Source organism: Phacochoerus africanus, chromosome 5 (assembly GCF_016906955.1).
Source record: "Phacochoerus africanus isolate WHEZ1 chromosome 5, ROS_Pafr_v1, whole genome shotgun sequence".
Taxonomy (NCBI): domain Eukaryota; kingdom Metazoa; phylum Chordata; class Mammalia; order Artiodactyla; family Suidae; genus Phacochoerus; species Phacochoerus africanus.
The window spans coordinates 8667921-8740009 of record NC_062548.1 but is presented as its reverse complement, the minus strand read 5'-3'; the positions used below and the strand labels follow the sequence as shown (position 1 = coordinate 8740009).

Below are 72089 nucleotides of genomic sequence, written 5' to 3'. Positions count from 1 at the left end.
AATACCTCGGAATACACCTGATCAAGGAGGTAAAGGACTTATATGCTGAGAACTATAAAACTTTAATCAAAGAAATCAAAGAAGATGTAAAGAAATGGAAAGATATTCCATGTTCCTGGATTGGGAAAATCAATATTGTAAAAATGGCCATACTACCCAAAGCAATCTACAGATTCAATGCAATCCCTATCAAATGACCCACGACATTTTTCACAGAACTACAACAAACAATCCAAACATTTATATGGAACAACAAAAGACCCAGAATCGCCAAAGCAATCCTGAGAAACAAAAACCAAGCAGGAGGCATAACTCTCCCAGACTTCAAGAAATACTACAAAGCCACAGTCATCAAAACAGTGTGGTACTGGTATCAAAACAGACAGACAGACCAATGGAACAGAATAGAGAACCCAGGAATAAACCCTGACACCTATGGTCAATTAATCTTTGACGAGGGAGGCAAGAACATAAAATGGGAAAAAGAGGGAGTTCCTGTCGTAGCGCAGTGGTTAATGAATCCTCGACTAGGAATCATGAGGTTGTGGGTTCGGTCCCTGCCCTTGCTCAGTGGGTTAACAATCCGGTGTTGAAGTGAGCTGTGGTGTAGGTTGCAGACGTGGCTCGGATCCCACGTTGCTGTGGCTCTGGCATAGGCCGGAAGCTACAGCTCCGATTTGACCCCTAGCCTGGGAACCTCCATATGCCGCAGAAGCGGCCCAAGAAACAGCAAAAAGACAAAAATAAATAAATAAATAAATAAAATGGGAAAAAGAAAGTCTATTCAGCAAGCATTGCTGGGAAACCTGGACAGCTGCATGCAACGCAATGAAACTAGAACACACCCTCACACCATGCACAAAAATAAACTCAAAATGGCTGAAAGACTTAAATATACGACAGGACACCATCAAACTCCTAGAAGAAAACATAGGCAAAACACTCTCTGACATCAACCTCATGAATATTTTCTCAGGTCAGTCTCCCAAATCAATAGAAATAAGCACAAGAATAAACCAATGGGACCTAATCAAACTGACAAGCTTTTGCACAGCAAAGGAAACCCAAAAGAAAACAAAAAGACAACTTTCAAAATGGGAGAAAATAGTTTCAAATGATGCAACTGACAAGGGCTTAATCTCCAGAATATACAAGCAACTTATGCAACTCAACAGCAAAAAAGCCAATCAACCAACGGAAATGGGCAAAAGACCTGAGTAGACATGTCTCCAAGGAAGATATACAGATGGCCAGCAAACACATGAAAAAATGCTCAACATCGCTGATTATAAGAGAAATGCAAATCAAAACTACCATGAGCTACCACCTCACACCAGTCAGAATGGCCATCATTCATAAGTCCACAAATAACAAGTGCTGGAGGGAGTGTGGAGAAAAGGGAACCCTCCTGCACTGCTGGTGGGAGTGTAAGCTGGTACAACCACTATGGAGAACAGCATGGAGGTATCTTAGAAAACTATACATCAAACTACCATATGACCCAGCAATCCCACTCTTGGGCATATATCCAGACAAAACTTTCCTTGAAAAGAACACATGCGCCTACATGTTCATTGCAGATCTATTCACAATAGGCAAGACATGGAAACAACCCAAATGTCCATCAACAGATGACTAGATTAGGAAAATGTGGCATATATACACAATGGAATACTACTCAGTCATAAAAAAGAATGACATAATGCCATTTGCAGCAACATGGATGGAACTAGAGACTCTCATGCTGAGTGAAATGAGTCAGAAAGACAAAGTCAAATACCATATGCTATCACTTATAACTGGAATCTAATATCCAGCACAAATGAACATCTCAGAAAAGAACATCATGGACTTGGAGAATAAACTTGTGGCTGCCTGATGGGAGAGGGAGGGAGTGGGAGGGATCGGGAGCTTGGGGTTATCGGATACAACTTGGAATGGATTTATAAGGAGATCCTGCTGAGTAGCATTGAGAACTATGTCTAGATACTCATACTGCAACAGAACAAAGGGTGGGGGAAAATGTATACATGTAAAATTAACTTGGCCCCCATGCTGTACAGTGGGAAAAAATAAAATGAAAAATAAAAAAATAAAAAGCACAAAAAAAGTTGTGATCCAAAACCACAAATCTACATTTTAGTGAAAAACATATTAGAAACATTTCCACCAAATCCAAGAACAGAAAGCTCACAGTTTCTACTACTATTAAGCACAGTGTTAAAAACTCTCATTAAAACAATTGTAAAGAAATAAGTATCTTGAGCAGAAAGAAACCTCCTATTATTTTTCATACCTTAGAAACCAAACGAATCAGCTTACAAGTAATAGGAGACAAAGTGTGAGCTCAAAAAAGAACAAGAAATAATGCATTGCCTAACAACAAAAATAACCATTCAGAAAATAAAACTTAAATAAAATGAAAAAGCTAAGATAAATGGATATTACCTGCATACCTGAGTGGGAAACTATTGCAAAGACGTCAGTCCTTCTTCAAATTAATCTATGAAATGAAAATGATTCCAATTCAAAAGTTTGTGCACTATGGAACTTGCCAAGACCATTCAGAAAGTCAAGTCAAAGAGAAAATTGTTAAGAATTAACAGAAAATAACTGCAAAACAGCAATACTGAAAAACAGCTGTTATCAGCTGTCAAGACATGTTATGAAATTTAGGAGTGAAAAGAATGAGGTATTCATTCAGGGAAAGAATCAATGAAAGAAGAGTGAGTGCAGAACAGAGATTTATATGCAGGGATGTCATTTATCATAACCGAGGCTGCCTTTCAAATCAAGGGAAAAATGATGCCAGAATAGTTAGGTACCCATGGGAAGGTGTGTATGGGCAACTCTTCGAGGATTTGTTTAATTTTCAAGCTTCCTAATTGTCTTAGGAAACACACACACACACACCCATCCTAGAATATTTATTTTCCCCCAGAGTTGGTTTTGTCCCTTAGTCTTGGCAGGATATTCCTCTTCAACCTGAGGAGGATATGACAGCACTTGGGGGCAAAGATTCACCCCAGTAACCCAGCACTAGAAGCCAACATGCAAAAGACCTCCACCACCACCGTGACCTTCCCCTTGGTGCCACTGTACACAGGGAGGAATGTGATCCAGACACCACAGAACACCAGCATGCTGAATGTCAGCACTTGGCTTCAGTGAAAGTGTCAGGGAGGCTCCTGGCCAGGAAAGCCAAGGAGAAGCTCAAGAGGGCCAAGGAGCCCCAGTATGCTAAGAAAAGATACAATATCATGGAAGAGCCCTTGTTGCACACGAAGATCAGGAGGACAGGCTCCAAATGTGCATCTATGTTCAGGATCTCCTTGTAAATCCCCAACCAGGCTGCACAGAAAGTCCCTTGAATCAGGGAGCAGATGGCAATGAGGGCATTGGGGGCCCCTGAGAGCAACCACTGCCTCATCGTTCTCCCTGGGGTTGTGACCTTGAAAGCCAGGACCACAGTGATGGTTTTAGCCAAAGTGGTGGAAACGGCCATGGTGAAGATGACCCCAAAGGTCATTTTCTGGAGGATGCAGCTGGTGGTGTTGAGACGGCCAAGGAAGAGGAAGGAGCAGAGGCAGCACAGGATGAGGGAGATGAGCAGGATGTAGCTGAGAGCCTGGTTATTAGCTTTGACTATGGGGGTGTCCCTGTGCTTCAGAAAGACCCCAAGAGCCCCAGCTGTGAGCACAGACAGACCAAGGGCTGTGCAGGCCAGGACCATCCCCAGAGGATCTCCACAGGCCAGGAAGGTCACCACCTTTGAGAGGCAATGGTCTTGGTCACTATTAGGGTATTGATCCTCTGCACACCTCACACATTGCTTCCTATCTGGCAAGAAAAGCAACGTGCCATTACCGTGGGTTCAGTGATTCTCATGAGCTCTTCACATACTCACATTTGCCCAGATGGCTATAATTCAACAGCAAATAAAGAACATGACAGAGAGAAGAATTCCAAATTCATGCTGACTAGTTTTGCTTGGCATATTAAAGACCAAGGGGCCCTAACATCATCTGTTTTGTTGATGTTCATATGCCAGAGAACAAGTTTTTTTTTTTTTTTCTTTGAAATTGAAATGACAGGGATTCTCTTGTGGCTCATCAGGGTAAGACTCTGGCATTGTTAGTGCAGTGGCTTGGGTCGCTGCTGTGGCCCTGGTACTTCAAGACACACCCTCACTAAGAAGCTTCCCATTGACAGTATTTCTGCTATATCCACACCACTGCAAACTCTGTCCTAGGCATGGTCACTTTCACTATGGTTCAGATTTGGGTAACTGAACAGTTACTTTAACAGAATATCTCCCTAATGAGGCTCCCTGACTTCTGCCTTGAATCCCTGTCATTTATCATTTATTCAGGCAGCTGTGAACATTGCTCTTGTTTAAATACTTTGATATTACTTTCTTGATTCAAATGCCACAATTATTCTCAAGTTCTTCTACGATGTGATTCTCAAACATGAGCACCCATTAGCATCCTATGGAGGGCTCCTTAAAAGTTTGTTAGATCCTGCCTCCTACCAGAGTTTCTGACTGGGAAACCCCACATTTCCATTTCTAACACGTTCGAAAGTCCTGCTGATGCTGTTGGTATACGTAGGACACTGAGAACCACTGTTCTAGACTGAATCCAAACTCCTAGCCATGCAAAAAGCTCTGTAATTATCTACCTTCTGCCTCCCTTCCTGCAGTACCTTTTTGCAGGGTGGGCGTAGGGGAGGCTAAAGAATCCAACTTTAATCTGCATGTGTGATACTTCAGGCAATGTGCCTGATGGAGTATAACTATTCAATTTTCACAGAATCTTGGGAGTTAGGTAGATAAAAGCAACTGCTTTGCAGAAGAAAAGAATTTAGGCTTAAAGGGCTGACATAAGTCATCTGAGATTCTGGAGGTAGTGGGAGCAGGGCTGGTGTTAGACTCAGGACCAAGGGGCAGATAGGTCACCAAAGGGGTGATATTGAAGCCAGATTCTCTTTCATGCACCAGCTCTGCCCCTGCCTGACCCCAGATGCCTCTGTGAAGTTGTACCTCTGGCCCCACTCACATTTGTCAGATTCCAAAGCCTATGATCATTCCCTCCCACACCTTTTGCCAGTTTTCATGTTCATCACAACGTTTTTCTCTTAAAAAGCTCTCATTCCCTTAGAATTACAGGGTTCAGAGAAATTTCTGTTTTGTGATACTTTTTTCTTGAGAGGAATTTCTCGAGATTTAATTTCAGAAATGTATCACGAAAAAGAAAACCATAGGCAAATCTCACTTATAAATACAAAAAAATAAACTTTAAATAAAATCTTAGAAAAGTTGATCTGTTTCATTAAAGAGAACATCACAGTCAATTAGGGCTTTTTAAATATTTCAAAGTGACACATTTCAAAGAACATTCAACACTGTGTCAGTCAGAACTGAGTACACAAGGTCCAGATACTGGCAAGCATTTTACGCTGAATTATACTAAACAAAAGCAATAAAATTCTCCAGGTTTCCTCATTAAGGCCAATTATGGGATAGTTCAAAGTGAGTGAAACTTAACTGGTTCCCGAAGTTTTCCTGGAATCCTCAGGTCTCGTCTGCACCTCGAGTCCTTTTGGGTGAGCAGCTTCTTGAGCCCCTTCCTGACTCCCAAGACCTTAAGAGACATCTCCCTTCAGCTCAACATGCTCCTGGATCGTGATACCTGTGTGTATCACAGGGGCATTCGCTTCTTCCTGGGACGTCAGGTCCTCTGTTGCTACACATGACTAATTATAAACCCCTGTCTCTAGACGCAGCTGGATTCATCTCACCTGAGTAGCATTCCTTGCCTGTGTAAGGCTTATGGATACCATAGTTTCCCAGCACACCCCATGTTTATAATCTTGTTTTACACTTTATTGCCCTGTTTCTTTACATTCTGCTGATCTCATTGGGCCAGGGATGTTCAGGAAGAGTGTGGTTTATTTGCAAGAGAATAGGATAAGATTTGGAGTTAGAAGTATTCAAATTTTGGAGCTCTCATCATGGTGAAGTGGAAACGAATCCAACTAGGAACCATGAGGTTGCAGGTTCAATCCTTGGCCTCACTCAGTGAGTTAAGGATCCTGCGTTGCTGTGAGCTGTGGTGTAGGTTGCAGATGCGGCTAGGATCTGGCGTTGCTATGGCTGTGGTGTAGGCCGGCAGCTGTAGCTCTGATTACACCCCTAGCCTGGGAATGTCCATATGCCACAGGTGTGGCCCTAAAAAGCAAAAAAAAAAAAAAAAGAGTATTCAAATTTGGGCTTTTTGACTTTTTCAGGGTCTGATCTTACCCATTTGCTAAAAAATTACTCAGTACCTGGAAATCATGCAAGAGGATGTCAAGCCATGCCAGTGGCATCTGGCAGCATCATTTACCAAGCCAACTCAAGGCTTATTTATTTATCCAACAAAAGGCTTCTCTTTGGCTTTGGAATTTCCTGTTTGATTGGAGCTCAAACACTGTGAGGGTGCAGGTTCATCTATACATCAGATGAATCAGTAGAAAGAGAAACCCCAAGATTATGTTCTTTTGTAGCATAGTACTTGTTTTTCCACATCAATTGTGTTCTAACATCCTTTCGTTGGTGTTCTATTGTCAAAAATGCTTTTATTATTATTATTATTATTATTATTATTATTATTATTATTATTATTGTCTTTTCTGGGGCCGCACCCATGGCATATGGAGGTTCCCAGGCTAGGGGTCTAATTGGAGCTGTAGCCACCGACCTACACCACAGCCACAGCAACGCCAGATCTGAGCCGTGTTTGCAACCTACACCACAGCTCATGGCAACACCAGATCCTTAACCCACTGAGCAAGGCCAGGGATGGAACCCGCAACCTCGTGGTTCCTAGTCAGATTAAACACTGCACCATGATGAGAACTCCCAAAAATGCTTTTACTGATGATCTATATAAACCCGTTTCACTGAAAGCCTTGGAAGCAGTCGTATTGATGTATTTGTTCCACAAAAATCTTTGCAACATGTTTATTCCATATTTTTGGGAGTCCTAAGTTTACCTTTCCCAAACCAATGTTCACAGTAAAATGATAATGATGATAACAGCTACTCCCACAGGATTTTTTTTTTTTAACGGAAAAATAGGGGTATGTGGGTATGTATCTGTAACACAGTCTCCCAGTCAATGCTATCGGCAGTTCCAATTCTTCCCTGGCCGTGGCTACCACATCTAATAGTCACTCACTATATATTTGTGGATTACATATATTATTGAATACAAAGCCTGTTATTTGTTGAAACTGACTAAATTATCAACAATGAGATGGGGCAAAATAGGCACACTTTTACCTTCAATAAGCTTAGGGTTTAATTGACGCTGAAAATGCCATGTTTTGGTCAGTTTTTCTAAAGCTATGTAACTTTTTCTTTTTTTTTTTTGGCCTCACTCATGGCATGTGGAAGTTCCTGGGTCAGGGACTGAACCCATGCCAGAGCAGCCACCCAAGCCTTTGCAGTGACACATGTGATCCTTAATCCTCTGCACCACGGGGGAACTCCTCATCCATGTAATTTTTAATTTAAACTTCTAATTTTGAGGAAATTGTAGATGACATGCAGTGGTTGGCAAGATGCAGGGAGATCCGGTGCAGACTTCACCCACTTTTCCCCAGCGGTAACATCTTGCAAAAACTGTTCAACATGGGAGTTCCCATGGCGGCTCAGTGGAAACGAATTGGACAATATCCATCAAGTTGTGGCTTCTATCCCTGTCCTTGCTTAGTGAGTTAAGGATCCAGCATTGTGGTAAGCTGTGGTGTAGGTCACAGAAGCGGCTCAGATCTGGCGTTGCTGTGGCTGTGGTGTAGGCCGTTAGCTGTCTAGCCTAGGAAATTCCATATGATCATGCCGCAGGAGCGCCCCTCCAAAAACACCCCAACAAACAAACAAATACACAAAAAACCCACAGAAAACAAAATGGTTCAACATCACAACCGGGAAATTCACACAGCTATTTATTCACTGCTATAAACACCAGTTCTTTCCTGAACCTTTTTTTTTTGTTTGTTTCAGATGTGTTCATAATTGCACCTTATAGCTTTTTTAGGATAATTACTTTAAAATATTTCTTTAAAAAAAAAAGGGAGTTCTGGTCTTGGTGCAGCAGAAATGAATCTGACTAGGAACCATGAGGTTGTGGATTGGATCCCTGGCCTTGCTCAGTGGGTTAAGGATCTAGCATTGCTGTGAGCTGTGGTGTAGGTCGCAGACTCAGCTTGGATCTGGCATTGCTGTGGTTCTGGCGTAGGCTGGCAGCTATTGCTCTGATTGGAACCCTAGCCTGGGAACCTCCGAATGCCATGGGTGCAGCCCTAAAAAGACAAAATAAATAAATAAAATAAAATATTTCTTAGATAAGTCTGACATCCCAGTGATCTTGCTCTTACTGTGTGCTGAATGTCTTTACATTTGGTTTGAGATCTTCCTGGTTCTTGTTATAATGAGTGATATTTTAATGAAAACCAGAACATGTTGGCTATTGTGTCATCAGGCTCTGGATTTGATTGAAACCTCCTGTTTTGTGTGGCTTCCTTTGACATTGCCCTGGCTGGAAAAGGGTGGGGAACACTGCCGTGTTTCCGCCCAGGTGGGGACAAGTCCACATTTCCCACTCAGCCTCTGTGGGCACATGAGGAGGGGAGACCTCCTTACTTCTGAGGAGCTATGGGAGGGTGACTTCCCACTAGGCCTCCAGGGACACCTCCCCTGCTTCCCTGTGGCTCCCAGGATACCAAAGGCATGGCCTGGTAACTCTGGCTCCATATGGCCCAGGAGGGGCGGAGCTCTAGTCACCCACCTGCAGGAGGGGCCTGGTTACTGCCCTTGCTGAGGAGGATCCCACCTCCCCACTGGACCTGCTCTCACACCCCCAGGTAGGGGCCTCCATGGGGGGGTCTCACTGCAGCCTGGAGAGCTTGGGAGTCCAAGCTCGCTTCTGGGCCTTTCTTGGTGGGAGGGGCCACAGATATTCTGTGATGCTGGAGTAGAGCAGTGACCATCTAAAAGTCTTCTGTCCTGGGAGTTCCCTTTGTGGTTCAGCCAAAACAAATCCATAAGGAAGCAGGTTCTACCCCTGGCCTCGCTCAGTCTCAGTGGATTAAGCATCTGGCATTGCTGTGAACTGTGGTGTAGGTCACAGACACGGCTGTTTGTAAATTTGTTTTACATTTATAATTAAATTTTAGAATTTTTCTTTTTAGCAGACTTGGGTACTTGTAGTTTATGACTAAATATTTTAACTGTGTAGCTATGCTATTGGAATGTTTTCTGGTGTAAAGTTAATATTGTTATTACTTGTCTATGGAAAAGCCATGGTGCTTTGTGTACTTATGTAGATTCTGGACTTGCTACCAAATAGTAGCAAAAAATGGTCATTTTTGTCTTTTTTTTTTAAACAAGTGTGTTTGAACCACATTGAAGAAAGTTTACTGCTTAATAACCTTCAATATCTTAAATGGGTTTTTCTCCCTATTGCTCGCCTATGTAATTATTTTCTTTGAACATTTTTTTTTCTTACAGAGGAGATTTAGAGTAATTTTGCCTGGTTTTAAATGAGGGTTCTGGCATTGTTATTTAAAATTTCGTTAAGCCTATGAATTCTTTCAGAATATATTATGCTGTTTACAGAAATCCAAATACCTATTCTATCAAATAAAGATAATGTTACATAGACAGGAGGAGTCTTTTACTCAGGAAAGAGGAAGGACATGGAGTGTAGCAGAAATAAGAGAAGTGAATAAGTTAATTCAGAAGAAATTGTACTTTGCAGCCAGGTTTGTGGATATAGGGAGAGAAAGTAGGCAGAACTCTGTGGTGGTCAGTGTATTTTTGGTGCCAAATGTGTGAGAAGCCCTGGACATAGTAAACACTGGATCAAGCAAAGTGAAAAATCTCTTTTGTCAGGGTGCAGGATCTACTGCCAGCTGCTGTGACAAAGGGAACTCAGCTGGTGACAATGAGATTCTAAACAGAAAATAGGCCAATAAAGCCAACATGAATTCAAAGTGAGCCAGTCAGCAGCCAAGTTCACACAGGGTCTTTGCAGAAAGGATGGGGAGGAAAGAATTTGCGTTTCTCTAAAATGATTCATGTGCACTCGGGTGCTTCAGGGAGCTCCTGGGTCCACACCTGAGCTGACACTCAGTGAACCAAGTAGTAAGTCATATCTGGCGTTTTCTATGTCACACCATCAAAATCCTGGAAGAGAACACAGGAAAAACATTCTCTGACATCAACCTTATGAATATTTTCTCAGGTCAGTCTCCCAAATCAATAGAAATAAGCACAAGAATAAAGCAATGGGACCTAATCAAACTGACAAGCTTTTGCACAGCAAAGGAAAACAAAAAGACAACTTACAGAATGGGAGAAAATAGTTTCAAATGATGCAACTGACAAGGGCTTAATCTCCAGAATATACAAGCAACTTATGCAACTCAACAGCAAAAAAGCCAATCAACCAACGGAAATGGGCAAAAGACCTGAGTAGACATGTCTCCAAGGAAGATATACAGATGGCCAGCAAACACATGAAAAAATGCTCAACATCGCTGATTATAAGAGAAATGCAAGTCAAAACTACCATGAGCTACCACCTCACACCAGTCAGAATGGCCATCATTCATAAGTCCACAAATAACAAGTGCTGGAGGGAGTGTGGAGAAAAGGGAACCCTCCTGCACTGCTGGTGGGAGTGTAAGCTGGTACAACCACTATGGAGAACAGCATGGAGGTATCTTAGAAAACTATACATCAAACTACCATATGACCCAGCAATCCCACTCTTGGGCATATATCCAGACAAAACTTTCCTTGAAAAGAACACATGCGCCTACATGTTCATTGCAGATCTATTCACAATAGGCAAGACATGGAAACAACCCAAATGTCCATCAACAGATGACAAGATTAGGAAAATGTGGCATATATACACAATGGAATACTACTCAGCCATAAAAAGAATGACATAATGCCATTTGCAGCAACATGGATGGAACTAGAGACTCTCATGCTGAGTGAAGTAAGTCAAAAAGAGAAAGACAAATACCACATGATTATCACTTATATCTGGAATCTAATACACGACACAAATGAACCGTTCCACAGAAAAGAACATCATGGATTTGGAGAATAGACTTGTGGTTGCCAAGGGGGAGGGAGTGGAGTGGTTGGGGAGCTTGGGGTTAATAGATACAAACTGTTGCCTTTTAGCAATGAGATACTGCTGTGTAGCACTGGGAACTATGTATAGTCACTTATGATGGAGCATGATAATGGGAGAAAATAGAATGTGTACATGTATGTGTAACTGGCTCACCATACTGTACAGTAGAAAAAAATTGTATTGGGGAAATAACTATTAAAAAATAATAATTAAAGAAGGTCATGCTAAGGGTCACAAAGATGAGTAGGAATAAAAGAAAGAATATATTCTCCTAGGGAGGATTACTAGCTTGAAGAGTGAAATTGCTGAGTAAATGAAAGAAGATCTTGAATAATACTGTCCTATTCTAGGTCCTTCCCATTTGCGGGGATGAATGGGCATAGAGTGGAGCGGGTGACGAGGAGAGTCCCCAGATCAGTACCTGTGGCATTGGACACTTCCTTCTCCAGGCAGTCCACACAGTCAAAGCAGCAGGCAGCCTTTCCCCACTGCGGAGCTTGCCTCCATCCAGGGCCACAGCTCCTGCTGCACACACAGTGAGGAGTCTCAAGAAATCAGAGGAAAGTCTTGTTAAAACCTGTACATGTGATCTAGTCCTAGGTCCCCAGAGTGTTTCGGGAACAACCAACAAGTGTGTTTTTTTTTAAAATCAGCCCACCCATTTCCTAGCTTGGATGCTCTTCTCTCCTGCATGAAGCTAACTCTACCAAATGTTAGAGGTAAAGACTTGATTAGATGTATTTTACCCCATGTGTCAGGTACTAGGAGAGGACAACTATTCAAGGTGGAGGGAGCTGAGACCATTTCCCAGGTTGGAAATGGGGGGTCTGTGCTTCTCCTATTGAGCAGGCGGAGGTCACCAAGGGCTCATGCCCAGGCTGTTCTAAAGAGCTACATGTCATCAATATGCAGCAATGAAACTGTGTCCAACCAACCGCCTTAAACCCAATGGCCCACTCTAACAACTCTTCATGTATGGAAACATCTGGACCACATGGAGCCTGGGGGACAAATTGTCCTACTATCACCTGAAGTTTATGTCACATCCAATAACATTGCATTGACATAGTCAAGTCACATTACAAGCTTAAAGTCAAGGGTTAACTGACGTTAGGTGGGCTGATAGTCATGCTTCATTCCTTCCCCATGTGGCTGCCTCTCAACTCAAGTGAGATCATGTATTTCTCTTCCTCTTTAGCTCACCTATGGCTCTTTAGATCCCATCCTGAGTGACAGGAGTCAGTTTCCATCTCTCTATCAGGTGGCCCCCAGAAACATTGAACTGGCCCTTGACATGGTCTTGTTGATGCTGCACTTTTATTGGACCTGGGTGGGGCTGGCCATTTCCAAAGACAGGAAAGGGGTTCAGTTTTTCTGGGATTTGAGAGGAGAGATGGAGAGGAATGGCATGTGTGTGGCCTTTGTGGAAATGATCTTACAGAGAGATATAATATATATCTTGATTAAATGAAGGAACATAACCTTGGCTTCTCTATACACTCTGGGCGACTCACCTTCAGGCCAATGGTGAGAGCACAGTGCATAATAAAAGCATTAGTTGGTCTCACGTGCTCAGCTCTGGCAAATAGCCACAATGCTAATGGGCAGAGTTCCTCACTCCTACTCCATGCCTCTTGCAGTTTGCTTGCTGGCAGTGATGACAGTGTGACATAGAAAAATGGCACAAATATGACTTATTACTCAGGTAATTGAGTGTTGGCTCAGGTGTGGATCCAGGGGCTCTCTGGAGCACACGAGGGCACATGAATCATTTTAGAGAAACTTGAATTCTTTCCTCCCTTTCCTTTCAGCAAAGACCCTGTCCAAATTTGGCTGCTGACTGGCTCACTTTGAATTCGTGTTGGCTTTATTGGCCTTTTTCTGTATAGAATTTCATTGTCACCAGCTGAGTTGTCTTTGACAGAGCAGGTGGCCATAGATCCCATGCCCTGACAAAAGAGATTTTTCACTTTGCTTGATCCAGTGTTTACTATGTCCAGGGCTTCTCACACATTTGGCACCAAAAGTACACCTATCACTGCAGAGTTCCACCTGCTTTCTCTCCCTATGTCCACACATCTGGCTCTGAAGTATAATTTTTCCTGAATTCACCAGTTAACGCCTCTTATTTCTTCTACACTCCAGGTCCTTCCTCTTTCCTATATAACAGACTCCTCCTCCTGTCTATGTAACATTATCTTTATTTGACAGAATAGGTATTTAGATTTCTATAAATAGCAAAATCTATTCTGAAAAAATTAGTAGGCTTAACGAAATTTTAAATAACAATGCCAGAACCCTCATTTAAAACCAGGCAAATTCATTCTAAACTCCCTCCATAAGAAAAAATAGGTTCAGGAATTCCCGTCACAGTGCAGTGGTTAACGAATCCCACTAGGAACCATGAAGTTGTGGGTTCGATCCCTGGCCTTGCTCAGTGGGTTAAGGATCTGGTGTTGCCGTGAGCTGTGGTGTAGGTTGCAGACACGGCTCGGATCCCGCGTTACTGTGGCTCTGGTGTAGGCTGGTGGCTACAGCTCCAATTAGACCCCTAGCCTGGGAACCTCCGTATGCTGCAGGAGCGGCCCCAGAAAAGGCAAAAAGACCAAACAAACAAACAAAAAAAACAAAACAAAAAATAAGTTCAAAGAAAATAATTACATAACTGAGAAATTAGGGAGAAAAACCCACTTAAGATATTGAAGGTTATTAAGCAGTAAACTTTCTTCAATGTGGTTCAAACACACTTGTTTTAAAAAAAAAATAGCAAAGGGATACTGCTGTGTAGCACTGGGAATGCTGTCTAGTCACATATGATGGAACATGTAATGTGAGAAAAAAGAAGGTGTTCATGTATGTGTAACTGGGTCACCATGCTGTACAATAGGAAAAACTATATCTCTAAATAAAAGATAAAAAAGACAAAAATGACCATTTTTGCTACAATTTGGTAGCAAGTCAAGGATTTAAATTAGTACACAAAACACCATAGCTTTTTCATAGACAAGTAATAACAATACTAACTTTACCCCAGAAAATATTCCAATAACATAGCTACACATTTAAAATATTTAGTCATAAACTACAAGAAGTACACAAGCCTGGTCTAAAGAAAAATTCTAAAATTTAAGTACAAACATAAAACAAATTTATAAAAAGCAAAGGGATCCCATTATATAGGAAAACTCAAGTAAGGAAAGGGACAGCATGGCAGGACAGAAAACTTTTAGATGATCACTGCTCTACTCCAGCATCACAGAATATCTGTGGCCCCTCTCACGAGGAAAAGCCCAGAAGGGAGCTTGGACTCCCAAGCTGTCCAGGCTGCAGTGAGACCCCCCCATGGAGGCCCCTACCTGGGGGTGTGAGAGCAGGTCCAGTGGGGAGGTGGGATCCTCCTCAGCAAGGGCAGTAACCAGGCCCCTCCTGCAGGTGGGTGACTAGAGCTCCGCCCCTCCTGGGCCATATGGAGCCAGAGTTACCAGGCCATGCCCTTGGTATCCTGGGAGCCACAGGGAAGCAGGGGAGGTGTCCCTGGAGGCCTAGAGGGGAGTCACCCTCCCATAGCTCCTCAGAAGTGAGGAGATCTCTCTCCTCATGTGCCCACAGAGGCTGAGTGGGAAATGTGGACTTGTCCCCACCTGGGTAGTAACAGGGCAGTGTCCTCACTCTTTCCCACCCAGGGCAATGTCAAAGGAAGCCACACAAAACAGGAGGTTTCAATCAAATCCAGAGCCTGATGACACAATAGCCAACATGTTCTGGTTTTCATCAAATATCACTCATTATAACAAGAACCAGGAAGATCTCAAACCAAATGTAAAAATTCATCCAAAAGACAGTAACAGGGAGATCACAGGGATGTCAGAGTTACCTAAGAAATATTTTAAAGCAACCATCATAAAAAAATTGGGAGGAGCAATTATGAACATGTTTGAAACAAATGAAAAAAAAAAAGGTTCAGCAAAGAAATAGAGTTTATAGCGATGAATGAATAGCTATGTCAATATACCAGCTGTGATGTTGAACTCTTTTGTGTGGGTTTTTTGTTGTTGTTCTTTTTTGGGGGGTGGCAGGGGTGGGGGTGGGTTTGGGCCGCACCTGTGGCATATGGAATTTCCCAGGTTAGACAGATGCCAGCCACTGCCACAGCCACAGCAACGCCAGATCAGATCTGCATCTGCGACCTGCACCACAGCTCACAGCAATGCTGGGCCCTTAAGCCAGACTAGTGAGAGAACCCGTATCTTCATGGTTACTAGTCCAATTCATTTCTGCTGAGCCACCATGGGAACTCCCATGTTGAAAGGTTTTTGCAAGATGCTACCACTGGGGAAAAGTGGGTGAAGGCTGCACAGGCTCTCCCTCTATCTTGCCAACCACTGCATGTAAAACCTATGATTACCTCAATATAGAAGTTTTATTTAAAAATTACACAGCTTAGAAGTTCCCTTGTGGCACAGAGGATTGAGGATCCCTTGTCACTGCAGCAGCTTGGGTGTCTGCTGTGTCAAGGGTTCAGTCCCTGGCCTAGGAACTTTCACATGCCGTGAATGAGGCCAAGAGGAAAAAAAAAATAATTATGCATAGCTCAGCTTTAGAAAAACATGGCATTTTCAGTGTCAATTAAACCCTAGACATTTAGGCTTATTGATGGTAAAACTGTGGTTACTTTATCCCATCTCACTGTCGATAATTTAGGTAGCTTTAACAAATAACTGCCTTTGTATTCAATGATATATGTATTCCATGAATTTGTATATTGGGTGCTTATTTGATGGAATAGTCACGACCAGGTAAGTGATGGGAACTGCTAATAGCATTGATTGGGAGACTGTGTTGAGACACATAGCTACATACCTGCTTTTTCCTGTTAAAAAAAAAAACCTGTGGGAGTAGCTGTTATCATCATTATCATTTTAACCTGAGTTGACTTTACTGTGAGTATAGATTTTAGAAAGGCAAACACATGATTCCCTAAAATTCAGAATAAACCTATGTCTTAAAGAGTTTTGTGGAACGAATACATTAGTGTTGACACAACTGCTTCCAGGGCTTTAGGTGAAATGAGTTTATATTGATTACCAGTAAAAGCATTTTTGGCAATAGAACATCAACAAAATAGTGTTAGAACACAATTTATAAGTCATAGAGAAAAATGAGTAATATGCTACAATAAAACCATAATCTTGGGGCTTCTCTTTCTACTGGTTCATCTGATGTATAGGTTAATCTGTAACCTTACAGTGTTTGAGCCCTAATCAAATAGGAAATCCCAAAGTCAAACAGAAGCCTTTTGCTGGATAAAAAATAAGCCTTGAGGTGGCGTGATAAATGATGCTGCAATATGCCATGGAAAGAGCTTGTCATCCTCTTGCACGACTTCCAGGTATTGAATAAATTTTTAACAAATTAATAAAATCAGATGCTTAAAAAGTGGAAGAGCCCAAATTTGAATACCTCTAACTCCAAATCTTATCCTTTTCTCTTGCAAATAAGCCACACTCTTCCTGAACATCCCCAGCCTAAGGGAATCAGCAGAATGTAAAGAAAAGGGAAATAAAGTGTAAAACGAGATTATAGATATAAACATAGGCTGTGTAGGGAAACTAAGGAGTCAATAAGCCTTACACAGGCAAGAAATGCTACTCAGGTGAGATGAATCAAGCTGAGTCTAGAGACAGGTGTTTCTGGGAAAGGAAGGAAGTGACGTCCTAGAAAGAAGCATACCTCACCTGTGATCCACACACGTATCACAATCCAGGAGCATGTTGGGCTGAAGGGAGATGTCTCTTAAGGTCTCGATAGACAGGAAGGACCTCAAAGGGCTGCTCACCCAAAAGTGCACAAGGTGCAGACAGGACCTGAGGATTCCATGAAACCTTTGGGAACCAGGTAACTCTCACTCACTTTGAACTATCCCATAATTTGTCTTAAAGAGGAAAGCTCATGAAATTTATTGTTTGCTTTTGTTTAGTATAATTCAGTGTAAAATGCTTGCTAATATTTGGACTATTGTGTACTCAGTTCTGCCCTACTCTAAGTTGAATTTTCTTTGAAATTCGTCATCTTTAAAATATTTAAAAGCCCTAATTGACTCTGATATGCTGTTTCTTTTGAACTTGATAAACTTATTTATAAGACTTTACTTAAATTTTATTTATTCGTATTTAAAAATGAGAATGGTCCATGGTTTTCTTTTTCAAGATACATTTCTGAACTAAAATCTTAAGAAATTTCTCTCAAGAAATAGTATCAAATACAGAATTTTCTCTGAACACTGTCATTCTAAGGGAATGAGACCTTTTTAAGGGAAAGGGATGTGATGAACATGAAACCTAGCAAAAGGTGTAGGATGGAAAGATCATAGGATTTGGAATCTCACAAAGGTGAGTGGAGATGGGACTTTGGTGAGGGAGGTGAGATGCAGGAGGTACAACTTCAAGGAGGTGCCTGGGGTCAGGAAGGGGCAGGGCTGGCACCTGAGAGAGAGTCTAGCTTCAATTTTGCCTCTTTGGTGACCTGTCTTTCTCAGCCTCATTCAGCCCCTTGGCCATGAATCTGGATACCAGCCCTACTCCCACTACCTCCACAATCTCAATTGAATTATGTCAGCCCTTTTGGCATCAATTATTTCCTTCTGCAGAGCAGTTACTTCTATCTACCGACCTCCAAAGGTTCTGTGAAAATTGAATAGATATATTCTATCAAAAGCATTGCCTGGAATATCACAGGTGCACATTAAAGTTGGTTTCTTTGCCTTCCTATTCTATCTCCTCCCCCACCCCCCAAAAAAAGCTACTGCAGGCAAAGTAGGTAGAAGGTAGATAATTACAGAGCTTTTTGCATGGCTAGGAGTTTGGACTCAGTCCAGAACAGTGATTCTCACAGTGTCTTACGTATACCAGCAGCATCAGCATGACCTGGGAATGTGTTGGAAATGGATGTTCTGGGTTTCCCTGTCAGAAACTCCAGCAAACTGATTTAATGAGCCCTCCATAGGATTCTGATGGGTGCTAATTGAAAATCAGGTTGTAGAAGAACTTGAGAATGATTGTGACATTTGAATCAAGAAAGAAATATCAAAATATTTAAATCATAGCAACGTTCATAGCTGTGACTGAATAAATGAAAGATGACAGGGATTCAAGGCAGAAGGCACAGAACCTCATTAGGAAGATATTCCCTTAAAGTAACCATTCTGTTTCCCAAATATGAACAAGAATAGTGAAATTGATGATGCCTAGGACAGAGGTTTGCAGCGGTGTGGATATAGCAGAACTACTGTCAACGGGAAGCTTCTTAGTGAGGGTGTGCCTTGGTCCTCTCTAGATCTGCAAAGCCTGGGATACCAGCTTGGTCACAGGCGGTGGTCAGTAGATGGTTGCTTTTGAGTGAATGAACCCAGAGGATGACCTACTCTGCTCATATTTAAGTGAAATAGTTGTATGTAATTACCTTTTTGTTGTGCTCACACCTGTGGCATATGGACATTACTGGGCTAGGGATCAAACCAGGACCACAGCAGTGACCCAAGCCACTGCACTAACAATGCCAGATTCTCACCCAGATGAGCCACAAAAGAATTCCCAGTTTCAAAGAAAAAAACTTGTTCTGTGGCATATGAGGATTAACAAAGCTCTATGATCTTTAATATACCAAGAAAAAGTAGACAGCATGAACTTGGAATTTTTCTCTCTGTCTTGTTCCTTTTTTTGCTGTTGAATTAGAGTCTTCTGAGCAAATGTGAGTATGTGAAGAGCTCATGAGAATCACTGAACCCACGGTAATGGCACGTTGCTTTTCTTGCCAGATAGGAAGCAATGTGTGAGGTGTGCAGAGGATCAATACCCAAATAGTGACCAAGACCATTGCCTCTGAAAGGTGGTGACCTTCCTGGCCTATGCAGATCCTCTGGGGATGGTCCTGGCCTGCACAGCCCTTGGTCTGTCTGTGCTCACAGCTGGGGCTCTTGGGGTCTTTCTGAAGCACAGGGACACCCCCATAGTCAAAGCTAATAACTGGGCTCTCAGCTACATCCTGCTCATCTCCCGCATCCTGTGCTGCCTCTGCTCCTTCCTCTTCCTTGGCCGTCTCAACACCACCAGCTGCATCCTCCAGAAAATGACCTTTGGGGTCATCTTCACCATGGCTGTTTCCACCACTTTGGCTAAAACCATCACTGTGGTCCTGGCTTTCAAGGTCACAACCCCAGGGAGAACGATGTGGCAGTGGTTGCTCTCAGGGGCCCTCAGTGCCCTCATTGCCATCTGCTCCCTGATTCCAGGGACTTTCTGTGCAGTCAGGTTGGGGACCTCTCCCCCTTTCATGGACATAGATGCACATTCAGAGGCTGCCCCCCTGATGGTCATGTGCAACAAGGGCTCTGCCATGATGTTGTATCTTTCCTTAGGATACTGGGTTTCCTTGGCCCTCTTGAGTTTCACCTTGGCTTTCCTGGCCAGGAGCCTCCCTGACACTTTCACTGAAGCCAAGTGCTGACATTCAGCATGCTGGTGTTCTGTGGTGTCTGGATCACATTCCTCCCTGTGTACAGTGGCACCAAGGGGAAGGTCACGGTGGCAGTGGATGTCTTTTGCATGTTGGCTTCTAGTGCTGGGTTACTGGGGAGCATCTTTGCCCCCAAGTGCTATCATATTCTCCTCAAGTCAGAGAGGGACACCCTGATGAGACTAAGGGGCAAAACCAACTCTGGAGAAAAATAAATATTCTAAGATAGATTTTGTTTGTGTTTATTTCCTAAGACAATTAGAAAGTTTGAAAATTTATACAAAACCTTGAGGAGTTGCCTCCATGCACCTTTACATGGTTACCTAGCCCTCCTGGCATTATTTTCCCCTTGATTTGGAAAGCCCCAGTTTTGGTAAACTACTTCGCTGGATATAAATCTCTGTTCTGCACTCACTCTTCTTTCATTGATTCTTTCCCTGAGTGAATACTCTCTTCTTCTCAGTTCCTAGTTTTCATAATATGTTTTGACAGCTGGTAACATTGCCTGGTATTGCAGTTTTACAGTTATTTTCTGTTTATTCTTAACAATTTTCTCTTTGACTTGACTGTCTGAATGGTCTTGGCAGGTTCCATAATGCACAGTAAAACATTTGGTTTGGAATAATTTTTATTTCAAAGGTTAATTTGAAGAAGGGCTGACCTCGTTGCAATAAAGATTTCCACTCTGAAATTCAGGTGATCTCCATTTATCTTAGCCTTCTCTTTTTATTGGTTAAATTTTGGTTATGTTTTCTAAATGGTTATTTGGGTTGTTAAGTAGTGTATTGTTTCTTGTTTTTTTTTGAGCTTACTGGTTTTCTCCTATTAGTTCTAAGTTGATTGTTTTGAATTCTAACGTGTGCAAATAATACCAGGTTTCTTTCTGCTCCAGATACTTTTTTCTTTACAATTGTATTAATTGGAGTCTTTAACACAATGCTTACTAGTAGTAGGAACTGTGAGGGAGTTCCCATCATGGCTCAGTGGTTAACGAATCCGACTAGGAACCATGAGGTTGTGGGTTCAATCCCTGGCCTTGCTCAGTGGGTTGAGGATCCGGTGTTGCAGTGAGCTGTGGTGTAGGTTGCAGACACGGCTCAGATCCCATGTTGCTGTGGCTCTGGTGTAGGCTAGTGGCTACAGCTCTGATTCGACCCCTAGCCTGGGAACTTCCATATGCCGTGAGAGCAGCCCAAGAAATGGCAAAAAGACAAAAAAAAAAAAAAAGGAACTGTGAGCTTTGTGTCCTTGGATTTGATGGAAATGTTTCTAGTATCTCTTTTTTTCACTAAAATGTATGTTGGTAGGTTTTGATTATATCTTTTTTTAATTGAAATAAATATCTCATTAATGAGGAGAGTGCCCTGTATTCCACCCGTTAAGATTGTCATAAATGTTTTATATTGTGATAAAATATACATAATATAAAATTTAACATCTTAACCATATTTAAGTGCACAGTTCCATAGTAAGTACATTCATATGATGGTGCAACCAAATTCCAGAACCCTTTTGATCTTCTCAAAATAATAGTCTATAAGAATGGGACAACTCCCCATCCCCTGGCTCCACCATTCTACTTTCTTTCTCTGTGAGAAAGAAAGTAGAACGTGTCTTTTGATGAAGACTTCATTTCACTTAAAATAATTTCCTTAAGGTTCATCCATGTGTAGCATATGTCAGAATTTTCTTCCTTTTTCAGGCTTAATCATATTCCTTTGTTTGTCCATGTACCACGTTTTGTTTATGCATTCATCGATCCTCAGGCACTTGAGTTGCTCCCACTTCTAGGCTGTTGTGAATTACACTTCTATGAACAAAGGTGTGCAAATACCTCTTGGAAATGCTGCTTTTAATTCTTTGGGGCAATTTCTGGATCACAAGGTAATTCTATTATTCATTTTTTGAGGTACCACCAAAATGTTTGCTCTGATGGCTGTACCAGTTTACATTCCCACCAAGAGTGCACAAGTAGTGCAGTGTCTGTACATCTCTCCCAACACTTACTAATCTCTGCTTTTTAAAGAATAGTCATCTCAATAAGCATGTGGTGGCATCTGATTGTGTTAACAGATGTTTGCTTTTTTTATTAAAGAGTGAGACTTAATTTTCTTATTTTAATAGTTAGAAATGACATAGAACATTATATTCCTCCAGGTGTACAATGTAGTGATTTGCTATGTGTGTGTATTTCAAAATGATTACTACACTAAGTTTAGTTAATTCACCTCACATAGTTAGAATATTTTTCTTGTTATAAGAACTTCTAAAGTCCTTTGTCTTGGCAACTTTCAAATACACAATTCTACATGATTAACTATAGTCACCATGCCATACATTAAATCCTTCAAACCCATTTACCTTACAACCGGAGGTTTCAATCTCGATCGCCTTCACCTGTTTCTTCTGCCCTGAGCACCAACCCTGGCATCACTAATCTGTTCTCTGTATCTGAAAGTTGAGAGGTTTTGGAATTCTCTTATGGCACAGCAGGTTAAGGATCTGGCCTTTTCACAGCAGCAGCTTCAGTCCCTGCATTGGCACAAGTTCTTACACATGCTACAGGTGCAGCCCAAACAAATACACAAATAAAAGTTGAGAAGCTTTTTTTTTGGTTCCACATATAAGTGATATCATAGAGTATTAGTCTTTCTCTGTCTGACTCATTTCACTTAGCGTTATGCCCTCAAGCTCTTTCCATCCTGTCACAAATGGAAAGAAATCGTAATTTTTTATCATTAAATAATATTCCATTGTACATAATGTGTGTGTTTATATGTGTGTGTGTACATATATATACATACATATATACATATACGAATATGAGGGGATAAAGAAAATGTGATATATATGTATATATGTATCACATTTTCTTTATCCACTCATCCATAGACAGACACTTGTTTTCCCTGTCTTGGATGTTATAAATAATACTGCAGTAAACATGAGGGGGTGGGCAGACACATTTTCAAGGTAGTGATTTCACTCCCTTGAATATACACAGAGAACTGGAATTGCTAGATCACATTGTAGGTCTATTTGCAATTATTGAGGAATAAGCAGACACTTTTCACTAGTAGCTTTACCAATGTACATTCCCACCAAGAGTGCACAAGGGTTCCCTTTTCTCCACCTTCTCCCCAGCACTTACCTGTGTTCTCTTTTCTTTCTTTTCAACTTTTTTTTTCTTTTTAGGGTGGCACCTGTGGCATATGGAAGTTCCCAGGCTAGGGATCAAATCAGAGCTACAACTCCCGGCCTACAGCCACATGGGATCTGAGCCACGTCTATGAGCTTCACCACAGCTCAAGGCAATACTGGATACTTAACCCACTGAGCGAGTCCATGGGTCAAACCCACATCCTCGTGGATCCTGGGCCACAGTGGAACTCCCTGTTTTCTCCTTGATAAGGGCCATTCTCCGAGATGCGAGGTGATGTATCTTTGTGGTTTTGAGTTGTATTTCCCTGATGATTAGTAATGTTAAGCACGTTTTCCTATTTCTCATGGCCATGTGGGTGTCTTCTTTGGAAAAAAAAGTCTATTCAGTTCCACTGTCCAGTTTTAAGTCTTATTGTTCTTTTGCTATTGTGTGAGCTTCTAATGTATTTTTGATATTAAACCCATATCAGATACATGATTTGCAAATATTTCTCTCATGCTCCAGGTTGTTGACTTTTTTGATGGTTTACCCTGATACGAAAGGCTTCTGCTTTTTAGTTTTATGCAGTCCCACTTGTTTATGTTTGCTTTTGTTGCTTTTGATTTTGGTGTCATACTCAAAAAATATTGTCAAGACTGATGTCAAGGAGCTTACACCACATATTTGGTTTCAGATCTTACTTTCAATGCATTAATCCAAAAGGAGATGCTTTTTCTTAAATCACATCCCAAGGGATAAATGAGATTGAGCATCGTTTCATGTGCTTGTAAGCCATTTGTATAACTTGTTTGGGAAAATGTCTTTGCAAGTCCTATGTCCATTTTTAATTGGGAACAAGTTAATTTTTTTTCATTGTCTTTGAATTCTATTCATTCTTTATATATTCTGGATATTATCTCTTATCATGAAGCTTTTCCCTGTGTTTTCTCCTAAGAGTTTTATAGTTTTACCTGTTACATTTAGGTTTTTGACACATTTTTCACTTAATCGTTTGTGTGAGGTAAGGAAAGGATCTACCATTTTTTTGCATGTGGCTATCCGGTTTCCCCAGCACAATTTAGTGACAAAACTGTCCATTTCCCATTTAATGGTCTTGGTGTCCTTGATGATAATTATCTGGCCACACCTGTGAGGTTATTTTTTGGGGGTCTCTATCCTATTCTACGGTTCTATCCATCCATATTTATGGAAGTGTCAAACTGTTTTGATTTCTATAATTTTGTAGTAAGTTTCAAACTAAGGACGTGTGAGTCTTCCAGTTTTAGCCTTTTCCAGAATTGTATTGGCTACGTAGGTCCCTCGATTCCATGTGAATATTAGGGTAGGTTCTTCTATTTCTGAAAAAAAAATGCCATTGAGATTTAGATACTGATTGCCTTGACTCGGAGATCATTCTGGTAAGAAGGTGAACTTACCAATATTAAGTCTTCTAATGTATGAACACAGGCTATCTTTCCATTCATTTAGATCCCTTTAATTTATTTCAGCAGTTTTGTAGTTTTCAGTGTGCAAATCTTTCACTTCCTTGGATAAATTATTTCTGTTATTCCATTTGATTTCTATGGAAAGTGGAATGAAGTTGAACCCTCACCTTACACAATATACAACATTTAACTAAAAATGTACCAAGAACCTAATGTAAGAGCTCAAACTATAAAACTCTTAGAAGAAAATCTAGGGGGAACCTTCATGGCAGTGCATTCACAAAGATTTCTTGGCTATGACACCTAAACCACAGACAACTAAACTAAAACTACAGAAATGAGAAGGTAGCAGAATTGTAAAACTTGCCTTTATTAAATGACAGAATCAACAGAGTGAAGGCAACCTATGGAATGACAGAAAATATTTGTAATCCCTGTGTCAAAGAAGGGGATAATAGTAGTTTCTGTTGTGGTAGAGTGGGATCAGTGGTGTCTCTGCAGCACTAGCATGCAGATTGAGAGGTTCTATGCCTGTCCAGTACAGTGGGTTAAAGGATCTGGCTTTACATAGCTGAGGCATAGGTGAAAGAGTGGCTTGGATCTGATCCCTGGCCAGGGAAACCCACATGCCTCAAGTCATCCAAAGAAAGAAAGAAAAAAAAAGGATAGGAGATTAATATCCAGAATATATCAAAATGATTACAATTATGTAGAGTTATATCTCTTCTCAAGAGGGCAGGGGGATATACCACTGTCCTCTTTTATTTTTGGCAAATAATAATAGCCACCCATCGACTTACCTTAGGTTGTTTCATTCTATAATAACTTAATAGCATTCCTGACAAGGCCATATTTGTCTGACTAGAGAGAGAGGTAGCAGAGTAAAGACCAACTCTTTTTGTGTGTGTGTCCCTTTAGGGCTGCACCCCCAGCATATGGAGGTTCCCAGGCTAGGGTTTGAATTGGAGCTGTAGGCAGTGGCCTATGCCAGAGACACAGCAATGCCAGATCTGAGCCATGGCTGTGACCTACACCACAGCTCACGGCAATGGCAGATCCTTAACCACTGAGCGAGGCCAGGCATAGAACCTGTATCCTCATGGACACGAGTCAGATTCATTTCTGATGAGCCACAACAGGAACTCTAAGACCAACTCTTGCTAACTGGGATTGAGACCTAGCTGTTTATTCAACACCCTTACGCCTTTCAAAACAAGCCAGGTGTCGTTTCTGTAAAAATCAATTCTCCTTGATTGTGCTGTGTTACAAGGCAAATACAACCTGAGGTCTAGTGGTGAATATGGCCCCAGCTCATGATGAACAGCCCATCTTAGCTCATCATCTTGAGGATGCCAAAAGGCTCTTTCTCAAAGGGAAAATACCTGCCTGTCAAAGAAAGATAACCTTGCTCCCATTGTGTTACTCTTCTGAAGATGGTCACTAAGCTGAACAAAGCGTTTAACAGCTAGAAGAAGCAAGAAATAGGAATAGAAATCTGTCCATCACTTTGGCATCCCTCAGCCCATTAGACTCCAGGACAGTTCACTGAGATGTCAGATCTGTGAGTTCACAGGGGAGTAATACAAGGCTATCTCAGAAAATGACTCTTACTAAGGGATCTGTAGTAATGTTTATTTATATAATCAGTTTCCCCTCAATAGAATATCATTCATGTCAATTGAGATAGCAAGAAGTCTTGGCCATTTTCCCTTATTAATCCATGCAATAAATAGTGCACAATTAAGTCATGTCATGTTGGTTCCCGGCTTGAGTGAGAAATAGTAAACATAGCAGAGCCCTTGCCCTCTTGAAACTCTCATTCTAATAAAGCCGACAGTAAGTGGAGTATAGTATAACACGTTGTGCAAATCATGCAAATGAGGTTCACAAAGTACAAAAAGGGGACCCCCGAATGAAGATACTGCTTTAAATAGGATCATAAGGAGCCATGTTTGGACAAGGTCACTTTCAAAATGAGATCCGAAAGAAACTAGAGAGTGTCAAGAACATTCATGACTTGACCTTCGTCTTAGTCTCCAGAACTGTGAGAAATGAATGTTTGGTGTTTAAGCCATCCCATTCTATGGTATTTTTGTTAGGGCAGCTCAAATGGACTAAGGTAGTTCTCTATGGTGTTGTAGTACTCTATGCTCTCAATACCCCTGAGACCGAGATTGAATACTGGAAATGTCTGTTAAACATTTCACTTTTGCAGCAGTCCTCAGGGATTGGTCCCTTGAAAAATCTTTGAAATTTACTGAGGACAATTTAAGGAGCTTTAACCATTTGATGCACACTCAGGGCAACCGCACATTTGGGTTTTGAGTGATCATCTCTCTCCCCAGCACCCTCTTCAGAGCCTTAGCTATATCCTTATTTCGGAGAGTGTAGATCAGAGGATTCAGGGTGGGGGTAACGATGCTGTAGAACACGGAACCCACTTTGTCTTGCAATGGAGTGTGCTGGGACCTGGGCCTCATGTAGGAGAAGATGCAGGCGCCAAACCAGAGGGAAACCACAGTGAGGTGAGAGCTACAGGTGGCAAAGGCATTCCTCTTACCCCCAGCTGATCGCATGTGAATGACACTGTGGAGGATGAAGATGTAGGATGCAGAAATCAGGATGATGGGGAGCAGGAGCAGGACAATGTCACTGATGTACACGGCGGTTTCATACAGAGTGATGTCTCCACATGCCAACTGCACAACTGCTGGAAACTCACAGTAGAAGTGGTGGATGTTCCGGGGCCCACAGAAAGGGAAGTGCATCAAAATTGCTGTGTGAATGAGGGAGTTTACTGATGCTCCCAACCAAGACATAACAGCCATCATCTGTCCCACCTTTCTGTTCATGAGAACAGCATAACGCAGTGGGTGACAGATGGCCACATAGCGGTCATAGGACATGAAAGTTAGGAGAAGGCACTCAGCTCCACCCAGAGACAAGTAGAGGAAGTGCTGGGTGGCACAGCCCACAAAGGAGATGGACTTGGTGCCAGAGAGGTAGTTGGCTGCCATCTTGGGGATGGTGGTGGAGACATGCATCAGATCCATGAGGGAGAGCTGGCTGAGCAGGACGTACATGGGGGTGTGAAGCCGGGGGTCGGCACAGATGAGGAGGATGGTGAGGGTGTTGCCACTCACCGCAACCAGGAAGACCACCATGGTCAAGGAGAAGAGGAAAGCGTGGGCCGGGGAGTCATCAAAGAGCCCTTCCAGGATGAAGTCAGCCAGAGAGGAGGTCTGATTCCTCTGCCCCATCTCTCCTTTCTCTGCCCCTGGGGAAACAGGAAGTGGGGACCAAAGTGCTATGGGAAATACTGGGGTTCATCCAACCTGACAGAAGCATCTTTTGATCTAGAAAATAATTCTTTTAAATTTCTTGCATTATAGTTGATGTACAATATTGTGTTATTTCTCCTGTACAGCAAAGTGATTCAGATGCTTTTTCATAATTTTTTATTATAGTTTATCACAGGACATAGAATATAGTTCCCTGTGGTATACAGTAGGACTTTATTTTTGAAAGAAGGTTTAAATTTTTTTCCATTACTAATTATTCAACAGCTCTAATTGTTGAAATAATTGTTCTTTAAAATGTAGAACTTCAGATATCTGTTCATGAATATGTTCTCTCTGTTCACTGTTCACTCTGAAGTTCCAAAATATCTAGAGCCAAACTTCTAAACAGAGTCTCTCCTCACTAAGGAAGAATTATGTAGACACACATGTATATACTCATGCTCTTTTATAAGTGTACATAATATGCATATGCTTTACATGCATACTCTAAATTTTATATATAACATAAATATAATATTTCAGATTATTTCATATATCAGTCAGGGCTTAACCAGAGAAGCTGAACCACTGCTTCTATATATTTATATATATATATATATATATATATATATATGCACATTTAATGGTTTGTGCAGAAAGTTGTCCTTATTTGACTGTGAAAACAGGTTAAGCAGGTCTGTGTAAGGCTGTCAGCTTTGTGTCTGATGCTGGAACTTGCAGTCCATGGGGCAAGCAGCCAGTCAGGAAAGATGGATATTAAGTGCAGTGAGACAGTTCTCTTGTGGCTCAGAGGGTTAAGTAATAGGCATTGTCAGCTCAGTGGCTCTGGTTATTGGAGTGGAGCAGGTTAGATCCCTGGCCTGGGAATGTCCACAGGCAGTGGGTGCAGCTAAAAAGAAAAATGAGATGATGGATCAAGGTCAGGCTGGAACCCACAGACATGCCAGGTAATCCCACAAGGCAGAATGAAACCCAGGTCCCTTCTGGACTTGGGGGCAGGGTTCTCTTGCACACCCTGAGGCCCTGCTTAATGAGTCTAAACATACACTCCTGGCCCAGAAATCAGTGCATATAAGGCAGGATCCAGGGAAAGGTAGAGTAACTGCAAACCCACAGCTGCCTCCCAATAGGGAAGTGAGTCAGCAGATCAGAAGCAGATCAGCAGCAGTGTCATCAATGATAATAACGGCTGCACCTACACTTGCCTGGAAGTACTCCGGAGCATCTCCCCTGAACCCACCTTAACCTGACACTCACAAGAGAGGGGTTCTGGTAAATGATGGGTATCCTAGCCCAGGTGACACATCACAACAGCAACAGACTGGAACTCCTGTCAAGGTGGCACATGTACTCATCTCCTGAAAACACACGTGATCCCTCAATGAACACAACAGAGTCATCCTTCTGCCTACTAGAACTATCCAGCATACAACCAAACACATGTAAGCCGTGTTAGAAAAACAGGGAAGAAATTACTCTTTACTATTGTCCATGGAATGAGTCACCCTTTCCAAGTGTTGACCCATCTGTGGACATCAAGTGCTCGCTTTCTCAGTCACTCCTATTGATGCTGATAGACTCACACACACAGTGACCAGGCAGCATAAGTGGAGGCTCTATGTGGACCCAGAACCTTCCACTCACCATGGATGTCCACTCAGTCTACACTCAGCCACTGCTGGGGCCCCATCTGCCAACCCCAGAGACCAACACAGATCCCTGCTGTGGCACCATCCCCAGCAGAATCAGCCAGATACTGGGTGGTAGATGCATTATATTGGTGGCTGCCATTAAGGCAGGGAAATTATTTTGTTCTCACTGGATTGGACACTCTGGAGATGGACTTGCCTCCCTTCCCTAGAACTATGCTGCCACTCAACCCCCTGTGGATATTCAGGAAGCTCTATTTAGCATCGTGCTGTACACGGAGCAGCTTCTGTCTAAGGGGCTCCTTTCATAGCACAAGTGTGGGGATGGGCCCCTTGCCCAAGGAATCCACTGGCCTTGCCATATGCTCCCTCACCCTGAAACTAGTGGCTTGTAGAGCAACGGAGCTGCCTTCTGAGGACTCAGTTACAGCAGCAGATATTTGGCAAAACCCCGCATTGCTGGGGATGTGGTCTCCCCTCAGTGTTTCTAGATCCATTTATGTGCTGTTTCTCCTGTCACAAGGGTTCATGGGATCAGGAATCAAGAGGTGGCAATGGGAGCAAGTTCTCTCCCTGTAATGTCTAACTATGGTTCACCAGTTGAAATTTTGCTTCCTCACCTTTATGCTCTGGCTTAGAGGTCTCAGTTATAAAGGAAGTGTTTCTTTCCTCAGGCAGCACAATTTCACTCACTGAGAGCTGAGACCTTGCCAGTCTGGGCTCCTCATATCTCTGACTCAACAAGCCAAGCAAGTTACTCTGCTAATTGCTGTGGTGGATCCTGACTCACAAGGGGAAACTGAGTTGCTCCTGCACCATGGGGATGAGGACGAGCAGACCTGGAGTGCAGGAGAGCTTCAGGCTGCACGCTCTACTCAAATGTGCTGTGGTGAACGTCAATGAAGGATTAAAAAGGTGCCATTCAGACATGCCGGCCAATGGCCCAGATCCTTTAGGAATGACAGTTAGGTTCCCTCCCCACCCTAATCATGGTCAAGTAACCATGACCAACTCCAGACCATGGGAATATGGAATAGACAGTGAGAGAAGGTAGATAGAAACACCAGCCATGACCATGTGAGCAGCCAGAGAAACAAGCCAGATACAGTCATGGGCACATCTTATTTATATATGAGTTCTTTGTGTATAAATATATTTACCAAATATTTCCAGTTTTTTCTGCTCAGTCACCCATTGTCTAACATAAGATATATGACCATGGTTAGCTGCATAGCTGAGCATTGAAGTTAAATGCTATGACAGGGGAATCAGGATTGAAACAAGCTTCACCTTTTTTATGGGAAGAGGGTTGGTTTGTTTGAATGCTCTTTTTGGGAGCATGTGACATGTTTTGTGGTTGTACATGGAATAATTGTATCAGGTTACTTGGAAGGAAACGTGATGTTGCCTTTCTTTGGAGATTAAGTGCAGCTGATAGAGATGTTTGTACGAGAAAGGTTAGCACATGATAAAGCAGCCATAGTATTTACTTGAGAGCAAATGAGATAGGTGTGCTGTGTATATGGGTGAGGCTTCAACTTGTGGGCCAGGCCAATAAAACTTGAATTATAGCATTTACTCAGCCAGTCAGCCCTTTATCACATTCTCCCATGAACACGGATCAGAATGAGAGCTTGATCTGTATAGGGGCACTAGACCTTAAAACAATGATCTAAATCGATCCCCAAATATCCACCCTATCCTTCTTTCTGTTTCTCTCCAAAACATCTCTCTAGATGATCATGCATCCAGATATCTTATATTTTAGAGTGGAGAGCTCACCTCTGAGAGTCTGTTTAGAAGTATCATTGGACCACTAAGAGAGCAGGCATGATCCCTACCTTGCTCCACATGTAAGCAGCCCAGGTCATCCTCTGGGCTGTCACCTCACACGGTCATTTCATACTCAGCTCCCTGTGGACTAAGCGGCCATGTTGCACATGCTCCCTCTGTTCACTGCAGCCCAGGCAACACTCCACACATTTCCCTTTACTTGGGCACCTGTATCCATCCTCCAACACACACACTTCTCTCATTAGTCCCCATCTTTTTCTGGAACTCTCCATAGCATACATTGATCCATCACCTGAGTCCTATCTCCCTTCCTCCCTCAGTCAATCTACCTATTCACATCCCATTCTGAGTTGTGCCCCTCAAGGGACTTTTTCCTCTGTTTCCTCAGGCAGCTTCCCTCAAGGAGCAACCTGACATCTCCCCTGACTCGAGGGTTGAGGAGTAAGCAGACCATGTCAGAGGATGCCCTTGTCCGTAATAAAAGGCTCTGGAATGGCCCAAGCCCCAACAGTGCCTTACCTGGAACCTTCTCTGCAGAGGCTTGTGGGGAGAACAAGCATAGACGTGGAGAGAGAGGGCAGGACAGAGCCCCACTGCCTCACACCCTGGCTACTGAACGTCCAAACAGGGCTTTTCTGAGGGCTCATCAGACGTCCTTCCTCACCCTGGGAATCTCCATTTACTGTGGAGAAGCAGAGGGTCCCACCCAGTCATCACTGTTTCCACTCGTTCTGTCCTGACAGCATCACCAGGAGCAACCGGGCATGGAATTCTGGGATGTTCTTGTATGTGGTTTCAGAGTTTGCACTCTCTCAGCATGCCTCAGGACAGATTAACTCATTGAACTTCTTTAGCCTCTAATTGGAGGGCCTTTGAATGATGCTTCTGCCTCCTCTGCCTCTAACCATAGATCCAGCCACTTCTCCATCCACAATAGTGATGAGAGCTTGGGCCAGAACCCTTTGCATTAATGCTCCCTGGTTAAGAAGCTCCGTTTAATCTCTGCTTAATCCTCATAAATCCAGAATCAAAAGAGAATCTGTTGGGGATTTTCTGCTCTATCTGTCACTTGAGGGAACATTCTTCTTAGTTTCACTCCTCCTTTCCCACGTCGTAAAATAAGCATTTGGTTCTAGCACTGATGGTTTTCGAATAAGCACCTTCCTGACAGCACAAATATTTCCTCAGGAAGAATAAAGGGGCTCGAATGAGGACAGAATGGGCCTGAGCTGAGCCAATCCTGAGGGAAGAGAGGAATCATCCATGACAGATAAAACAGCCCCCAGCCCAGGGGACCCAGGTCAGCCAAGGCAGTTGAGGAGACTAAATATATGGCATCACGGATTCCCACCCAAAGGACATGTCCCAAATCTCTTCTGGAAACCATGCCTCGAGATGCCCATTAGACTTGCTGTGTGCATGAGTAAGTGTCCCCAAGGGCTTTGCTTGAAGTTTGAGTGTAGTCTCAGGGGAGTGAGAGATTTTGAGGAGTGTGGCTCAGAAGATCACATGGGGATACCTTCTCCAAGGGCACTGAACCGTGGAGAGAAACACTTCTGGAGGCGGAGGCCCTAGCTTGTTTTTGTTTTTTTCATTTATTCCTCACTTTAAAAAGAAGTAATTTCTTTATGAAGCATAGTGATATACAATGTTATGTTTCAGGTATACAACAAAATGATTCAATGGTATATATATTCTTTTTATCATATCCCCCCCCCCAGATTCTTTTTTTTTTTTTGGTCATTTGTCTTTTTAGAGCCATACCTGTGGCATATGGGGGTTCCCAGGCTAGGGGTCCAGTCAGAGCTATAGCTGCCAACCTTCACCACAGCTGCAGCAACACCAGATCGAGCTGCATCTGTAACCTACACCATAGCTCATGGCAACGCCGGATCCTTAACACACTGAGCAAGGCCAGGGATCAAACCCACAACCTCATGGTCCTTACTTGTATTCAATTCCACTGAGCCACGACGGGAAGGGTTCTTATAAAATACTGAGAAGGGTTCCCTGTACTATGCAGTAGGTCCTTGTTGATTATCTATTTTATATATGGTAGGGTACATATGTAAATCCCCAATTCTTAATTTATTCCTTCGCACCATCTTACCCCTTTGGCAACTATAACTTTGTTTTCTGTGTCTGTGTCACTATTTCTATTTTGTATATGTTTATTTGTATGATTTTTATTATGCTTCCACATATAAGTGATATCATATGATATGTGTCTTTGGCATATTTCACTTAGTCTGATAATTTCTAGGTCCATTAATGTTCCTTCAAATGGCATTATTTCATATTTTTATGGCTAAGTTTCTGTTGTTGAAATACACCACATCTTCTTTATCTATTGATCTGCTGACCCACATTTGGGTTGCTTCCATGTCTTGGGATTTGTAAACAGTGCTGTGGTGAATATTTGGGTACGTGTCTCTTTTTGATTTTTAGGGTTTTCTCCAGATACGTGCCCAGGAGCGGGACTGCAGGACCATATGGTAGCTCTATTTTTCAGTTTTTTGAGGAACCTCCATACTGTTCTCCACAGAGGCTGAACCAACTTACATTGCCACCAATAGTGTAGGAGGGTTCCTTTTCTCTGCATCCTCTGTAGTATGTAGTATTTGTAGACTTTTTGATGATGTCTTTTCTGACCTGTGTGAAGTGATACCTTATTGTGGATTTAATTTGCCTTTCTCTCAAAATTAGGGATGTTGAGCACCTTTTCATATGCCTACGAGCCATCTGTATGTCTTCCTTTTTCTTTTTGTTTTGTTTTTTAGGATTGCATCTGCAACATATGCATGTTCCCAGGTTAGGGGTTGAGTCAGAGCTGAAGCTGCCAGCATACACCACAGCCACAGCATCGTGGGATCCAGGCTGTGTCTGCAGCCTATGCCACAGCTCAAGGCAATGCCAGATCCTTCAGCCACTGAGCGAGGCCAGGGATGGAACCCACATCCTCGTGGATACTAGTGGGGTTCCTAACCCACTGAACCGTAATGGGAACTCCTGTATACTTCTTGAGAGAAATTACAGATTTATTTATTTAGATCTTCTGACCATTTTTTGGTTGGATTGTTGGGTATTTTAATATTGAGCTGTATGAGCTGTTTGTATATTTTGGAGATTAATCCTCTGTCGTTTGCATCATTTGCAAATGTTTTCTCCCATTTTGAAGGTTATCTAGTTGTTTCCCTTATGGTTTCCTTTCCTGTGCAAAAGCTTTTAAGTTTCACTAGGTCCCAGTTTGCTTTGTTTTTGCTTTTCTTCCCTTTACTTAAGGAGGTGGATCAAGAAAGATATTGCTGCAGTTTATGTCAAAGAGTGCTCTGCCGATGTTTCCTCTAGGAGTTTTATAGCATCTGGTTTTACATTTAGGTCTTTCATCCACTTTGAGTTTATTTGTGTGTCTGGTGGTAGTGAAAGTTCTAATTTCATTCTTCTACGTGTAGCTGAGTCCAGTTTTCCCAACACCATTTCTTCTTCTTCAGTATTGCTCTCTTCCAGTTATTTTCTGTTTGTTCTTAGACCTGTCTGTTTGAATGGCCTTGGCAAGTTCCATAATTCAGAGTACAAGATTTGAATTGGAATCATTTTTTAAAGATGATGTTTATTTTTATTTATTTGTATAATGATTTTTATTTTTTCTATTATACTTGGTTTACAGTGTTTGGCCAATTTTCCACCATACAGCAAAGTGACCCAGTCTCTCTCTCACACACACATGCAAACACACATATATATATACATTCTTTTTCTGATATTATGCTCGATCATGCTCCATCACAAGTGACGAGATATAGTTCCCAGTGCTATACAGGAGCGTATCATTGCTTATCCATTCCAAAGGCTATAGTTTGCATCTATTAACCCCAGATTCCCAGTCCATCCAACTCCCTCCACCTCCCCCTTGGCAACCATAAGCCTGTTCTCCAAGTCCATGAGTTTCTCTTCCGTGGAAAGGTTCCTTTGTGCCATATATTAGATTCCAGATATAAGTGATAGCGTATGGTGTTTGTCTTTCTCTTTCTGACTTACTTCACTTAGTATGAGAATCTCTAGTTCCATCTTTGTTGCTGCAAATGGCATTATTTTGTTCCTTTCTTGTGGATTGAGTAGTATTCCATTGTGTATATGTACCACATCTTAATCCATCCATCTGTCTATGGATATTTAGGTTGTTTCCGTGTCTTGGCTATTGCAAATAGTGCAGCAATGATCATGTGGGCGCATGTGTCTTTTTTAAGGAAAGTTTTGTCTGGATATTTGCCCAAGAGTGGTCTTGCTGCATCATATGGTATTTCTATAGTTTTCTGATGCACCTCTATGCTGTTTTCCATAGTGGTTGTACCAATTTACATTCCCACCGAAAGTGTCCCCCACCTTTTTTCCACACCATCTCCAGCATTTGTTTATGTGGATTTATTAATGATGGCCATTTCTGATTGGTGTGAGATGGTAACTCATAGTGGTTTTGATTTGTATTTCTCTAATAATCAGTGATGTTGAGCATTTTTAAAATGTGCTCGTTGGCCATCTGTATATAGTCTCTGGAGAAATGTCTATTCCGTTCTTTTGCCCTCTTTCAGTTGGGCTTATTTTATTTTTTGCTGTTGAAGTGTAAATGTTGTTTGTGTGTTTTATTTTTTTATTTTATTTTATTTTATTTTTTGGCTTTTGTCTTTTGTCTGTTGTTGTTGTTGCTATTTTTTGGGCTGCTCCCGCAGCATATGGAGGTTCCGAGGCTAGGGGTTGAATCGGAGCTGTAGCCACCAGCCTACGCCAGAGCCACAGCAACGTGGGATCCGAGCCGCATCTTCAACCTACACCACAGCTCATGGCAATGCCGGATTGTTAACCCACTGAGCAAGGGCAGGGACCGAACCCGCAACCTCATGGTTCCTAGTCAGATTGGTTAACCACTGCGCCACGACGGGAACTCCCTGTTTGTGTGTTTTAGAGATTAAGTCTTTGTCAGTTGCATCATTTGAAACTATTTTCTTCCATTCCATAAGTTGTCTTTTTTTTTATATAGTTTCCTTTGCTGTGCAAACTGGTCAGTTTGATTAGGTCCAATTGGTTTATTTTTTATTTTATTTCTGTTGCCTTTGAAGACTGACCTAAGAAAACATGTGTAAGATTGATGTCAGAGAATGTTTTGCTTATGTTCTCTTCCAGGAGTTTGATGGAGTCTTGTCTTATGTTTAAGTCTTTAAGCCATTTCGAGTTTACTTTTCTGCATGGCATGAGGGTGTGTTCTAGTTTCATTGATTTACGTGCAGCTGTCCAGTTTTGCCGACACCATGTGCTGAAAAGACTGTCTTTTTCCCATTTTATATTCTTGCCTCCTTTGCTGAAGATTAAATGACTGTAGGTGTCTGGGTTTGTTTCTGGGTTCTCCACTCTGTTCCATTGGTCTGTGTGTCTGTTTTGGTACCAGCACCGCACTGTCTTGATGACTGTGGCTTTGTCATATTGCCCGAAGTCTGGGAGAGTTATGGCTCCTGCTTGGTTTTTGTTCCTCAGCATTGCTTTGGCAATTCTGGGTCTTTTGTGGTTCCATATAAATGTTTGGATTGTTTGTTGTGGTTCTGTGACAAATGTCATGGGTCATTTGGTAGGAATTGCATTGCATCTGTAGATTGCTTTGGGTAGTATGACCATTTTCACAATATCAACTTTTCCAACCCAGCAGCATGGACTATCTTTCCATCTCTTTGAATCCTCTTGATTTTCCTTGATTAATGTTTTATAGTTCTTTCACCTCCTTGGTCAGGTTTATTCCTAGGTAATTCATTTTAATTGGTATTGTATTTTTGTATTCCTTTCCTAATCTTTCATTACTAGTATACAGAAATGCAGCTGACTTCTGAATATTAATCTTGTAGCTTGCTACTTTGCTGAATTTGTTGATCAGTTCAAGGAGTTTTTGCAGGGAGTCCTTAGGGGTTTCTCCACAGAGTATCATGTCATCCGCATACAGTGACAATTTTCCCTCTTTTCTTCCAACTTGAATAGCATTTATTTCTGTTGTTTGTCTGATGGCTGTGGCTAGGACTTCCAATACTATGTTGAATAGAAGTGGTAAGAGTGGGCATCCTAGTCTCGTTCCAGATGTTAGTAGGAAGGTGTTCAGCTTTTCTCCATTGAGTATTATATTTTCTGTGAGTCTGGCAAAAGTGGCTTTTACTATGTTAAGGTATGTTCCTTCTAGACGCACTTTGGTAAAATTTCTATCATGAATGGATGTTGAACTTTGTCAAATGGTTTTTTCTGCATCTACGTAGATGATCTTGTGGTTTTTCTGTATGTTGAACCATCCGTGTGAACCTGGGATGAATCCCACTTGGTCGTGGTGCATGACATTTTTGATATGTTGTTGGTTTCGGTTGGCTAAAATTTTGTTGAGAATTTATAGAGTCTATATTCATCAAAGATATTGGCCTATGGTTTTGTTTTTTGAATCTCTATTTTATTGCTTTCCTCTCTGATCTTTATGATTTCTGTCCTTTTGCTGACTTTAGGTTTTGTTCATTCTTTTACTACTTGCTTTAGGTGGTGGGTTAAGTTGTCGATTTGTGATTTTTCTTCTTTTTTGAGCAAGGCCTGTATTGCTATGAACTTCCCTCTGAGCACTGCTTGTTTGACATCCCATAGATTTTGAATCTTCATGATCATTGTCCTGTCTTCATGATCATTTGTCTTGAGGTATTTTTAAATTTCGTTTTTGATTTCCTCATTGACCCGTTGCTTTTTAAGTAGCATGTTGTTTAGTCTCCATGAATTCAGTTTTTTCTCATTTCTCTTTCTGTGGCTGGTTTCTAGTTTCATGCCATTGTGGTCAGAGAAGACACTTGCAATAATTTCCATATTCTTAAAATTGTTGAGGTTCGTTTTGTGCCCCACTATGTGGTCAGTCCTTGAGAATGTTCCATGTGCACGTGAAAAGAGTGCATATTCTGATTTTTTTGGATGTACGATCCTGAAAATGCCAAGTCTACGTTTTCTGTTGTCATTTAGGATCTCTCTTGCCTTAGTGATTTTCTGCCTGGAGGATCTGTCCCTTGCTGTGAGTGGGGTGTTAGAGTCTCCTACTAGTCCTGTATTCCTGTCAATTTCTCCTTTTATGTCTGTTAGTATTTGCTGTGTGTATCTGGGTGCTCCTGTATCAGGGGCTTGTATGTGAATGATTGTACTATCTCTTCTTGAATGGATCCTTTTATCATTAAATTACGTCCTTCTTTGTCTTTTTGGATAGCCTTCCTTTTACAGTCTATTTTGTAGGATTTTGGATTGTGATGATCATTGTACAACTGTAAATGTAATAAATTCATTGAGTAATAAAAACATCTATTTTGTCTGATAAAAGTATGGCAACTCCTGCTTTTTTGTCTATTCCATTGGCATGAGATATCTTTTTCCATCCCCTCACTTTCAATCTATATCTGTCCTCTGACCTAAGGTGAGTCTCTTGTAGACAGCATATTGTAGGCTCTTGCATTTTTATTCAGTCTGCCACTCTGTGTCTTTTGGTTGGAGCATTCAGTCCATTGACATTTGAGGTCATTGTTGATAAATATGCATTTATTGCCATGTTAAAGCTTGTTTTCCAGTTGCTTCTCTGTTTCTTCTTTTTTCCTTTCGTTTTGTAGTTGGATGATTTCCATTTATTTTATTCTTGTGTATTTTTCAGTGGTTGTGAATGTAATGTTTGGTTTTGATTTGTGGTTGCCCTGTTTTTTAAGTATGTTAACCCCTTCCTATAACTGCTTGCTGTAGCCTGATAGTCATATAGGCTCAAAAACATTCTTAAACAGAAGAGTCTAGATTTTCTTACTTTCTTTCCCCGCATTCCATGATTTTGAAGTCCTTTTTAACATCTTCATGTTTTACTGTTCCCTGTGGGTTTTTTTTTCTTGCGTTGCTTAACTTTTTTTTATTATTAAATGATACAAAGTATAAACATTGCCTAGATCCAAACAAGTTACAGAAGAACACCTACAAATGCACTATGGACTACATGTGACAATTCTATTTAGCTTCTCTTTTAATGATTTCATATTAGTGTCCAAAATGATCAACTCCAGCATTTTTTCTTTTTTTTAAATTTTCACTTTTTTTCCCGCTGTACAGAATGGGGACCAAGTTACTCTTACATGTATACATTTTTCCCCACCATTTGTTCTGTTGCAGTATAAGTATCTAGACATAGTTGGGGATGCTACTCAGCAGGATCTCCTTGGATCCTGCTGAGTAGCAGGATCCTTGGAAATCCATTCCAAGTTGTATCCGATAACCCCAAGCTCCTGACCCCTCCCACTCCCTCCCTCTCCCCCCAGGCAGCCACAAGTCTATTCTCCAAGTCCATGATTTTCTTTTCTGTGGAAAGGTTCATTTGTGCTGGATATTAGATTCCAGTTATAAGTGATATCTTATGGTATTCGTCTTTGTCTTTCTGACTCACTTCACTCAGTATGAGAGTCTCTAGTTCCATCCATGTTGTTGCAAATGGCATTATGTCGTTCTTTTTTATGGCTGAGTAGTATTCCATTGTGTATATATACACCACATCTTCCTAATCCAATCATCTGTCCTTGTGTTTATCACTTTCACAGTAAGGTTTTTTTCCTTTTAGATCTGTATACTGGCTTATTTAGGCGATTGCCTTCCAATCGTGATTTCCTCTATCCTATTTCTTCTTGTTTTTTATTTAGAGATGCCCTTTCAGGATTTCTTTTAGAATGGGTTTGGTATTGTTGTACTCTTTGGGCTTTTGTTTGTTGGAGAAATTCTTTATTTCTCCTATTTCAAATGATATTCTTGCTGGATAGAGTATTCTAGGATGCAATTTTTTCCTTTTAGAACTTTGCATATATCTTGTTCCTCTCTTCTGGCCTGTAGTGTTTCTGTAGAGAAATCAGCTGATAGCCTTATGGGGGTTCCCTCATAATGAATGCTTTGTGTAGCTCTTGCTGCCTTTAGAATCCTCTCTTTCACTTTTGCCATTTTTCTTATAATAGGTCTTGGTGTGGGCCTGTTTGGATTCAACTTGTTTGGGGCCCTCTGTGCTTTTGTAGATTGATGTCTGTTTTCATTAGATTTGCAACGTTTTCAGCCATAACTTCTTCAAATATATTCTTGATCCCCTTTTTGTTCCTTCTCCTTCTGGAATCCCTATTATGCATAGATTGGCCCACTTTATATTATCCCATGGGTCTCTTATATTGCTCTCATGTTTTTTTCATTTGGTTTTCTGTCTGCTGTCCTGATGGGGTGATTTCCATTATTCTACCTTCCAAGTCACTAATTAGTTCCTCTGCATTATTCATTCTGCCCTTCCGTGCCTTTAGCTCTCAGTTTGTGTCTCTGCCAAGGAATTTTCTAGTTTATCTTGGCTTCTCCTTATATTTTCTCTTTCCTTTGTAAAGTAATCTGCATCACTGCCTATATCCGTTCTTAATTCCTTCATATTCACCCTGAATTCCTTCAGTATTTTCACTCTTTCCTCTTTGAACTCAGGGTCTATTAGACTGCAGGGGTGTGTTTCATTGTTTACTGCTTCAGGAGAATTCGGCTGTTCTTTTAACTGGGAATGGTTTTTGAGCTTCTTCATTTTGCTTGTTTTTTTTTTTTGATTTTTCTGTGAGGTTATGGAAACCAAGCTGTAGTCTTGGAGGGCTATTTCTATGCAAGAGTGCCCCTCTGTATTTTATAGGGGATTACTATTTATTTTTGGCTTTGCAGTTGGGATATTTGCTGTCTGTTTCTTCAGTGTGAGGAGGCTGTTATCCCCAGGGTGCTGAGTGTGTTTGCAGGGAGAATGAGGCAAAGGGTAGGGCTAGTAGTGAGTGCCTGGTTGCTGGGCTCTTGACAGTAGCAAGGACCTGCAGGAAGGTGGCACAGGCTCCTCCTAGCTGCAGGGCTCTGGGAAGCGGTAATGAGGCTCAGGCCAATTGAGATGGTGCCCAGAACATTTGACAGTGGCGGTTGCAAGGTGTGTGGGTTTCCAGAGGAGTGAGAGCAACAACCCGTGGCAATTGGTTGCAATGCCCTCCTCTGTGGTGCCCTCTGAGGGGACGAGGGCTGTAAGTGGTGCCTGTTGATGGACCTCTAGTGGTGGTGGGCCATGTCCACTTCTGGAGTCAGTGATAACTGTGGTTTGCCCCACCAGCTGTAGACCACACAAGAAGCACCCTGTCCTGCTTAGCCCACACAGGAGGTGCTACACAGGCTGCTCCTGGTGGCAGGGTCCTGGGAAGAGACATCGATCAAGCATGTATTGGTGCTGCCTGGACCATTTGGCAGAGGAAACAGCAGGTTGGGCATATTCCCAGGGTAGTGAGAGCAACAACAGGTGGTGCTCTGTTGCAGTGCCTTTTTTGCCAACCTCTGAGGTGACTGGGGCTGCACGTGGAGCCTGTTCACAGACCCCTAGTGGTGGCAAGCCATGCCTCCCCCTGGTTTCTGAGATGACAGCTGTGATTTGTCCCTGCTGCTTATAGATTACACAAAAGGCACCATGTTGCACTTAGCTCCCTGCTGCCCTTAGCCCATACAAGGGGTGCGTGGACACCAGTAGCCTTCACAGGAAGTGCCCGGTTTTCTGGAGTCAAAGAAAGTGGCCTCTCACCACCTGTAGCCTGCACCAGAGGCCCCGCACCCTCCAAGAGCCTGTGCATATACAGGGAGGTTCCCATGGTGGTCCACTCCTCCTCTCACCCTGCCTAAAAATGGCAGCTTGTTGCTCCTCCACCTGGGTTCCCATGGCTCTGACATTCCATTCCCCAGCACATGGCACACCACTCCCTAGCCCCTCAGGTTGTCTCCACACAGCCAGCCCTAGTCCTCTCCCTGCAACTGACCTCTGGAGCCTGAGTCCCAGTGCCCAACCCCCACCTGAGTGTCTCAGGCTGTGGTGTCTGGGGCAGTGGTGCAGATGATCTGTGTGACTCTCCTTCTGCTTTGCGCTCCTCAGTCCAGCTGCTGTGCTTTTCCTGGCAACATTGAGTTCCCTCCGTCTTGGCTGATCTCCCTGTGGTTAGGTGGCTTCCCAGGTTGTGGGTTCCTTTTCTCTTTCACAGATCCATCTCATGAATGCTAGTCCTGTCCTGATTCCTTCACTCTCTCTCTCTTTTCTTTTATTCCACCCAGTTATACGGAGGGTTTCTTGCCCTTATTGGAGGTTGAAGTTCTTTGGCCAGCATTCAGTAAATGTTCTGCACAAATTATTATACATATAAATGTGTGTTCTTTGATGTGTTTGTGGGAGAAGCGAGCAAAACTTCTTATTCCTCCACCATCTTGATCCTCGATTCTAGAATCATTTTGAATTAAAAGATTAATTCTAAGAAAGACTGATCTCTTTGCAATAAAGTTTTCCACTCAGGACTATAGGTTATTTCCATTTATCTTAGAATTTTCATTTTATTTGCTGAAGTGTTACTATGTTTTGGACTGGTTATTTGGGTTAAGCAATGCATTGTTTCTTGTACTGTTGTAGCCTACTTCTTAGCTGCAGTTAATTGTGAAGTAATCCTTTTACACTTCTAAGGGATGAAAAAAGTATTTTGTTTTTGTTTTCTTTTTAGGGCTACCCTTTTTCGGGCATATGGAATTTCCCAGGCTAGGGTCACATTGGAGTTTCAGATGCTGACATATATCCCAGACACAGCAATGCCAGATCCAAGCCACATAGGCAAGCTATACCGCAGCTTGTGGCAACACCCAATCCTTAAGCCACTGAGGAAGCACAGGGGAGCAAACCTGCATGCTCATGGATACTAGTTGGATTCTTAACCTGCTGAGTCACAACAAGAACCCCTAACAAGTTTTCTTTCTGTTTAAGATATTTCTTTCTTTCTTATTCTTTTTTTATATTACTGAATGAATTTATTACCTTTATAGTTGTACAATGATCATCATAACCCAATTTTGTAGCACTTCCATCCCAACCCCCCCCACCTGTCTCCTTTGGAAACCATATGGTTTTCAGTCTGGGAGTCAGTATCTGTTCTGCAAAGAAGTTCATTGTATCCTTTTTTAGATTCTGCTTGTACGTGATAGCATTTGATGTTGGTGTCTCATTGTTTGACTGACTTCACTTTAGCATGATAATTTCTAGGTCCATCCATGTTGCTAAAAATGCTGTTATATCATTCCTTTTAATGGCTGAGTAATAGTTCGTTGTGTCTCTGTACCACATCTTCTTGATCCACTCCTCTGTCAATGGACTTTTAGGTTGTTTCCATGTCTTGGCTATCGTATACAGTGCTGCAATGAACATCGGAGTACATGTGTCTTTTCAAGTCATGGTTTTCTCTGGACAGATACCCAGGAGGGGGATTGCTGGGTCAAATGGTAGTTCTATGTTTAGTTTTCTGAGGAATCTCCATACTGCTTTCCACAGTGGTTGCACCAATTGACAATCCCACCACGAGTGCACCAGGGTTCCTTTTTCTCCACCCCCTCTCCAGCACTTATAGTTTGTAGACTTTTGGATGATGGCCCTTCTGGCTGGTGTAAGGTGGTACCTCAGAGTGGTTTTGATTTCCGTTTCTCTAATGATGTTGAACATCTTTTCATGTGTTTTTTGGCCGTATGTATGTGTTCTTTGGAGAATTGTCTGTTGAGATCTTCTGCCCCTGTTTTGATGGGGTTGTTTGTTTTTTGGTATTGAGCTGTAGGAGGTGTTTATAAATTTTGGAGTTTAATCCCTTGTCAGTCAATTCATGTGCAAACATTTTCTCCCATTCTGTGGGTTCTCTTTTCGTTTTGCTTAGGGTTTCCTTTGCTGAGCAGAAACTTTTAAAAAATTGTTTATTAATGTATAGTTGATTTAGAATGTTGTGCCAATATCTACTGTTCAGCAAAGTGACTCAGTTATACACATATGTACATTCTTTTTTGGCTGCCCTGCGGCATGTGGAGTTCCTGGGTGAGGGATCAGATCTGAGCTGCAGTTGTGACCTAAGCCACAGCTGCAACAATGCTGATTCTTTTTTTTTTTTTAGTTTTTTTTATTACTCAAATGAAGTTATCACATCTATAGTTGTATAATGATCATAACAATCCCATTTCACAGGATTTTCATCCCACAACCCAGGCACATCCCCCCCCACTGCCCAAACTGTCTCCTTTGGAGACCATAAGTTTTTCAATGTCTATGAGTCAGCATCTGTTCTGCAAAGAAGTTCCGTCTGTCCTTTTTTCAGATTCCACATGTCAGGGAAAGCATTGGATGTTGGTGTCTCATTGTATGGCTGACTTCACTTATCATGATAGTTTCTAGGTCCATCCATGTTGCTAAAAATGCCAGTATTTCATTCCTTTTAATGGATGAGTAATATTCCATTGTGTATGTGTACCACATCACTGAGCAGAAACTTTTAAGTTTGATTAGGTCCCATTTTGTTTATTTCTGTTTTTACTGTCATGACTCTAAGAGGTGGATCTGAGAAGATGTTTCTGTCATTTATGTCAGAGAGTGTTTGGCCTATGCTTTCCTCTACGAGTTTTATAGTGTCTGGTCTTATACGTAGGTCTTTAATCCATTTGGAGTTGATTTTTGTGTATGGTGTTAGGGAGTGTTCTCATTTCATTCTTTTCCATGTGGCTGTCCATTTTTCCCAGCACCACTTATTGAAAGGGCTGTCTTTTCACCACTGTATATTCTTGCCTCCTCTGTCATAGATGAGTTGGCTGTAGGTGCGTGGGTTTAATTCTGGGCTTTCTATCTTGTTCCACTGATCTAGATTTCTTTATTCGTGCCAGTACCATATGGTTTTGATGACTGTTGCTTTGCAGCATAGTCTGAAGTCCGGGAGCCTGATTCCTCCAGCTCCATTTTTCTTGTCAGGATGGCTTTGGCTATTCCGGGTCCTTTGTGCTTCCAAACAACCTTTAAAATATTTTGTTTGAGTTCTGTGAAAAATGTCCTTGGTAATTTGATAGGGATTGCATTGAATCTGTAGATTGCCTCAGGTAGTAGGGTAGTTTTGATAATAGTGACTCTTCCAGTCTAAGAAGCATGGTATGTCATTCCATCTATTCGTGTCATCTTTGATTTCTTTCATCAGTGTCTTATAGTTTTCAGAGTAGGGGTCTTTTGTATCTTTAGGTAGGTTTACTCCAAGGCATTTTATTCTAATTTTCTAATTTTATTGATTTGAGTCTTATCTCTTTTTTCTTGATAAGTCTGGCTAAGGGTTTATCAATTTTGTTGATCTTTTCAAAGAACCAGCTTTTTGTTTCATTGATCTTCTTTATGGTTTTCTTCTTTTCTATTTCATTGATTTCTGCTCTGATCTTTATTTCTTTCCTCCAACTAACTTCAGGTCTTGTCTGCTCTTTTCTCTAGCTGCTTTCAATGTAAAGTTAGCTTGTTTATTTGAGCTTTTTCTTGTTTCCTGAGGTAGGCTTGTATTGCTATAAACGTTCCTCTTAGAATGCCTTTTGCTGCATCCCATAGGTTTGGGAGTGCTGTATCTCTAAATTGGGAGTCAGCAATCCGAGGAGAGTTTGGCTTTGTAAATCTGTGGGGGCATTTCATGCAGTTGCAGTTGTCTCAGAATTTTCATCCTTTGTCAGGTTGAATGACATTCAGCTGACTTCATCCATGTCCACAGGCAAAGTTACATGGTCCTTTGTGTTCCTGTCATGGCTAAGTGTTTAATGAACCTGACTAGTATCGGGTTCAATCCCTGGCCTTGCTCAGTGGATTAAGAATCCAGTGTTGCTGTGAGCTGTGGGATAAGTCACAGACATGACTTTCTTTCCTGTTACTTACTCATTACTCAGCCTTTTCTGTTATTTGTTTGTTATTCTTGGTTATTTTTCTATATTGTTTTGTGATTCAATAAAATTGGAACAACAAAAATTGGAACAGTAATAAAATAATAAGAGTTTCACCTTGGTGAAATTTCCCCTATTCCGATCTAATACAAGCAAAAGCAAAGTGTTCTTTGGTTTGTTACAAGTAAAAATAGGTTTTAGAGTTAGGTAACTGTGGAGTGTACAATAGGTTAGAATAGGTTAGACATACATCATTCTTGATGGAGAAATATAATCTTGCTTTTAATAAGTTTTGTAGGGAGCTCTTAAGTTTTATGAAATTAAGTTGCTCTGATATAAAAAATATTTTCTCATACTGTCTCCTGACCATAACGCTTTGAAGTTAGTACCTTAAGCTTTAATCTAAAAAATGAGTTTTTGTAAATGTTAAATTCTTGTGCTTATGACCTTTCTAGTTGTTAAAGCTTAGCTTAAAACAATAACGGGTGGCGTTTGCTAAAAGTAACCACAAGACGTTTTATACCGAATTGCCTTATTTTCATATAATGATTTTTCCACATAATGTTTTGTACCCATTATAATTTTGCACGATGCATTGTATCTGTTAGTTTTAATTAAAATTCTTAGAACACATTGTATATCTACTGTACCATGTAGTCTAAAAGTTAACCTTTGAGAATATGATCTAAGCACTGTGATGTAAGTTACAATTAAGCTGTCTATATAAACTGTTACCTATGCTAATAAAATCTGAGCAGTCCAGCACCCTGAAAGAAGGGACCAAGAGGCTGCCTCCGTGTGCTTCGCCGACACTGTCCATCCCCGGAGGGAATACCCTGGCTGCTGGAGCTGGACTCTGGCATGGAGTCCCTGCCAATGTATTTCCTGAGAACAGTGGGGGGTTTAGCCTTGGCTTCTGTTTCCCAGGCTTCCCCCCAGCTCTGCCTGTTCCCTAAACCACAGACTAAGAAGGAGGGTTGTCCATTGCAGAAACGTTTCCGCGATGATCTCTCTGATGTGGTGCTTTCTGATCCTGCACTTTCTTTCACTGTCTGTGTGCAGCTCACACGATCCCTCCTGCTTATCCAAAATGAAGCCCAGTGTCTGCAGGGAGGGAGATGTGATCATTGGTGGCTTTTCCTCACTTTATTCACTTTTTCAAGATCCGGAATATTTTTGGAACGTTTCAACACCATCCTGGCAGAGATGGGTATCTTTTCCAGTGAAGTGTTTTTCCCTTTCTTCTCTTTCCTCTTTCAAGTTTCCATAGTTTTATTTTCTGATTATGAGGAAGGATCTCTCTTGAAGCTTCAGGTAGTGAAACAAATGTGCTCTGAGTTCACGTTCCCCCTTCTGCCTGTGTCCACTGTTCATCCTCCTCTCACTTATTCTCCTTCCATGGACTGATTTTCCTTTCAAGGTGGAGGCAGAAATCCATCGTTCTTCCTTCAGCCCTACTTCCATTCTTGCCCCTCACACCTCCCTTGGTACCTCATATTAGAACTCTCCCCATGCCCCTTCTCTTGCTTCTTGGCCAGGACACAGGTGAGAAGGGGGAACCCAGTCACCCTCTGCCCTCCCGCATCCTGCTCTCATTGTTCTAGCAGTGTGGATGTGTGGCATCCTCAGAACTGCAGCCCCTGTGCAGAGGGCAGTGCTAAGAGGCTACGGAAAATGTTCTCCTACAGAGTCAGACATCTGTTAATGCTGAGGATGCTCACGGACAGTATCCCTGAAGAGGAGGTCTCTGTCATACATGCAGATACCTCATTTTGTCTAACTATCACCTTCCTTGGTGAAATACCCACACTTGTTACTATTGCATTAGGCATGGTCCCTAGCCTCTTTTCCTAGGTGCCAGCTCAGAGTGAGGAAGCCGTAGCCTGAGAGGGCTTTTCTCCTATTAGGTTCTCTTTCACTAGTGTTTTCAGAGACATTAGAGATTGGGGCTTCCTTATTTTTTTCCTACATTTAATTAATTAATTAATTAATTAATCTTTTATTTTCTCTTATGCCTTCTTTTTATTGTTATTTCCCCAACACAATTTTTTTCCCACTGTACAGCATGGGGAGCCATTTACACATGCAAGTATACATATTTTTTCTCCCACTGTCATGCTCCATTGGAAGTATCTAGACATAGTTCTCAGTGCTACACAGCAGGATCTCATTGTTAATCCATTCCAAAAGCAATAGTTTGAATCCATTAACCCCAAGTTCCCCATCCCTCCCACTCCCTCTGCCTCCCCCCCAGGCAGCCACAAATCCATTCTCCAAGTCCATGATTTTCTTTTCTGTGGAAATGTTCATTTGTGCTATATATTAGATTCCAATTGTAAGTGATATCATATGGTATTTGTCTTTTTCTGACGGATTTCCCTCAGTATGAGAGTCTCTGGTTCCATCCATGTTGCTGCAAATGGCATTATGTCATTCTTTTTTATGGCTGTGTATATATACCACATCTTCCTAATCTGATCATCTATCAATGGGCATTTGGGTTGTTTCCATGTCTTGGCTATTGTGAATAGTGCTGCAAAGATCATGCAGGTGCATGCGTCTTTTTTAAGGAACGTTTTGTCTGGATATATGCCCAAGAGTGGGATTTCTGGGTCATAGGGTAGTTCTATGTATAGATTTCTACGGTACCTGCATACTGTTCTCCATAGTGGCTGTACCAGCTTGCATTACCACCAACAGTGCAGGAGGGTGAGTAAAGGGAACTTTTAAGAGATTACTAAGGACAGCTAGGTGGGGCTGAATGTAACTCTGTGGTCAATATTTTCTGAATTTTGTACCTAGATTTTTTTTTGGTTCTCATGTTCTCAGGTACCTCCTCAATGAATGTCTGACAACAAAGTGCCCAGCTTGAGTTTAATACTATACTAGCTGATTTAAATATCATATCCCATTAATTTATGTATATATACACACACAGAAAATTATGTTACATAATATTTAAATATATGTATGTGTATCATATATATATACATGCTGTAATTATAGTTTAAGTTACTTTCATAGGTGTTACCATATTTGATTTTTAATGAAGTAACTGCTTTTAAATTTAAAGTTGAAAAAGAATGAAAATCTTGGTGAAGTCCTGCAGCTAACAGGTCACCTGTATCCCCATGAGAATTCTGTCTGCCACTCTATTACATCCCCTCCAGTTCCACCCTCTTCTGAAGAGCATCCAGTTTAACAACAGTGCTGGGGATTGGGTATTTTTGGATCAGCATAGAATCCCTGGGAAAGAATATGATATTCTCAACTTTTGGTACTGTCCTGATGGACAGTGAAAGTAGGACAATTTTCCCCCGAGGCTCCAGGTGGTCCAGATGTTTCCATACATGAAGAGTTGATGGAGTGGGCCATTGGGTTTATTGATGACACATAGCTCTTTAGAACATCCTGGCCATGAGCCCTTGGTGATCTCTGCGTGCTCAATAGGAGAAGCACAGACTCCCACTTCCAACCCGATTAATGGTCTCAGCTCCCTCCATCTTGAATAGTTGTCCTCTCCTACTACCTGACACATGGGGGGAAAATACATCTAATTAAGACTTTAACGTTTTTCTCTTCATGCAGGAGAGAAAAGCATCCAAGCCAGGAAATGGATGGGCTGCTTTTTAAAAAATCACACTTGTTGGTTGTCCCTGAAACACTCTGGGGACCCAGGACTAGATCACGTGTACAGGTTTTAACAAGACTTTCCTCTGATTTCTTGAGACTCCTCACTGTGTGTGCAGCAGGAGCTGTGGCCCTGGATGGAGGCAAGCTCCCCAGTGGGGAAAGGCTGCCTGCTGTTTGACTGCATGTGCTGCCCAGAGAAGGAGGTGTCCATTGCCACCGGTACTGATCTGGGGACTCTCCTCCTCACCCACTCCGCTCTATGCCTATTTGTCCCTGCAAATGGGAAGGACCTAGAATAGGACAGTATTACTCAAGATCTTCTTTTATTTACTCAGTAATTTCTCTATTCAAGCTAGTAATCCTCCCTAGGAGAGGATATTCATTTGTTCGTCTTATTCCTGCTCATCTTTGGGACCCTTAGCATGACCTTCTCAAGACCATATTTTCAAAAGACTGTCCCAAATAGACCTATGTTTGTTGTGACTGTACAAGGTAATATGTGTTAGTGTTAGTAGCTTGGTTTTCTTGTGTTTCTCTCAACCAAACTCCAGTCACACTAAACATTGGATCTTATTCGGTTTCCTTTCTCCAGGGCCTGGCACCACTCATAACTGAAGGAAGTGTCCAGAAATCAATTGTGTGGTTTCACAAGTGGGAGAGCCTTGTGTATTCCTGCTGGGGGCCAGCATGTACAATGGGCTGAGGACACATCCTGGTTTCCTGGTTGCTCACCCCTCCCTGAGCTCCGCTAGTTCAGAGGCAGGAGGGGAGGTGGACATGGGGAGTGACCATGAGGAACGGGGGCCTAATACAGAGATGTGGGGAGTAGTTGACATGACTTTGGGGTTCAGAAAAATTTCCACAAAGGATGCAAGTTTATTACGGAGTTGTCAAAGACATAAGCATGTTATTAGCTGAATGAAGGGAGGAAGATTTCCTTGGAGAAAATAATTAAAATGGTATGTTTCCACCACACTTTGAGGACTTGAAAGAAATCTAATGTGGCTGAAAAAAAGGCAAATTGGAAGGCAAAAGCGTGGCTCTTTTGTCTCATCTCATTGTTGAGAATTTAGCCAAATGGATAACTGCCTTTGTAGGCAACAATGTATGCCTGCAACAGATACATATTGTCAGTTAGATGCACAGCCCATGTCCAAGGATGTAATGTGATCTGCAATTAGCATCGATTGGGAGAGTGAGTTGTAGATACATACCTGCATCCCTGCTTTTTTCCGTTAAAAAAATCTGTGTCAGTAGATGTTATCAACATGACCATTTTACCGTGAGAATATTTGTGAACAGGTAAACCATGACTCCCCAAAATATGGAATAATCATGTATCAAAGATTTTTATGGGACAAATACATTAGCATTTACATAATTTGTTCCAAGGCTTGTTGCAAAATGGGTTTATATGGTTCATCAATAAAGGCTTTTTTTGCTGTTAAGGTCCCCCCCTGCAGCATATGGAGTGCCCCAGGTTAGGGGTCGAAATGGAGCTGCAGCTGCCAACCTACACTACATCCACAGCAACACAGGATCCAAGCCACACCTGCCACCTACACTTCAGCTCATAGCGACACAGGATCATTAACCCACTGAGCAAGGCCAGGGATAAAACCTGCATCCTCATGGATACTAGTCAGGTTTGCTAGAACTGAGCCACAACAGAAACTCCAGCAAAAGCACATTGACAATAGGACATGAACAGAACCATGTTAGAACACAATTGATAGGTCAGATAGAAAATGCCTATGTGCTACGATAAAACCATAAACTTTGGGTGTATCTTTCTACTGGTTCATCAGATCTATAGATCAAACTGCAACTTCACAGTGTTTGAGCTCTAATGAAAAGGTAAATCCCAAAGTCAAACAGAAACCTTTTGCTGGAGAAATACCTAAGCCTTGAGTTGGCTTGGTAAATGATGCTGGGGTATGCCACCAAAAGCACTTGTCATCCTCTTGCCTTGTTTCCAGGTATTGAATAATTTCTTAACAAATTAATGAGATCAGACCCCTAGGAAATGGAAGCGCCCAAATTTGAGGACTTCTAACTCCAAATCTTATTCTCTTGCAAATAAACCGCACTGTACTTGAACATCCCCAGCCTAATGAGATCAGCAGAATGTAGAGAAAAGGGAAATAAAGTGTAAAATGAGGTCATAGACCTAAAAAATAGGGCATGTTGGGGAGCTATGGAGTCAATAAGCCTTACACAGGCAAGGAATGCTACTCGGCGGAGATGAGTCAAGCCCAGTCTAGAGACAGGTGTTTACAATTAGTCGTGTGGGAAAGGGAGGAAGTGACGCCCCAGGAAGAAGAGAACGTGTGTGTGAGGTTCACAGGTGTGAGGACACAGGGGTGTGTTGAGCTGAAGGGAGGTTTCCCTTAAGGTCTTTGTAGTCATGAAGGACCTCAAAGGGCTGCTCACCAAAAGGGCATGAGGTCCAGACAGGACCTGAGAATTCCGTGAAGCCTTCAGGAACCAGGTAATCTTCACTCACTTTGACCCATCCCATAATTTGTCTTAAAGAGGAAAGCTTATGAATTGTATTGTTTGCTTTTGTTTAGTATAATTGAATATAAAAATCTTGCCAGTATTTGGACTATTTTGGACTCCATTCTCCAACTCTAAATTGAATGTTCCTTCAAGTTTGTTGGTTTGAAAATATTTTAAAAGCCCGAATTGACTGCGATGCGGTCTTTCTTTAATGAACATGATTAACTTATTCCAAAGGTTATTCAAATGTTATTTATTCATGTTTTGCAAATGAGATTGGTGTATGGTTTCCTTTTTCATGATATAGTTCTGAAATTAAATCTTGATGAAATCCTCTGGAGAAAGTGTATCACAATACAGAAATGTCTCTGAATCCTGATATTCTACGGGAATGAGAGCTTTTCAAGAGAAAAGGTTGAGATGAACATGGAAACTAGCAAAAGGGTGCATGAGGGAATGAGCATAGGCTTTCAAATCCGACTACAGTGAGTGCGGCCAGGATTTCAGTAAGGGAGGTGAGGGGCAGGACATACACCTTCACGGAGGCGCCTGGGGTCAGGCAGGGGCAGGTCTGGTGCCTGAAAGAGAATCCAGCTTCAATTTCGCCCCTTTGGGTGACCTATTTGCCTTGGCCTCATTCAGCCCCTCGGTCCTGAATCTACATCCCAGCCCTGCTCGCACCACCTCCATGATCTCAGGTGCCTTACATCAGCCTTTTAAGCCTCAATTATTTTCTTCTGCAAAGCAGTTGCTTCTCTCTCTCTACTTCCCAAGGTTCTGTGAAAACCCAGTGAGGTATATTCTAGCAAGCACATTGCCTGGAGTGTCACAGCTGCACAGGGATGTTGGTTTCTTAAGCCTCCCTAGTCTATGCTGGGGCAGGGTGGTAGGGAGTCCCTGTGGGAGCAGTGGGTAGAATGTAGATAATTACAGAGCTCTTTCTTTCTTTGTTTCTTCAGCCACATCGCTGGCATATGGAAGTTCCTGAGCTAGGGGTTGAATCGGAGCTGCAACTGCCAGCCTACACCACAGCCACAGCTGTGGCTGTGAGGGATCCGAGCCTCATCTGTGACCTACACAGCAGCTCATGGCAATGACAGATATTAACCCACTGCCCAAGGGCAGGAATTGAACCCACATACTCATAGATACTAGTGGGGTTCTTAACCTGCTGAGCCAAAATGGGAGCTTTGAATTAGAGCTTTGTTTCTTGGCTAGGAGTTTGTACTCCATCTAGAACAGTGGTTCTCACAGTGTCCTACATATACCAATAGCATCAGCATGACCTGGGAATGTGTTAGAAATGGACATTCTGGGTTTCTCAGGCAGAAAGTCCACTGGGGGCGGGATCAGCAACCTTATTTCATGATCCCTCCATAGGATTCTAATGGGTGCTCATGTTGGAGAATCATGTTGTAGAAGAACTTGAGAGTAGTTGTGGCATTTGAATCAAGAAAGTAGTATCAAAGTATTGAAATAAGAGCAACGTTCAGAGCTGTGACTGAATAAATGATGGATGACAGGATTCAAGGCAGAAGGCAGGGAGCCTCATTAGGGAGATATTCTGTTAAAGCAACTGCTGAGTTATGCAAGTCTCAACAATAATAGTGAAAGTGACCATGCCTAGGACAGAGTTTGCAGTGGTGTGGAAATAGCAGAAATACTGTCAATGGGAAGCTTCTTAGTGAGGGTGTGTCTTGGTCCTCTCTAGATCTGCAAAGCCTGGGATATTAGCAGGGTCACAGCAGGCTGACAATAGATGCTTGCTTTTGAGTGAATGAACCCAGGGGATGTCCTACTCTGCTCATATTAAGTGAAACAGTTGATGTTCTTTCTTTCTTTCTTTCTTTCTTTCTTTCTTTCTTTCTTTCTTTCTTTCTTTCTTTCTTTCTTTCTTTCTTTCTCTCTTTCTTTCTCTCTTTCTTTCTCTTTCTTTCTCTTTCTTTCTCTTTCTTTCTCTTTCTTTCTTTCTTTCTCCTGAAGGATATAGATGTTCCTGGGCCAGGGGTCAAACCAGGGCCATAGCAGCAACCCAGATGAGCCACATGAGAATTCCTGTCATTTCAATTTCAAAGAAAAAAAAACTTGTTCTCTGGCATATGACGATTAGTAAAACAGATGATGTGAATGCTCCTTGGCCTTTGATATACCAGGCGAACCTAGACATCGTGAACTTGGAATTTTTTCTCTCTGTTCTATTCCTTTTTTGCTGTTGAATTAGAGTCTTCTGAACAAATGTGAGTATGTGAAGAGTTCATGAGAATCACTGAACCCACGGTAATGGCACGTTGCTTTTCTTGCCAGATAGGAAGCAATGTGTGAGGTGTGCAGAGGATCAATACCCAAATAGTGACCAAGACCATTGCCTCTCAAAGGTGGTGACCTTCCTGGCCTGTGGAGATCCTCTGGGGATGGTCGTGGCCTGCACAGCCCTTGGTCTGTCTGTGCTCACAGCTGGGGCTCTTGGGGTCTTTGTGAAGCACAGGGACACCCCATAGTCAAAGCTAATAACTGGGCTCTCAGCTATATCCTGCTCATCTCCCTCATCCTGTGCTGCCTCTGCTCCTTCCTCTTCCTTGGCCATCCCAACACTGCCACCTGCCTCCTCCAGCAAATGACCTTTGGGGTCATCTTCACCGTGGCCATTTCCACCACTTTGGCTAAAACCATCACTGTGGTCCTGGCTTTCAAGGTCACAACCCCAGGGAGAGAGATGAGGCAGTGGTTGCTCTCAAGGGCCCCCAATGCCCTCATTGCCATCTGCTCCCTGATTCAAGGGACTTTCTGTGCAGTCTGGTTGGGGACCTCTCCCCCTTTCATGGACATAGATGCACATTCGGAGGCTGCCCCCCTGATGGTCATGTGCAACAAGGGCTCTGCCATGATGTTGTATCTTTCCTTAGGATACTGGGTTTCCTTGGCCCTCTTGAGTTTCACCTTGGCTTTCCCGGCCAGGAGCCTGCCTGACACTTTCAAAGAAGCCAGGTGGCTGACATCCAGCATGCTGATGTTCTGTAGTGTCTGGATCGCATTCCTCCCTGTGTACAATAGCTCCAAGGGGAAGGTCACGGTGGTGGTGGAGGTCTTTTGCATCTTGGCTTCCAGTGCTGGGTTACTAGGGTACATCTTTGTTCCCAGTTGCTACCATAGTCTCCTCAAGTTGGAGAGGAATACCCTGCCCAAACTAAGGGGTAAATCCAACTCTGGGAGAAAATAAATATTATAGGATGGGGTGTGTGTTTCCTAAGACAATTAGAAAGCTTGAAAATGAAAGAAAACCCTGAAGAGTTGTCTCCCCACACCTTGCCATGAGTACCTGTCTGTTCTGGCATCATTTTTTCCCTTGATTTGGAATGCCCTGGTTATGTTCATTACATCCTTGGATATAAATCTCTGTTCTGCACTAACTCTTCTTTCATTGATTCTTTTCTTGAATGAATACCCTTTTCTTTTCACTTCCTAGATTTCATAGCATGTCCTGACAGCTGATAACAGCTATATTTTGGTATTGCTGTTTTGCAGTTAGTTTGTTTACTCATAATAATTTCCTCTTAAATTTTTGAAAGGTCTTGGCAAGTTCCATAATACACAGTATAGCATTTGGGTTGGAATTGTTTTGATTTCATAGATTAATTTGAAGAAGGACTGACTTCTTTGTGGCAAAGTTTCCCATTCAGGAATTCATGTTAACTTTCCCTTTATTCTAGCCTTTTCATTTTATTTATTAATGCTTTATTATATTTATTAATGAGTCATTTCTAGTTATTTGGGTTGTGAAGTAATGTTTGTTCTTTTTTGAGTGTACTGGTGGACTCCTATTAATTGCAAGTTGATTCGAAAAATCCCAGGATTCTTAGGATTCTAAGACGTGGATAATAATACAACGTTTTTTCTACTCTAGATACTTATTTCATTCCAGTTGTGTTGATGAGAGCCTTTGACACTCTGCTTAATAGGAGTCGTAACTGTGAGCTTTGTGTTCTTGTATTTGGTGGAAATGTTCCTTATGTTTTTTCACTAAGATATATATTTGTGGTTTTCGATCACATCTTCTTTTTAATGGAAATAAGTACCTCATTAATGATGAGAGTGCCCTGTCTTCAATGCACATTGTTTTTACATAATTATTTAAGTTGTGATAAAATATACATAAAATGCCCATCTTAACCATTCCCAAGATAGTGCAAACAAATCCCAGAACTCTTTTCATCATCTAAAATAAAACTATAAACATGAAACACCTCCCCATCCCCTGCCTCCATCATTCTACTTTCTTTCTCTATGAATAACTCAATGCACCTCATAGAAAAAGAATCATAAACTCTCTGTCTTTTGATGAATAGTTTATTTCACTTAGAATAATGCCTGTCAGGTTCATCCATATGTCACATGTGTCAGAATTTTCTTCCCTTTTCAGGCTGAATGATATTCCTTTGTACGTATAGGTACCACCTTTTGTTTATCCATTAATTCATCAATGGGCACTTGAGTTGCTTCCACTTTTAGGCTCTTGTGAATTATGCTGCTATGAACAAAGCTGTACAAACATATCTTTGAAATCCTGCTTTCAATTCTTTTGGGCACATACCCAGAAGTGGAATTTCTGGATCACAGGATAATTCTATTTTTAAGTTTTTGAGGAACCACCAAAGTGTCTGCTCTAATGGCTGCACCATTTTACATTCCCACCAACAATGCAGAAGCTTTGCAGTTTCTCCACATCCCTACCCACACTTGCTCCTCTTGGCTTTTTTAAGAAAACTCATCTCGATAAGCATGTGGTGGCATCTAATTGTGTTAACAGCTGTTCATTTTTATTAAGGAGTGAGATTTAGTTTTCTTGTTTTAATAGATAGAAATGACACTACAACATTGTATCATTCCAAGTGTAGAACATGATTTGCTATGTTGTATAATCCACCATGATTACCACAATGTTTAATTCACCTCACATATTTACAATATTTTTCTTCCTGTAAGAACTTCTGAAATCTATTCTCTTAGCAACTTTTGAATATACAGTTCTCTATTATTAACTACGGTTGCCATGCCATACATTAAATGCTTCAAACTCATTGACCCTGCAGCTGGAGGTTTTTGCCTTGTGATCACCGTCACCCATTGCCCTCACGCCCAGGGCCAACTCTGGCAGTCACTGATCTGTTCTCTGTATGTAAAAGTCAAGAGTGCTCTTGTAGTGCAGCAGGTTTGGAATCCAGCCTTGTCACTGTGGTGGCTTAGTTCACTGCTCTGGCACGGGTTCTGCCCTCGCTTGGGAATTTACACATGCCACAAGTGCAGCCAAAGAAATAAAAAAGATAAAAGCTGATATCATGGAATATTTGTCTTTCTCTGTCTGACTTATTTCACTCATCATAATGCCTTCACAGTCCATCCATGTTGTCACATGTGACAACAGTTGCTAGTTTTTTCTGGTTAAATAATATTCCACTGTGTATATGTGCCACATTTTTTTTTCATCCAGTCATCAGTAGATAGATACGTAGGTTGTTTCCCTGTCTTGGATGTTACAGATAATACTGCTATCAACATGGGCAGCAGATACATTTTCAAGACAGTGATTTCACTTCCTTGAATACATACGGAGGGATGGAATTGCTAGGTCATATTGTAGGTCTATTTTCAGTTGAGGAATACTCAGACTCTTTTCAACAGTAGCTTTACCAATTGAAATCCCACCAAGAGCACACAAGTGTTCCCTTTTCCCCACATCCCCCCACCCAAGCACTTATCTCTTTTCCCTTTGATAAGAGCCATTCTAACAGATGTGAGGTGATATATCATTGTGGTTTTGTCTTGTATTTCCCCAATGATTAGTAATGTTGAGCACATTTTCACATTTCTCATGGCTGCATGGGTGTCTTTGGAAAACTGTCTAGTCACGTCCACTGTCCAATATTAACTCTGATTGTTTGCTTTTTTGTGATTGAGTTCTATGAGTTTCTCATATATTTTTGATATGAAACCTATATCAGACATATGATTTACAAATATTTCTCTCATGCTCTGGATTGTTCTTTTTTTTTTTTTCTTTAAGGCTACACTCACAGTGTATGGAAGTTCCCAGGCTAGGGGTCAAATCAGTGCCATAGCTGTCAGCCTACACCACAGTCACAGCAACACAGGATCCAAGCCATGTCTGCAACATACACCACAGTTCACGACAACAGTGGATCCTTAATTCACTGAGGGAGACCATGGATTGAACCTGTGTATCCTCATGGATACTAGTCGGGTTCATTTCTACTCAACAATGATGGGAATGCCCTCTTTTTTATGGTTTCCTTTGCTGTGAAAGCTTCTGCTTTTTAGTTTGATGTAGTCCCACTTACTTATGCTTGATTTTGTTGTTTTTCCTTTTTCATGTGTTATTCAAAACATAGTGCCAAGACTGATGTCAAGGAGCTTATCCTACATATTTTCTTCTAGAAGTTTATCATTATGGGTCTTACTTTCAATACATTAAGTCAATGTGAGATGATTTTTCTTAAATTATACCTCAGATGATTAATGACATTGAGCATCATTTTCATTTGCTTGTTGGCCATTTGTATAACATGTTTGGGAAAATGTCTGTGCAACTCCTTTGCCTTTTTTTTGGTAGCGGGGAGGGATGGACTTCCAGTGTGGCACATGGAAGTTCCCAGGCTAGGGGTTGAACCAGAGCTGCAGATGCTGGCCTATGCCACAGCCACAGCAGTGCCAGATCTGAGCCATGTCTGCGACCTACATCAGAGCTCATGGCAATGCCGGATCCTTAACCCACTGAGCGAGGCCAAGGATACACCCCACATCCTCATGGATACTAGTCGAGTTCACTTCTGCTAGGATCCAAAGGGAACTCCCTTTGACCATTTTTCATTGGGAATAATTAAATTATTGTCATTGTCTTTGAATTGTATGCATTCTTTACATCATCTGGATATTCCTCTCTTTTCATAAAGTTTTCCCTGTGTTTTCTGCTAAGGGTTTTATAGTTTTACCTCTTACATTTAGGCTTTCGATACATTTTAACTTATTGGTTGGATGGCATAAGGTAAGGGTCCAACTTCTTTGTTTTGTATGTGGCTTTCTGGTTTTCCTAGCACAATTTATTGAACAAACTGTCCATTTCCCATTGAATGATCTTGGTATCCTCGATGATAATTATCTGGACATACATGCGAGGTTTTTCTTCTGAGGTCTCTATTCTACTCCATTGCTCTATACATCCATACTTACGGTGGTATCACACTGTTTGGATTCCCGTAACTTTGTAATAAGTTTCAAAATAAGAATGCGGGAGTCTTCTGGTTTTAGTATTTCCAGAATTGTGTTGGCTACGTAATCCCTTGATTTCCATGTGAATTTTAAGATAGGTTTTTCTATTTCTGAAAAAAATGCCATTGAGATTTAGATAGTGATTGTATTGACTCTGGAGATCACTTTGGGTAATAATGCTGTCTTAGCAATATTAAGTCTTCTAATCTATGAACACAGGAGATCTTTCCATTTATTTATATCCCTTTAATTTAGTTCACCACTTTTGTAGTTTGTGGTGTGCAACTCTTTCACTTCCTTGGATAAGTTCATTCCTAAATGTTCCATTCCATTTGATTCCTGTGGTAGGTGGAATGAAATTGTACCCTTACCTTATACCATACGCACAATTTAGCGGAAAACGTATCAACAACTTAATGTAAGAGTTCAAACTGTAAAATGCTTAGAAGAAAATATAGAGGGAAGCTTCATAACACTGCACTTGCCATCACTTCTTGGGTATGACCCCAAAGCCACAGGCAACTAAACTAAAGATACATAAATGGGAATATATCAGAAATTCAAAACTTGGGTTCATTAAATGACAGAATCAACAGAGTGAAAGGCAGCCTGAGGGATGACAGAGAATATTTGTAAATGCTATATAAAATAAAGGGTGAATAGGAGTTCCTGCTGTGGTTCAGCATGATGGCTGGTGTCTCTCTAGGGCTAGGTGACAGGTTCATAGGTTCAGTCCACACTGAGCACAGCGAATTAAAGGCTTTGACCTCCCCACAGCTTTGGCATAGGTTGCAACTGCAGTTCAGGTCTCTTCCCTGGTCCAGGAACCCCATATTCCTTGGGGTGTCCAAAAAAAAAGAGAAAATATGTAAGGGGTTACTATCCAGAATAGATCAAATGATTACAGCTATGTAGAGTTATATCTCTTCTCAAGAGGGCAGTGGGATATAACACTGTCCTCTTTCTTTTTGGCCAATGACAGCAGTACATGAGTAAGCACCCATTTGTTTAGCTTAGGTGGTTTCATTCTGAACTAATCTTATAGCATTGCTGACAAGGCCCTAGTTGTGTGTGGAGAGAGAGAGGTAGCAGAGGAAAAACCAACTCTCCCTAACTGGGATTGGGGCACCTAGCTGTTTGTACAACACACTTATGCCTTCAGAAACCGGGCGGGCATCATTTCTGTGAAAATGAAGTCTCCTTGATTGCGGCATGTTTCAAGGCAAACAGAACCTGAGAGCTATGTGGGAAAGAGAGCACCAGCTCGTGACGAACAGCCCATCCTAGCCCATCATCTTGAGGATGCCAAAAGGGTCTTTCTCAAAGGGAAAATACCTTCTTGAGGAAGAAAGCATGACCTTACTTGGAAACACTGTGTTATTCTTCTGAAGATGGTGTCTGGGCTGAACAAAACTTTCAGGTGATAGAAGACGCAAGATGGAGAAATGTGCCCATCCCTTGGGCACCCCTCAGCCCACCAGACTCCAGGACAGCTCACGGAGATGTCAGATGTCTTTATTTACATGGGATTCATATCAGATTATCTCAGAAAATGAATCTTATCAAGCAGTCTATTATTTATTTGTATAATTTCTTCCCTCTCTTAACTGAATATCCTTAATGTCAGGTGAGATAGTGAGACACGTCTTGGCCCTTTTCTTTTATTAATCCACGCCACAAAGTGTAATTATTTCATGCCATGCTGGTTCCTGGCTTGAATGAGAAATTGCAAACAAAGTGGAGCCCTTGCCCTCCTGAAATGCTCATTCTAATAAAGCAGACAGTGAGTAGAATCTATTATGCAAATCATGGAAATAAAAGTACAAGGTAGAATCAGGGGACACAGAATGAAGATGCTGCTTTACATAGGGCATGTTTGGACAAGGACACATGAGATCCAAAAGAAATTAGCGGCCAGAACGCTCAAGACTTGACTTTGGTCTTCTCAGTTTCCAGAACTGTGAGAAATGAATAAAGCCACCCAGTCCATGGTATTTTTGTTAGGGCAGCTGGAATGGACTAAGGTAGTTCTCTATGGTGCCTAGCCACCCGAGACAGGTTAGAATACTGGAAATGTTTGTTAATCACTAACTTTTTGCAGTAGTCATCAGGGATGGGGTCCCTAGAAAAATCTTTGAAATTTACTAAGGACAATTTAAGGAGCTTTAACCATTTGTCGCACACTCAGGGCAACCACACATTTGGGTTTTGAGTGATCATCTCTCTCCCCAGCACTCTCCTCAGAGCCTTTGCCACGTCCTTATTCCGGAGAGTGTAGATCAGAGGATTCAGGGTGGGAGTGATGATGTTGTAGAACACGGAACCCACTTTGTCTTGCAATGGGGTGCGCTGGGACCTGGGCCTCATGTAGGAGAAGATGCAGGCGCCAAACCAGAGGGAAACCACAGTGAGGTGAGAGCTACAGGTGGCAAAGGCGTTCTTCTTACCCCCAGCTGATCGCATGTGAATGACACTGTGGAGGATGAAGACATAGGATGCAGAAATCAGGATGATGGGGAGCAGGAGCAGGAGGATGCTGCTGATGTACACGGTGGATTCATACACAGTGATGTCTCCACATACCAACTGCACAACTGCTGGAAACTCACAGTAGAAGTGGTGGACGTTCCGGGGCCCACAGAAAGGGAAGTGCATCAAGATCACTGTGTGAATGAGAGCATTTACTGCTGCGCCCAACCAAGACATAACAGCCATCATCTGTCCCACCTTTCTGTTCATGAGAACAGTGTAACGCAGTGGGTGACAGATTGCCACATAGCGGTCATAGGACATGAAAGTTAGGAGAAGGCACTCAGCTCCACCCAGAGATAAAAAGAGGAAGTCCTGGGTGGCACAGCCCACAAAGGAGATGGACTTGGTGCCAGAGAGGTAGTTGGCTGCCATCTTGGGGATGGTGGTGGAGACATGCATCAGATCCATGAGGGAGAGCTGGCTGAGCAGGACGTACATGGGGGTGTGAAGCCGGGGGTCGGCACAGATGAGGAGGATGGTGAGGGTGTTGCCACTCACCGCAACCAGGAAGACCACCATGGTGAAGGAGAAGAGGAAAGCGTGGGCCGGGGAGTCATCAAAGAGCCCTTCCAGGATGAAGTCAGCCAGAGAGGAGGTCTGATTCCTCTGCCCCATCTCTCCTTTCTCTGCCCTGGGAAATAGGCATTGGGACCAAAGTCCTATAGGAAAGTTTCCTTGTTAAGGAATAATTATGTAGACACACATATATGTATATACTCATTGTCTTTTATAAGTATAAATGTGTGTACATGTTTTTCATGTATACTTGAAGTTTTACATGAAAACTATTGTAGGAGTTCCTGTCGTGGCTCAGTGGTTAACGTATCCGACTAGGAACCATGAGGTTGTGGGTTCAATCCCAGTCCTTGCTCAGTGGGTTAAGGATCCGGTGTTGCCATGAGCTGTGGTGTAGGTTGCAGACGCAGCTCAGATCCCGTGCTGCTGTGGCTCTGGCATAGGCTGGCGGCTACAGCTCCAATTGGACCCCTAACCGGGGAACCTCCATATGCTGCAGGTGTGGCCCAAGAAATGGCAAAAAGACCAAAAAAAAAGAGAGAAGAGAAATATTGTAAATATATTTATATATGTCAGTGAAGTTTTAACCAGAGGAGCCGAACCACTGGGACAGGTAGAAAACATATATGTACACGTTTAATGGATTGTACAGAAAGTTGGCATTTCTTGACTCTGAGGGCTGCGTAAGCTGTCTATGGAAGGCTAATGGACTGGTGTGGGAAATTGCAGTGCTTGGGGAAAGCCATCAGTCAGAAAATATGGACATAAGGTGTAGTGAGACAGTTCTCTTGTGGCCCAGTGGGTTAAGTATCCAGCGATGTGACTGCAGTGACTCTGGTTATTGGAGTGATGCGTGTTCAATCCCTGGCCTTGGAACATCCCCAGGCAGTGGCTGCAGCTGAAAATAAAATGTGGTGGATGAAGATCATGCCAGAACCCACAAACCTGACAGGTAATCCCACAAGGGCAGGCTGAAACCCAGGTCCCTTCTTACCTCTGGACTTGGGGACAGGTTCTTTTGCACAGCTTGAGGCCCCACTTCATGAGGCTACACACACACACACACACACACACACACACACACACACACTCACTCCTGTCCCAGAAATCAGAGCATCTAAGGCAGGATCCAGGGGAAGGTAGAGTAAGTGCAGGCCTACAGCCACCTCCCACAAGGGAGGTGAGTCAGCAGAAGAGCAGCAGTGTTGTCAATGGTAAGAACGGCTGCTCCGCTTCTTGCCTGGAAGTACTCCTGAGCATCTCTCCTGGGCCCACCTTAACCTGACACTCGCAAGAGAGGGGTTCTGGTAAATGAGGGGCATCCTAGCCCAGGTGACACATCACAACACCACCAGACTGGATCTTCTGTCAAGTTGGCACATGGGCACATCTCCTTAAAACACACGTGAACACACAATGAACATAACAGAGTCATCCTTCTGCCTAATAGAATAATCCTGCATACAACCAAACACATGCAAGCCGTCAAGAAAAACAGGGAAGAAATTACCATTGTCCATGGGCTGAGTTCCCCTTTCCAAGTGCTACCCATCTGTGGAAGTCAGGTGCTCACTTTCCCGGTCACTCCTGTTGATGCTGATAGACTCACACACACAGTGACCAGGCAGCATGGGTGGAGGCTCTACGTGGGCCCAGAAACTTCCACTCACCATGGATGTCCACTCAGTCTACACTCAGCCACTGCTGGGGCCCCATCTGCCAACCCCAGAGACCAACACAGAGTCCCTGCTGTGGCACCATCCCCAGCAGAATCAGCCAGATACTGGGTGGTAGATGCATTTGATTGATGGCTTCCATTACGGCAGGGAAATTACTTTATTCTCACTGGATTGCACACTCTGAACATGGATTTGCCTCCCTTTCCTTCAGCTCTGCTGCCAAACAACCCCCTGTGGACATGCAGAACCCTGGATTCAGCCTCATGGTGTAGACAGAGCTGCTGTGACTAAGGAGCTTCTTTCATAGCACATCAAGTGTGGGGATGGGCCCCTTGCCCAAGGAATCCACTGGTCTTACCATATGCTCCCTCACCCTGAAACAAGTGGCCTGAAGTGGAGTTATAGAGGTGTTCATGGGAGCCAAGTAGATACATACTAAACCAAACCCAGGATGTAAGTGAGAACAAATGGGATATGCGTTCTGGGTGTAACTGGGAGCCTACCATTTATGGGCCAGGGTGTTTCAACTAGGATTATAACCTTTACTCAGCCAGTCTCCCCTTTATCACATTCTCCCGAGAACACTGATCAGAATGCGAGCTTGATCTCTATGACAAAACTGAACTTAGGAAATACATGGAAAGTGATCCCCAAATAACTAGCCTATCCTTCTGTATTTTTCTACAAAAACATTGGTCTAGATCATCATGCATCCAGGTAACTATTTTCGTTTTGGTCTTTTTAGGGCCACACCCATGGCATATGGAGTTTCCCAAGCTCGGGGTCAAGCCAGAGCTGCAGCCACTGGCCTACACCAGAGCCACAGCAAAGCCAGATTGGAGCCATGTCTCCAACCTTCACCACAGCTCATGGCAGCGCCAGATCCTTCACCCGCTGAGGAGGCCAGGGGTTGAACGTGCATCATCGTGGATGCTAGTCAGATTCATTTCCACCAAGCCTGAATGGAAACTCTCCAGATAACTTAATTTTTGAGTTGTATGCTTAGAAGTATTGTTTGACCAGTAAGAGAGCAGGCATGATCCCTACCTTGCTCCACATGTAAGCAGCCCAGGTCATCCTCTGGGCTGTCACCTCACACGGTCATTTCACACTCAGCTCCCTGTGGATGAAGAGCCTATGTTCCCCACACTCCCTCTGTTCACTGCGGCCCAGGCAACACTCCACACATTTCCCTTTACTCGGGCACCTGTATCCTTCCCCCCCAACAGACACATTTCTGTCATTAGTCTTCATCTTTCTCTGGAACTCTCCATCGCATACATTGATCCATCGCCTGAGTCCCATCTCCCTTCCTCCCACAGGCAGCCTTCCTGTTCATGTCCCATTCTGAGTTGTGTCGCTCAAGGGACTTTTTCCTCTGTCTTCTCAGGCAGCTCCGTCAAGGAGCAAGCTGACATCACCCCTCACTCGAGTGTTGAGGAGCAAGCTGGCAGTGTCAGAGGATGCCCTCGTCCCTAATAAAAGGCTCTGGAATGGCCCAAGCCCCAACAGTGCCTTACCTGGAACTTCCTCTGCAGAGGCTTGTGAGGAGAACAAGCATAGATGTGAAGAGAGAGGGCAGGAGACAGCCCCACTGCCTCACACCCTGGCTACTGAACATCCAAACAGGGCTTTTCTGAGGGCTCATCAGATGTCCTTCCTCACCCTGGGAATCTCTGTTTACTGTAGAGAAGCAGAGGGTACCACCCAGTCATCACTGTTTCCACTCGTTCTGTCCTGACAGCATCACCAGGAGCAACCAGGCATGGAATTCTGGGATGCTCTTGTGTGCAGGTTCAGAGTTTGCACTCCCTCAGCATGCCTCAGGACAGATTACCTCATTCAACTTCTTTAGCCTCTAATTGGAGGGCCTTTGAATGATGCTTATGCCTCCTCTGCCTCTAACCATAGACCCAGACGCTTCTCCGTCCACAATAGCGTTGAGAGCTTGGGCCAGAACTCTTTGCTTTACTGTTCCTGCTTAGGAAGCTCCATTTAATCTCTGCTTAATCCTCATGAGTCCAGAATCAAAAGTAAATCTGTTTGGCATTTTCTTCTGTATTGGGTCACTCAAGGAACCCTCTTCTTAGCTTTAGTCCTCCTTTCCCACTTTGTAAGATAAGAATTGGGCTCTAGCACTGGCTTTTCAAATCAGTCCCTTCCTGACTGCATGGATGTTTCCTCAGCATGAATAAAGGGTCTCAAATGAGGACAGACTGGGCCTGAGCTGAGCCACTCCTGAGGAAAGAGTGGACTCACCCATGAGAGAGAAAACAGCCACCAACCCAGGGGACCCATGTCAGCCAAGGCAGTTTAGGATGCTAAATATGTGGCATTGGGGATTCCTATGCACAGGATACATCCTGAAGGTCTTCTGGAAACCATGCCTCGAGATGCCCATTAGACTTGCTGTGTGCATGAGATAAATGTCCCCAAGGGCTTTGCTTGAAGGTTGAGTGTAGGCTCAGGGGAGTGAGCGATTTTGAGGAGGGTGGCTGAGAAGAATACATGGGAATATCTTCTCCAAGGGCCATTTAACATGGAGAGAAACAATTCTAGATGCCCCAGCTTGATTTTCTATGTTTCTTTTATTCCTCACTTAAAAAAAATTTTTTTTATTGAAGTAGAGTGATATGACATGTGTTCGTTTCAGGTGTACAGCAAGGTGATTCAATGTTCTCTATATTCTTTTTTCAGATTATTTTCCCATATAGGTTGTTACAGAATACTGAGGGTTCCCTGTGCTATGCTGTATGTCCTTCTTTATTATCTATTTTATATGCAGTAGTGTGTATATGCAAATCCCAAATGCCTAACTTATCCCTGCCCATCGCCTTTCCCCTTTGGTAACTATAACTTTCTTTTCTGTCTGTGAGTCTATTTCTTTTTTGTATACAAGATTATTTGTATTATTTTCATTAGAGTTCCCCATATAAGCTATATCATATGATATTTGTCTTTGTCTGCCTTATTTCCCTTAGTCTGCTAATCTCTAGGTCCATTCATATTACTGCAAATGGAATTATTTCATTATTTTGAAAGGCTGAGTAATGGTCCACTGTTTAAATATACCACATCTTCTTTTTTTCCGCAGCTTCTTTTTTTTAATCACTCAATGAATTTTATGACATTTACAGTTGTACAACAATCTTCACAACAGAATTTTATAGCATTTCCATCCCAGACCCCCAGTGCATCCTTCCAACCCCCCAACTGTCTCATTTGGAAACCATAATTTTTTCAAAGTCTGTGAGTCAGTTTCTGTTCGGCAAGGAAGTTCATTGTGTCCTTTTTTCAGATTCTACACGTAAGTGATAGCATATGATGTTGGTGTCTCACTGTCTGGCTAACTTCACTTAGCATGATAATTTCTGGGTCCATCCATGTTGCTGCAAATGCTGTTATTTCTTTCCTTTCGAAACCACATCTTCTTTATCCATTACCGTTGGTATACATTTAGTTTGCTTCCTTGTCTTGGCTACTGTAAATAGTGCCTCATAGAACATTGCTCTGCATGTGTCTTTTTGATTTTTATGATGTTCTCCAGCTATTTTCCCAGGAGTGGGACTGCAGTATCACAGGTTAGCTCTGTTTTTAGTTTTTTAAGGAACCTCTGTGTTGTTCTCCGTGGTAGTTGTACCAACTTATATTCCCACCAAAAGTGTGGGAGAGTTCCCTTTTCTCCACATCCTCACCAGCACTTTTTATTTGGAGATTTTTGGATGGCGTCCTTCCTGAGCAGTGTGAGGTTGTACCTCATTGTAGTTTTGATGGGCATTTCTCTAATAATTTGCTTAAGATGTTGAGCATCTTTTCATGTGCCTCCTAGACTTCTCAATGTCTTCTTTAAAGAAACATCTATTTGGAACTTCTGACAAGGTTTTGATTGGGTTATTTGTTCTTTTCTACTATTGAGCTGTATAAGCTCTTTGTTTCACACACTTCAAGAAGGACACAAGTCTGCTCTAAAGAAAAATTCTAAAATTTAAGTCTAAACAAATTGATTACCAGCAAAGGGATCCCATTATATTTTATAGGAAAACTCAAGTAAGGAAAGGGACAGCATGGCAGGACAGAAAACTTTTAGATGATCACTGCTCTACTCCAGCATCATAAGATTCCTGACCCCTCCCACTAGGAAAGGGCCAGAAGGGAGCTTGGACTCCCAGGCTCTCCAGGCTGCAGTGAGACCCCCCATGGAGGCCCCTACCTGGGGGTGTGAGAGCAGGTCCAGTGGGGAGGTGGGATCCTCCTCAGCAAGGGCAGTAACCAGGCCCCTCCTGCAGGTGGGTGACTAGAGCTCTGCCCCTCCTGGGCCATATGGGACCATGCTTCCCCTCCCCACATGGAGGCTCAGGGCTGTCCCCAGAGATACCAGACCACACCCTTGGTATCTTGGGAGCCACAGGGAAGCAGGGGAGGTGTCCCTGGAGGCCTAGAGGGGAACCCCACTCCCATAGCTCCTCAGAAGTGAGGAGGTCTCCCCTCTTTTGTCCCCACCCTTTTCCAGCCAGGGCAACGTCAGAGGAAGCCACACAAAACAGGAGTTTCAATCAAATCCAGAGCCTGATGACGCAATAGCCAACATGTTCTGGTTTTCATCAAATAGCTCTCACCATAACAAGAACCAGGAAGATCTCAAGCCAAACGTAAAGTCACCGATAGACAGTGACAGTGAGATCACAGGGATGGCAGAATTATCTAAGAAATATTTTAAAGCAACCATCACTCTCATAAAAAGGTGTAATGAGTAATTATGAACATGCTTGAAACAGATGAAAAAAATATCAGCAAAGAAATAGAGTTTATAGGAGTGAATTAATAACGATGTCAATATCCCAGTTGTGATGCGGAACTCTTTTGTGTGGTTTTTTCCTTTGTTTTTATTGGGGGGGGTGCACACCCATGGCATATTGTAAATTAGGCTAGACAGCTAATGGCCTATACCCCAGCCACAGCAATACCAGATCTGAGCTGTGTCTGCGAGGTACACTGCAGCTCTCGGCAATACCAGATACTTAACCCACTGAGCGAGACCAGGGATCGAACCTGAATCCTCATTGATAGCAGTCCAGCTCATTTCAGCTGAGCCACTACAGGAGCTCCCATGTTGAATGCTTTTTTGCAAGATGTTACTACCAGGGAAAAGTGGGTGAGGGCTGCACGGCATCTCCCTGTATCTTGCCAACCACTGCATGTCAACTATGACTACCTCGAAATTTACTTTTTAAAATTTAATTTAGAAAAAGTTTAATTTAAAAAGTTCATAGTTGAGGAGTTCCCAAAAGGCGCAGAGGATTAAGGATCCCATGTTGTCACTGCAGTGGCTTGGGTGGCTGCTGTGGCATGGGTTCAATCCCTGGCCAAAGAATTTCCACACACCACGAGTGAGGCCGAAAGAAAGTTACATAGCTCAGCGTTAGAAAAACCGACTGAAAGACAGATTTTTCAGTGTCAAGCCCTAGACATTCAGGCTTATTGAAGGTAAAAGTGTGGTTATTTTGTCCCATCTCATCGTTGACAAATAAATGCCTTTCTGTTCAATAGTAAATGTATTCCACGAACTTATATTTAGTGTCTATTAGATGCAGTAGCCACATCCAGGTAAGTAATGGGAAATGTATGTACCATTGATGGCGAGACTGTGTGGCAGACATATGCCCACATACCCACTTTTTTACATTTAAAAAAACCTGTGGGATTAGCTGTTGTCATCGTTATCATTTTGCTGTGAGTATAACGGAAAAGTAAATACATGACTCCCAAAAATATGGAATCAACATGTCTCAAAGATTTTTGCAAAATCAATACATTAATGTTGAAACAACTCCTTCTAAGGCTTTTGGTGAAACAGTATATATAGTTCATCAGTAAAAGCGTTTTTGACAATAGAACATCAACGAAAGAATGTTACAACAAAAGCCATATGTCAGAGAGAAAAATGAGTAATATGCTACAATAAAACCAGCTCTTGGGGATTCTCTTTCTACTGGTTCATTTGATGCATAGATTAACCTTCAACTTACCATGTTTGAACTCTAATCATATAGGAAATCCCAAAGTCAAACAAGAGCCTTTGGCTGGATAAATAAATAAGCCTTGAGGTGGCGTGGTAAATGATGCTGCAATATGCCATGGAAAGCCTTTTGTCATCCTCTTGCATGGTTTCCAGGTATTGAATAAGTTTTTAACAAATTAATAAGATCAGATGCTTAAAAAGTTGAAGAGCCCAAATTTGAGTACTTCTAACTCCAAATCTTATCCTATTCTCTTGCAAATAAACCACACTGTTCCTGAACATCCCTGGCCCAATGAGATCAGCAGAATGTAAAGAAACAGGGCAATAAAGTGTAAAACAAGATTATAGATATAAACATGGGGTGTGCTGGGACATTATGGTATCCATAAGCCTTACACAGGCAAGGAATGCTACTCAGGTGAGATGAATCCAGCTGCGTCTAGAGACAGGGGTTTATAATTAGTCACGTGTGGAAAGGGAGGAAGTGACGTCCCAGGAAGAAGCGAATGCCCCTGTGATACACACAGGTATCACGATCCAGGAGCATGTTGAGCTGAAGGGAGATGTCTCTTAAGGTCTTGGGGGTCAGGAAGGGGCTCAAAAAATCTGCTCACCCAAAAGGACTCGAGGTGCAGACAAGACCTGAGGATTCCAGAAAACCTTCAGGAACCAGGTACGTTTCACTCACTTTGAACTATCCCATAATTTGCCTTAATGAGGAAAGCTCTGGAATTTTACTGTTTGGTTTTGTTTAATATGATGGAATATAAGAATCTTGGCAGTATTTGGATACCAAATACTGCCATTACTCAGTTCTGCCTGACTCTAAGTTGAATATTCTTTGAAGTTTGTCAGTTTGAAAATATTTAAGAAGCCCTAATTGACTGTGATGTGCTCTTTCTTTACTGAACTTGATTAACCTGTTCTAAGATTTTACCTAACTTTTATTTATTAGTATCATAAATGAGATTGACCTATGTTTTTCATTTTCATGATACATTTGTGAAATTAAATCTTGAGAAATTCCTCTCAAGAAAAAGTATCGAAATACAGAAATTTCTCTGAACCCTGTAACTCTAAGGGAATGAGAGTTTTTAATGAGAAAATGCTGTGATGAACATGAAAACTAGGAAAAGGTGTGGGAGGGAAAGATCATAGGCTTTGGAACCTGACAAACGTGAGTGGGGCCAGGACTTCAGTAAGGGAGGTGAGGGGCTGGAGGTACAACTTCACGGAGGTGCCTGGGGTCAGGCTGGGGCAGGGCTGGTTCCTGCAAGAGAATCTGGCTTCAATTTTGCTCCTTTGGTGACCTATTTGCCTCAGCCTCATGCAGCCTCTTGGTCATGAGTCTAGATACCAGCCCTGCTCCCACTACTCCCACAACCTCAGATGAGTTACTTCAGCCCTTTAACTTTAACCTCAATTATTTTCTTCTGCAAAGTGATGGCTTCTATTTACCTGTCTCCCAAGGTTCTTTGCAAATGGAGTAGATATATTCTAGTGAGCATATTTCCTGGAGTATCACAGGTGCACATTAAAGTTTGTTTCTTTAACCTCCGGATTCTACCCTGCAGCCCCTCTCCACCCCCCACAAAAAGATGCTGCAGGAGAAGTAGGTAGAAGGTAGATAATTACCGAGCTTTTGGCATGGATAGGTGTTTGGGCTCAATCTAGAACATTGGTTCTCACAGTGTCCTACGTATCCCAACAGCATCAGCATGACCTGGGAGTGTGTTAGAAATGGAAATTCTTGGAGTTCTCCTCATGGCTCAGTGGAAACAAATCTGACTAGCATCCATGAGGATGCAGGTTCGATCCCTGGCCTCGCTCAGTGGGTTAAGGATCCGGCATTGCTGTGGCTGTGGTGTAGGCTGGCAGCTGCAGTTCTGATTTGACCCCTAGCCTGGGAACCTCATGTGCTGCAGGAGAGACCCTAAAGACAAAAAAAAAAAAAAAAAAAGAGAGAGAGAGAGAGAGAGAAATGTAAATTCTGGGTTTCCCAGCCAGAATCTCTGGTAGGGGGCAGGATTGAGCAAACTGTTTTAATGGTCTTCTGGGTGTTCATGATGGAGAATCATGCTGTAGAAGAACTT

At 42.3% G+C, this 72089-nt stretch overlaps 3 protein-coding genes and 2 pseudogenes across 3 annotated transcripts; 2 read left to right on the top strand and 3 right to left on the bottom strand.

Moving 5' to 3' along the window:
- Window positions 1-2927: 2927 nt before the first annotated feature.
- On the bottom strand, window positions 2928-12745 carry LOC125126929 (vomeronasal type-2 receptor 116-like; annotated as a pseudogene).
- A 145-nt stretch (window positions 12746-12890) lies between these two features.
- On the top strand, window positions 12891-19927 carry LOC125126928 (vomeronasal type-2 receptor 116-like; annotated as a pseudogene).
- Window positions 19928-26596: 6669 nt separating this feature from the next.
- On the bottom strand, window positions 26597-27559 carry LOC125126926 (olfactory receptor 2AE1-like). Its single transcript, XM_047779264.1, has one exon. The coding sequence runs from the start codon at window positions 27557-27559 to the stop codon at window positions 26597-26599; it is 963 nt and encodes a 320-aa protein (XP_047635220.1).
- Window positions 27560-30067: 2508 nt separating this feature from the next.
- On the top strand, window positions 30068-55186 carry LOC125126925 (vomeronasal type-2 receptor 116-like). The gene is given in 7 exon segments (XM_047779263.1): window positions 30068-30214; window positions 31433-31477; window positions 31788-31829; window positions 49564-49642; window positions 49645-49686; window positions 54274-54453; window positions 54456-55186. Coding segments are annotated over 7 exon segments (1266 nt in total).
- A 6248-nt stretch (window positions 55187-61434) lies between these two features.
- LOC125126924 (olfactory receptor 2AE1-like) lies at window positions 61435-62397 on the bottom strand. The gene has a single exon (XM_047779262.1). The coding sequence runs from the start codon at window positions 62395-62397 to the stop codon at window positions 61435-61437; it is 963 nt and encodes a 320-aa protein (XP_047635218.1).
- Between the last annotated feature and the right edge of the window lie 9692 nt (window positions 62398-72089).

What these genes read in the sequence shown, in the direction of transcription:
- LOC125126926 (XM_047779264.1), bottom strand. Translation starts at nt 27,559, where the DNA reads ATGGGGCAGAGGAATCAGACCTCCTCTCTGGCTGACTTCATCCTGGAA.
- LOC125126924 (XM_047779262.1), bottom strand. Translation starts at nt 62,397, where the DNA reads ATGGGGCAGAGGAATCAGACCTCCTCTCTGGCTGACTTCATCCTGGAA.